General features: G+C 32.2%; 2 protein-coding genes, 1 long non-coding RNA gene and 1 pseudogene across 3 annotated transcripts in view; all 4 read left to right on the top strand.

Moving 5' to 3' along the window:
- The window catches only part of LOC105173210 (calcium-dependent lipid-binding protein), a 7,790-nt gene extending 1,046 nt beyond the window's left edge, over nucleotides 1–6,744 (top strand). The window contains exons 3-11 of the mRNA XM_011094888.3: nucleotides 1,456–1,506; nucleotides 2,433–2,553; nucleotides 3,168–3,289; nucleotides 3,454–3,552; nucleotides 4,044–4,124; nucleotides 4,202–4,287; nucleotides 5,019–5,244; nucleotides 5,854–6,018; nucleotides 6,220–6,744. Coding sequence (XP_011093190.1) covers nucleotides 1,456–1,506; nucleotides 2,433–2,553; nucleotides 3,168–3,289; nucleotides 3,454–3,552; nucleotides 4,044–4,124; nucleotides 4,202–4,287; nucleotides 5,019–5,244; nucleotides 5,854–6,018; nucleotides 6,220–6,549 — 1,281 coding nt within the window. The 3' untranslated portion in view covers nucleotides 6,550–6,744. The remainder of the gene's footprint in view (nucleotides 1–1,455; nucleotides 1,507–2,432; nucleotides 2,554–3,167; nucleotides 3,290–3,453; nucleotides 3,553–4,043; nucleotides 4,125–4,201; nucleotides 4,288–5,018; nucleotides 5,245–5,853; nucleotides 6,019–6,219) is intronic.
- Nucleotides 6,745–17,180: 10,436 nt separating this feature from the next.
- LOC105173209 (putative carboxylesterase 8 pseudogene) lies at nucleotides 17,181–18,449 on the top strand (annotated as a pseudogene).
- Nucleotides 18,450–25,463: 7,014 nt separating this feature from the next.
- Nucleotides 25,464–28,190, top strand: LOC105173208 (uncharacterized). Its single transcript, XR_848709.3, has 4 exons — nucleotides 25,464–25,677; nucleotides 27,158–27,491; nucleotides 27,561–27,680; nucleotides 27,771–28,190. It is a non-coding gene; the product is annotated as an uncharacterized LOC105173208 (long non-coding RNA).
- Nucleotides 28,191–69,256: 41,066 nt separating this feature from the next.
- LOC105173206 (UTP:RNA uridylyltransferase 1) overlaps nucleotides 69,257–72,089 on the top strand; it is a 4,606-nt gene continuing 1,773 nt past the window's right edge. The window contains exons 1-2 of the mRNA XM_011094886.3: nucleotides 69,257–70,441; nucleotides 71,622–71,990. Of these exons, the coding sequence (XP_011093188.1) occupies nucleotides 69,449–70,441; nucleotides 71,622–71,990 (1,362 nt within the window). The 5' untranslated portion in view covers nucleotides 69,257–69,448. The remainder of the gene's footprint in view (nucleotides 70,442–71,621; nucleotides 71,991–72,089) is intronic.

Genomic DNA, 72,089 nt, shown 5'->3' with positions numbered 1-72,089 from the left:
ATCGACTGGTTTTGATGAACATGATAAATGGTGTTCTGTTAGTTTTGCTTTAGAGGTGGATTTTTTAGCATGGGACGGGTTTCTATGATGCACAACAAATTACCATTTCAGAGGCTCTGTCATGTTGAATTAGGATGCTAACGCGAGACTAAGATTATCAGAAAAAGATCGCTAATTAAGTATTGTACATTTTTCTTTAAGACATTGGATAATAATTTAAGCAGCTATAATGACTTCTTGTATTGTATCATTGTATGTGTTGTAATTAGGGTACAACATGAGTTGAGTTAGCTATAACTCCTACTTAAGCTCTCTTTGATGAATTGGGCTTAAGCTTAAATTTAGATGTTTGAAATCTTCTAAGCTTCCTTATAAGATCTTATTGTTTAATTTTCTAAATTTTAAATATTTAATTTTATCAATAATCAGTGTAAATGTTAATAATATTATTATTTTCAGCAACAACACGTGAGGTTTAATTATATATATCGAACTGAAAACTAATACTTTATGAAAATAAGATATAGACAATTTACTTTACTAATGAACCAAATTTTGTTATAAAATAAGATAAAAATAATTTAAAATTGTACCTGAATGTACTTGATAACTATAATGGTGATAAGGATGACAAAATAATATTATTGAAACTAATAAAAAGAATGATCAAATTAATTTAAGTATCATATATATACACATATATATTTCTCTCAGTTAAGCCACCTCGAGCTTGAACCCGAAATTTTTCAAAGAGACGACTCATTTTCACCCCAATTTGTAATTATATATTTGGATTATAAACTGGTATAGAAGCTCTTGATCAAGGACTATCTCTGAGTTACCATATTTCATTGCTGGTCTTTTGCTATTCTGTTGTTGCCTTCTGCAAAGCTGCATTGCCTGTTAAAGTTTGCTGTAGTTTTCTCGTTTGATCATGAATATATTTCCTTCTTCATGGGGACACTCAAGCAATCAGTGAGCTGCAATAAACTTCGAGGTCCGAGAGAGAATGAAATTGGGAATGGAATCTAAGTTTGTTAAGTTTCTTATTAATGCTGCATCACTCACCAACTTGATTTTCGTCAAGCTAAAGATCAGACCTTTATTCCAACTCTTTGCATCTACAGTTGCACCTATTGGATTTGATTTCCACTCTGAACATTAATGCTAATTGGATATCTGATGTGAATAGGAGTCTCCTGTAACATTTAAGGAATTAAGAGTTTCTCAAATTAATTTAGTTCTAATTTATGGATGGGTCAAGCATATGACAGGTTATTTACATTCATTAGGTGCACTATGTAATGGGATTTATGACTCTTTCTAATGATAATCTACTCGGGACTTATATGGTGTTATGAGAGGTTTTGAGTAACAGTTATCTCTGGTAGTCGTAAAATATTTTTAAAAAATTGCTCATTTGTTATTTTTAAGCTGACCTGTCTACACTTTCAGGTGAAATGGCTAAATAAACAACTGAGCAAACTCTGGCCATTTATTGCAGATGTAAGCTTCCATTCTTTACGTCCTAGGTATTGGTTGTGTGACACACATGCCATTTCACATTTGTTTTGTATCTACTAAAAAGATCTTTGGCTTATTAAAAAGGGGAAATCTGTTTAGTTTTGTCATGATATATTTTGATTAGAATTCCATGAAACTGTGGCATAACTTGTACAAGGGGTTAATAAGTTTCCTATTGTTTGTGGCCTCCCGTAGAGGCATAAATACTTCTGCTGCGTGATTAAACTGCATTGCCTGGGCATCAAACCTATATCTACAGAGTACTTGATATAGATCTACATTTGAGGGCATATGGCCTGATGTAGACCTTTACATTTACATGCTAACACGAATAAAAACCTACACTTTGTTATATTGAACTTCAGCTTGTGAATATAATTGACAGTGTTGATTGAATGTAACAATTGAATTATATGGCGAGTATGTTTCCCTTGCATATGTGAATGATAGATAGATTCACGGCACGCAGTTGATTCTTTTTCCTTGTAGATACAAACTCTAGATCTAGGCACCTTTATCCAAGTCCCTAGCTATAAATTTCTAATTCATGTTGCTTGTATAAGTAAATGTGTAATCTGTCAATTTTCCAAATCTTGAAAGACATGATTGAAGCTCAGCCATGCCAAAATAACTTAAAAGTTATTTGACATTCTGGTTTAAAAGGTGAGACAATAAAATATGTGACAACATGAAGTGTAAAATTATATGGCATGATGGTGTGATATTGAAATTTTATGGTCTTAATGGTTGGGATTATTGTATCATTCTTTTGCTCACTTATTAAAGTGTAGCACTGGAGTTGATAATTGAAGATGTTGATATTCATTGGCAGCCTCCCTGTGCTTTTCCTATTTATTGATTATTAAATTTCCATTTAAATGGTTTGTCTTGAAATTTTCGTTTCTCAGGCAGCGGAGGCCATTATAAGAGAATCTGTTGAACCATTGTTGGAAGATTATCGGCCTCCAGGGATTTCTTCATTGAAGTTCAGCGAATTGTCTCTTGGGAATGTGGCTCCTAAAATTGAAGGTTTCATCATTGTTTACTAGTTGTTAATATATTTCTTAATCATTTTGTTGCATTCTTCATCCTTCCATTTTGGTTCATCCTTCACATCATGGCTGAATGAAACTTAACAAAACTTAATGTCTTGTTACTCTTGATTGCTTTGGGTGTTGATGACTGGACTTAAATTCCGTGGATGATATAAAACTATGTTTCTTAATTTGGCTTCTCTAATTAATTATCATTTGTTGAGGATATCTCAGTATCATTGAGGTATTTTATTACAATAATATGTTGCAATTGCTGCTACTTCATAGGCCTATCTTCATCTGTGAGAAAGTGACAGGTTGGTGTGTATCCTTGATGTTACGACATCATACTGTATGTACTTATATTTGGTACAGATGCAGTTATGTGAGTGTACTTAAATACACGCAATCAGCTGTACCTTACATGTTGATTCTCTTTCATCTTTAGATGAGATAGAATTTTGCAGAAAACAACCTGGTGCAGATATTGACTGCACCTGATAAATATATTGGCTTGCATTATCTTTCTTTTCACAGTTTCTACTTATGATCAATTAATTAATGCATCCATTGCTACCTCGTTGTGTATGTTATTATGAATCCATGCAGGGATTCGAGTTCAGAGCCTAAAGGAAGGTCAAATCACGATGGATATTGACCTCCGATGGGGTGGTGATCCAAGCATTATTCTGGCTGTTGGGGCAGCGGTTGTTGCTTCTATACCCATTCAGGTTGGTGGATCAAATATTTCACCTCCCTAGCGAACATTGATGCTACCTACTAAGTGCTACTGTTGTAGATTGTGTTGCTGCTGTATGTTGAATCCCTTTACTTCTCATGATTTATTCATAACGTAGCATTATGGAGGCAAATTTGCTATTCTTTGTTCTCGCAGTTGAAGGATCTTCAAGTTTTCACTGTAGTCCGTGCTATTTTCCAACTTGCAGATGAAATTCCTTGCATCTCCGCAGTTGTTGTCGCTCTGCTGGCTGAGGTAAATTCTGAGCTGACCTATTACTGTAGCATCCTTGATTTAAATACTCGTCAAACGTTTCAAGAAAGAGGTGGAGGCTTTTCAAATTAGTTATTACAAAAATTTCCAAATATAGAAGATTCGTTCTCAATGTTTCCTCTGCCGCTGTGGTGGATTTCTTTCTTGAGCTGAGATAGACTCAGAGGTTGTGGTGGTGATGATGTCCAATATATGATTTTTCATTTGAGGATAGAGAGTACGAAATTTCGACGCTTGGAAATTGATTCTCCACTGTGGTCTAGAAACAAGTTCACTTAGGAATTCTATTTGGAAAATGAAGGAAATGATATACCTATTTTTTTAAGTTTTTGTGGACTTACCCAACAAGTCTTACTATCATCTGGTGCAAACTCTTGTTTGCAGATTCACAATTGTAATCATTGTTAGTCTGTTATCAATTTTTGCATATGATTAATCAATTGATATGATTTGTGTTTTTCCATGTCTTTTAGCCAAAACCACGAATTGATTATACTCTGAAGGCTGTTGGTGGAAGTCTAACAGCTATTCCTGGGCTTTCTGATATGATTAATGTACGTTTTGATATTTTTCCTTCTTATGGAATTATTTTCTTCATTATTTGGACTGACCGTTATTTTGTGGATGTAAGGATACTGTTACTTCAATTGTAACAGATATGCTGCAATGGCCGCATAGGATTGTTGTTCCTATTGGTGGCATACCTGTAGATACAAGGTGACTCCTTTTGCTATGTAGTTTTGTTACTCTTAACTGCTTTCTTTTCTTTTTCCTTTCTGTTTTCTTCTCAGCTTGTTGTATTTGATCTCAACGTTTCTTGTATTTAATGTTTCAGCAACTTGTGTAATGTTCGTGTTTCATAACTTATATGGAACCTTTCATACTGTACTGTAACTCAACTACTGAGAAATAATCAAAAAGAAGCTTTAGACGACCAAGAAACAAATGAACTGTCTTCTAAAATCATGTGATGGCACTCCGAAGTTTGTAATGGACAGTTGTGAAAGTCAGCTTCTCGTAATATATTATCTTCTTATGTTATATTTAATATTTTGGCTTCTATACCTGTCGATCATCACCATACAGATATACCATAGAACACAAAATTGTAAGAGGGAGTTGCATAATTTCAGCTTTATGGCATAATGTTGTCTGGTAATTTGTGAAATTGGTCTTCAGGAAACAAAAAGAAGAAAAAAAAGTAGAGCTGATGAGGTTTTGTAGAATAAATACACAGATTTCCTCCTCTCCATGATGACTGCCAGCTAACAGTATAATTTACCTTGGCTAGTTTCATGCTAGATTTTTTCGAATGCATAAAAAAATTTGCGAAACTGAAAAGTCCAGTCCATGCAACTTCTGTTTATTTCATACCAGAAAAAACCATGTAAAATTCTCGATTTACTCTGCCAAAGTGGCTCTGAACTGTTTATTTTTAATCTTTGCAGTGACTTGGAGCTTAAGCCTGTGGGAAAGCTTACAGTAACTGTTGTAAAGGCGAGTGGCCTGAAAAACATGGAGTTGATTGGGAAATCTGACCCCTATGTGGTGTTGCACATACGTCCTCTGTTTAAAGTCAGAACGAAAGTTATAGACAATAACTTGAATCCTGTTTGGAATGAAAAATTTGAGTTAATCGCAGAAGACAAGGAGACACAGTCTCTCATTTTTGAGGTTTTCATCTGCTCACTTTTTGGTTTCTCCGGATTGCTTTGATGTTTTTTCAGTTTCGAAATAATGAGCATATCTGTTATCTCTTCTATCAAACTTCACTATTTCCCAGATCATTTCTATTGTTAAAACATGCATCAGAGTTTTTCAGTAAATGGCTCTTGAAATGCTCCGTGGGAAAAGCAACACTCGAGAAGATAATCAAATGGTTTGCAATTTAATTGCTGGGGATTGATTACAGAAAACTTCATTTAGGTCATCCTGAAGGGAAACTCAATGAGGAAAGAAAGGTGGATGAGGTGGAATCAATGGCAATGCTGTTTCAGAGTTTGATGCTTAATAATTATCATGCTCAAAGCTTTCTGTAGTTTCATTATGTGCTGAATGAGTTGATGATTGTACATATTTGGACTTAGAACCGTGGCGGAGCTTTGCCATTGAGTACTCATTCATCCAAATTATAATTTTACAAGTATTTTGGAAAATAACACTGCATTTTCCTCTACTTTTTCATTCTGTAGAATTCCTGTTCTCGGTATATACTGCTGTTGTTGTTTAATTAGTTCCGCTTGGTCGAATGCTAATTCTTATGAATCTTGTTTGTTGAAGCAGGTTTACGATGAAGACATTGGGGATGACAAGAAACTGGGCACAGTAAAGTTACCTCTGATCGACCTGCAACCTGAAGTATCTAAAGAACTTGAGCTAAGGCTGCTCCCTCAACTTGATATGCTTAAAATCAAAGATAAAAAAGATAGAGGAATCTTGACGATTCAGGTACACACCCCTGTATATACAACTTAACAAAATCTTCTTGAACTAAGTGGGCTATTGGCGGCATTTCATCTCTCACTCTAGCACCTCTCACTTAGAAAGCACTCTTCTTTTACATCCCTTTCAATAATGCTTTCAAGTTCTTGGCCTTTTTCTATGGATTGTGTCTGTTCGTCATTTAGCATGCTATCGTTTCTTTGTCAGGTGTTCTATCACGAATTTAACAAGGAAGAGCAGTTAGCTGCCCATGAAGAAGAGAAGAGGATGTTAGAAGCGAAAAAGAAACTCAAAGAACAGGGTGTAGTAGGGAGCACTATGGATGCCGTTGATAGTGCAGCATCAGCTGTCGGTTCTGGCATCGGTGCAGGTGCCAATATCGTCGGGAGTGGCCTTGGAGCTGTTGGCAGCGGTCTGAGTAGAGCTGGACAGTTCATGGGCAGGACTATCACCAGGCAATCTGGTTTGCCCAGGGGGAGCGTTTCCAACATACAGATAACCGAAGAAAATGGAGCTGCGAAGCTGCACTCGATGTGATGATCATTGCCCTGAAGCAGGTTAGTTTGTAATCTATACATTTTAGCTTCATTTGGCTATCGATCCTCTTTAAATTTGGCATCTACATAATCATCTCAGGTGTAATTGCTTTGTTCGTTTACCTCTATTCTTTAGGCTATACTGCCAATGTAAAGTTGTTAACGTTGATGGAAAGATCTTTTTTCATTGTTCAAACGTAGGGAGTGCTTGTCAAAGTTTTGAAATTTTTTTATTTCAACTTTTCGCTTTAAAAATTCATTTTTGACGTGTTTGAGATGATAATTGTGCTTATAAAACGGCTAGAATTAATACTTTTAAATTAAAAGCTAGAAGCACCCTTGTTTTGGCTTTTTGGTACATAAATTGAACTTTCTTTTGGGCTACTTTACTCTATCTCATATCATAAGCTCAATTAAAGTTTACCTTTTTTTTATTTACTTTAAAATTCCACATCTGAAGTTATTGTTAGAGTTTTCAAATAATTTGAATAATGTAACACTAATAAAATTTATAATTTCACATTTTTAATATTTAGAAGTTTTATATTTTATTTCTATGTTATTTTATATTATTCCTATAATATAGAGAATATAAATTAACTAATAAAAAATATATTTCCCGAAAATCATATAAGTCTATTTATTTTGACGAATGAACAATTATATTACTTAGTCTGAGCATTATTGAAGTAAACATTCAATTTTTCTATTCAATATTTTAATAATATAAATAAACATGAGATATACTAATTGAAATAAAAGTTATATTTTCTTTGAGGAAAATAATTTTCTTGACAAAAAACAAGTACAAATATAAATAAAAAAATATTATCTTTAATATATAGGGATAATATAATTTTTAATCAATTAAGTTTATTTTCGAATTACTTATTTCTCAAATACTGCTATAATTTTTGAATTTTTTTAACAAAAATCACTAATTTAGAAGCAATTGCACAAGTTTGGGATGGGTTTGGGTGTCACCTCAAACGGACCCCAACTTTAAATTCCTTCGGGTCTGAACTGCAAGATTCGGTTAATCTTTCTTTATTTTTGAATTTAATCGACATATTTTCTTAAAAAACAATTGAGATTATTGTTTATTAGTATCACAAGTAAGTTATGAAATTTAAAATATAAAAAATAAAAAAATTAGACAGCTATGAAATTGTCAATTTTATTTTTACTGTATTTTTTTTTAAAATATAAAAAAAATCTTTCTAGATCCATAATTAATAATCTACTAAACTTTGATTTAAGTAAGATTATATATTAAAATTAACCGCAGTACGAGATTTAAATACATTGATTAATACATATGCATTGCGCGTGCATCAACGGCTAGTTATTATAAAAGGGAACTGTTATTAAATCCATAAAATTAAGATACATCCCCAAATTTAGAGTTATTAAATCCATAAAAGGGCCCTATTGATTCTCCATATTAATTCATAGAAATCTTGATAATTAATATGAATATTTTTTTTTCGATAAAAGTAAATTGCATAAATAGATAAAAAAAAAAATACAACAATACGGTTCAAGCAATCCAAGTCCCGTCAAACTAGGAATCCTCCGAAATACGGTATTTATTGGGTTGGTATTTGGTAGTAGTTCGGTGATCATCAATATTGTACCTACTTCCGTGACCAACTTTTTGTTTGTCTATATATATATATATACAAATTAATTTTTTCACTTTCACATGTCAGCTTTACTCTTATAGTATTTTATTAAGATATTTATTATAAATAAGTTTCAATATAAAAAATTAAATTTGGTCTATAATATTATTATATGTAAACGAAAATTTAAAAAGTCATTCTGAACTAAATTTTAATGTTCTATAGAATTAAAAATACCGTACGTATAAAGTATATGAGATTGAAGCAATATATGTATATATATATGTAGACTTAGGCAAATGTGCATTTTATATTTTTATCTGGATAATGTTTTTGACTTAGACGATTCGGATTTCAAATTTCACCTACATTTGAAAATTCGAACAATTATTATATATAAGGATAAATTACAATGAGTTTTCGTAAAATTTGATATAATTATAAATGATCTTTTATTATTTGAAAATTATAAATACTCTCTTCATATTTGATGAAATTATTTGATTTTTGGATGGAAGTTTGTCAACTTTGTCCTTACTTTATTTTTTTATTTTAAAAAATAAAAATTATAAAAGATATTATCCAGTTAGTTCATAAAAGAATTTTGATTTTTTAAAAAAATAAGTAAATTATAATTCATAGTCCACAAAGGCATTTTAATCAAATAATCATAAAAAATGGATGAAATATAACAACAACTAATGGATTGGACTAATTGTTAGACGACCGTTAAATCAGGGGGATATTGATTATTTTTCAAACAACACACGGGTATTTATAATTATGTAAAATTTCAGGAGAGCTAGTTGTAAATTACCATATATAATATAGTAAAAATAACTTTATCATAGATTATGTAAAATTATTTTTTTTGTGAGAATTAATTCCCTTGTTTACTTTAATTTTTCCTTTTCTTTCATTTATTTTTTTGTATATATATATAGAAAAAAATACAAGCAATCCCCTTGTGATATCGCAAATGAGTAAATTACCCTTTTATGAAAAAATAAATAGTGATTTACCTCCTTATATCTTTTAAAATACAACAATTTACCCCTCTATATTTTTAAAAATGAAGCAATTTACCTCCTTGTATAAAAAGGTAAATTGCTTCATTTTAAAAAGTATAGGAGGATAAATTGCTATATTCTTTTCATAGGGAGATAATATGCTCATTTTCAAGATCATATGAACTGAATTGCTATTCACCATATATATATATATATATGTCTTAAAGAAAGGTAGATTACGTTCTGATCCCGTTATAATTAAATATATATAATTTGAGTATTTATAAAGATACCTTAGAACAAATTTAAAGTTATGGAGTCGAGTGTCATCGAATGAGCTAGTGTTTATTTCACTTTATCAAAGTTATTATTATTTATTTATTAACTTTAGTCATATTAATGTATTGATTGAATTACTGATACATACTATCTTAGTTTATTAAGATCATGATGTAATTATATATTTAATTATTGTTTTTATAAAATATTAAAAAAAGTATTTATAAAGATATATATAATATAAGCATATATACAATAATTAAATACACCCACAAACACACATACATTGAAGGAACTTCACAATTAATTTTGGAATACATTATACTTTTCGTATTTGTAATTAATTATAAATACCCCGTATTATACATATTCGTAATTTATTTTTTAAATAATACAGGAATATTTATAATTATACCAAATTATTTTTTTGGTAAATCACAGCTACACCTCTTAAAGCCTAACATAATTATAAATAACTCCTTGTTATTTAGAAAATTGCAAATATCTACGTCAAATAAAAAATAATTATTTAACTCAAAAGCAGTGATGTGGAAATTAATACTTTACATTTGCTGAATTTTTTTGTTAAAAAGAATGTAAAAAAGAAATTTAGTGTGGTAAATAATCAATAGGGCATACCGGTCCATAAACAAAATATATAAAATTATAATTTATAATTCAGAAAGACATTATAGTCAGTTCACCACTATAATTAGATAAAAACTTAATTGAGGCCAACAGAATGAAATCATCATTAAATGACCGTTAAAATTATGAAGTATTAAGTTATAATATTTTAATCCGTAGGAAAGCTTATTATTGAAAATATTCGACAATGGATACTTAGTGTTGATTCTATTAGTACTTGTGCACTTTTTCGTTTATGGCGGATTCTTTGACCTATCAAGGTGACTGCCTAGCCTTTCATGTTGTATTGTATCGATGTATTACTATTTATTTAATGAAATTTAAATTTATCAAAAAAAATTATAATTTTTTAAATAATAAAGTATTAATAATTAATTAAGATATTAAATTTGAGGAGAGATGATCGTAATTTGCCCATTATTTTTTGGCAATAAGATGGAAACGAACAAAGTGTGAATTGTTATACCTAACGCACGATTTGTGAATTATAATGAACAAACAAAAACAATTTATTTCAACATTTGAATGCTTTGTCATGATGGAGTTTTCTTTCTGTCTTCAACCAATAAAACCACCAGCAGGAATATGACTTATTGTTTTGACTAATTATGATAGTCAAAAGTAGAAATAATACAAAAATGAAATTAAATTTTGACTATATTATATATTAACTGACATATTATTTATTTATTTATGTTCTAATTTAAAAGTTTTTTTTAAATATTTTTGCTCTATTTTCTTATCAAACTTTTTCACCAAATTATTTATTCAAATATTATTTTATTTAAAAATAAAAAATAAAAAAATGAATGGCAAATGATTTGATGTAAAAACAAAAAAGAAAAAGAAAGAGAAATTCTAAAGGTAATATAGGAATGTTCCTTGTTGAAAGGATTGATTTAAAATCATTTGAAAAGATGAGAACTATTTTTAAAATTAAAATAAAAAATTAAGAACTAAAATGAATTTTACCCGACAAGAAATGCTATTGTCGTTTACTTTTCAACTTAGGAATCTTCAATCGATTTATTACCATATCGTTCATTATAATTAAATTTAAATATTAATATTTTTATATTAGTAAATATATTTAAAGTAACAAAAAATAAGATATTATTATAAAATATTCGTGGGATTTAAACAGACAATCTCTTAGAATTTGTTTGGTTCGAGTGAAAAATAAATGTATATAAGAGAACTGAAATAAAAATAAAAAATAGATGGAGAAAAAGTAAAACTGGATCTATATGAAACCTCATCTGGAGTCCAGTTTTGTTTTCATCCAAAATTGAGAAGAAACGTGTGAATGCATAAGGCAAAAACCAAAAAAAAAATACATACTTTATTTTTATTTATTTTATTATCGGTATATAATTTTCTTCCATTTCTTTTCCCTCATTCCTAATCTTAAAATAAAAATAACTAAATCATCAACAAAAAGTGCTGCTATTTGCATTCAATTTCTTTACATATTTTCAAGGTATTGGTAGTAATTTTTATTTTATTTAAATTGCATAGTTCAGAACAGCTGAACAAGATGTAAGAAAAATTATGTAAAATATTACCTCCGGCCATGCTTATACAAGTTTGATTGTTATCACATAATTATTCATAATTCTATCATTCATAACAAAAATGATTACATCCTTCACAATTCTTATCACATAATTATACGTAACTTATGGACCTAAAATATAATAAATTATCATTATATAAATATTTATCATCCTTAATACATAATAAAGGCGGGTCACATTAAAAGTCTCATGCAATTGAGGAGACATAGTCTATAGAAAGAATAGACTTATACGATATTCATTTTGGTGAATATTTTTATTAGTAAGATTTTTAATTTTTTTAAATATTAAAAATTATTTTAGTATAATATTAATTAACTAATTTATTTTTTAATACAAAATAAAGAAAAATGGTTAATAAGTAAAATTACAAAAATGAAAGGTATTGTTAACCTTGACTCATATGGCCTCCCACACGTTCGATTCAAAATTGTTGTTGACCCCCATTGAGTAGCTTACTTGTTACCTTGCTTTAGTTTTGCGTGAGTGCTGGGTAGGCTGCTTTGTTGTTTTCGTTACTTCATTGTTGTTTGCCTATTCTGTAGCTTAATTGCGTGCTTCTATTTTGTGGTTGTTATCTATGGTGTAATCTCATCTCTTTTGTCTTGTGAGCATGCTTAGATTGTGCCACAATTTGGTACACACGTTGATATTGCATTGTTGCTCATACTTTGACTTGTTTTGCTCCATCATTTTGACTTGAAAGCTGAGGATTCATGTGACTAATATTCAGTAAGTTTTTCCCCTATTTATGTATTACAACTGGTGATGATGCATCACTTTTGGTGACAATCTTTGGATTCCTTGTATAGAATGATCTACAAATGCTAGTTGGAACCGATGATTCGAGTGTAGTGGCAGAAACTTATTGACACACTGGATTATCGTCTCCAACGTTGTATACCACTTTAGCTAATATTACTTTTGTAAGGGAGTAGTACTCCTTATTTATGCTTTTGCGATTTAATGTAAGGGAGTAGTACTCCTCGTTTATGCTTTGGGCGAATATTTGTAAGGGAGTAGTACTCCTCGTTTATGCTTTGGGCGAATATTTGTAAGGGAGTAGTACTCCCGATTTAAAAAAAAAAAAAAATCATTACCACTCCCTCATAAAAAAACAAGTAAAATTACAAAAATGAGTCTTTTTTTCATAATCTATTTTTTTCGTACCAAATAAGGAGAAATATTTGAAATTCAGTCTCCTTCTAATCATACCAAACAAATTGAGAAAATCTCATATTCTTTTATCCTCCCCTCGCCTTTTCACTTCTCCCGTTTTACTTTTTTTTTTTCCCTCTTACTTGAACTAAAAGAACTATCAGATATGAGGCTTGTAGCTAGGGGTGGCAGATGAGTCGAGTCGGCTCGCGACCAGGCTCGATTTTGAGATCAACTCGAGCTCGAAAAATTCAAGCTCGAGTCGAGCCAGCTCGAGCTCGAGCTCAGTTATGACTGTTCACCAGCTCGCGAGCTGGTGAATATTTTTATTTTTGAATTTTTTATATATTTAATTTATATTTAATATTTGATCAATTTTATAATCAAAGTTGACCATATATTATAATCATTAATCAATATCATACATTTTATTTTGGATAATAATAAATTATGGTACTTTTATTTATACATTTAATCTTTATACAAAAAAATAAATTTAATCAACAACTTAGTAAATTATAATTTTTTTATAATTAAAATTATTATTTAATATGATATATATAAACTTTATGTTATATTTTAATATATATTTGTATTACGTTATACATTTTTTAAATTGACAAGTAATTCACTTTATGATTTTTTATTATTTATAAATTTATGTTAAAATTTAGTAATTTCTATGAATTAATCTAAAAATAATAATAATAATAGCAGTAATAGTAATAATAATAATAATAATGATGATGATGATGATGATGGTTGAACAATTCTAATTATTATATTTTTTTATATATAATGAGATTAAATAGTTTAATCAATAATTACGATATCTTAAAATTCGGGCACCCGATTCACATGAAATTTAAATATATACAAGACTGTGTTCATTAGATCATATGTTACAGTATGATTTAAAATCACATGGTCTGATTCAACGATACACCATCTTGAATGATTACTCTTATGTTTCGAGTACGATATCTCAACATCCATATATCCAATAAGTCTAAAACTTTACCAAATGTATTTTTCTGTAAGTTCTATCATATTAACGGTCTGATATGAATTTTGATGGCCCGATTAACCCATGTTGTTCAACAATGTAAGATGATAGTTACATCAATGTTATACTAACATTTATAAATATATAAATTTTGCAGATTGTGAACATATATTAATTTTAACTATAAAATATTTTTATGTATTTCAATTGCATTGTTTCAAATAATTGATACTTTCCCAATAACTTTAAACTATTTAGAATGATTTTTTTTCGTACAATTTACTGATTATATTACTACTAAACTAATCAGTAGTTTATATTTATAACAATAAATTAGAATTTCATACTATATTTTAGTATATTTATAATATATTATACATTATACAATCTATTTTATTACTTATAAATTTATGTAAAAAATTGGTGATTCTCATTATTTAATCTAATAATAATAATAATAACAATAATATAGTATGCATTATACAATTTATTTTATTAATAATAAATAAATTAATTAATTTAAAAAAAAACAGTGTGAGCTCGAGCTCAACATATAAGAGTCAAGCTCGAACTGGTGAGCTCGAAATTACAGAAGCGAGCTCGAACTCGAGCTCGATAAAAATGGTTGAGCTCAACTCGTTGCCACCCCTACTTGTACCTCACTCGATGCTTCATTGGCACGTTAGCTATTGATTTTTAATATTCATACTTTTCGTTACGTGGAGGTGGAAATTAATTAATTAATTAATTATATAGTCTACCCCAAAATAATTTAATTTGCGAAGAAAGAAAATATAGTTGGGATAAGACATGGACTTTCCTACGTATCTCGATCGACATTCTCTTTACGTGCCACATGGTCCCCCAATAGTTTGATTATTTGGAAATAAATCAATCATGGATAATTTATTAATTAATTATGATACATAGACAACTCTACCTAATTTTTATCCTAATTAATAGGGGTTAAATGAAATTTACCCTTGTGATAAGGGATATGAGCTAAAAAATACTTTCTCTAAAAAAAAATATAAAAAATTTACCACCCTATAGTTTTAGAAATAAACCAAAAAGACACCTTTATTTAATGGACGATTTGAATATGTATATATATTTATAAGGGTTAAAAAGACATTTGCATCCCTAAAATATGTTACCATCATCAATTATTCCTCTAAATTAAAAAAAAAATTCATTTACCCCTTATCTTTGAATAATTCTTTAGATTAAATAAAAATTAATAAAATATCTTTAACTAATAATAATGTGATATACGGTATGTTCGCATTAATACCCTCTATTATTAAGTATATCAATCAATTTGAAAGTTTATTCAACTATGTACAATTTTTATAAATTAATACTAAATCTGTATAAATTAATTAAGTATAAAATAATTATTTTAATTTGAGTGTATAAATAGTCATATTGATAATTAGCAAAAGTTTATAAATTATCTAATTCTAAATTAACAAATAAAGATGTATTTTTGCACATTAAATTTCACCCTCAAGTAATGTTTTAGGGGTATAGGGTCTACCTAAATCTAAAAAAATTGTTACAATAGATATATTTTCAAGTTTGGATTTAATGTAAAAGTATTAAGTACGGATATGGTCATACCTATCAAAATGAGTCTGGGTCTGAATTTGGGTATTGCAAGGCGTGAAATAGAATTACTATATGGTAAGATAAAATATAAAATAAAATTACCCCATGAACTCCCAAATTACCGCACTTAAGATTTGGGTGCCAAAACAATAGGCTCGACAACCACTTTAATATTTTTGTCATTAAAATTATATCTCATGTAATGCACAAACACAAATTTATAAATTTATTTAAAAATACTAACATTGATCTTATCGATATGTGACTAATCTAATATTAATTTATTAACATTATATATGAACACGAATTAAAATCAAATTGATAGATATATTTAATTATAAAGGGTATTTTTTTTCATTTTTATTAATTTATTAATATATAGCAAGGGTATTTTTGTTTATTTTTATTTAATTTAAAGGATGATCACAACATAGGGGGTAATTGAAGATTTTCTTAGTTTAGGAGGGCAATTGATGAGGATAATATACTTTAGGGCCAAAATGTGTTTAACCCTATTTATAATGATTAATATATATTAGGATAAAGTACTATTTTAGTCCGTTAAGTATGTCTAATTTTAATTTAGTCCGATAACTATGTCCATTTTTGTTTAGATCCAATAACTTACGAAATTGCTTACCTTTAGTTCTCTGGCAGATTTTCGGATAATTTTACCCCTATGCAACTTTTGAAAGGCAGTTTTAGTCCATATGCACTCATAGGGGTAAAATTGTCCGAAAATCTGTCAAAGGACTAAAAGTAAGCAATTTCGTAAGTTACTAGATATAAATAAAAATGAACATAGTTATCGGACAAATATTAAAATTAGGCATACTTAACGTACTAAAATAATACTTTTGCTATATATTATATGTAACATGCCTTAGTTATAATGATAAAAAGGTATTCAAATATTAATATTTTAGGAAAAAGAGAATGAGTGAAAACATATCCAAACAAAGCCATTATTAATTAACTTTAGATGGGCTTTGTCCTACCTTGTCTAGGGATGGACCATATATATATATATATATATAAATATATATATATAATATATTGAACCATAAGGTCATCAAGTGGTAAAATAAAAAGGCAAAACCCTCAAATATTATATTTATTAACTTAAACCTTAATTATTATTTTAATAATCATGAAAACCCTTTAAATAAATAAACAAATAAAAATGTGCATCATATATATATATATATATATGAATATTCAAAACGAGTGCATTGTATGAAAATTTTATCTCAAATCAAATCTAATGAAACTTAAATTTATCATAATATTAATGTACAGATTTAAAAACAATGAATGATATTACTAATATATAATATAATTTAATATAATTTATATTTATATGATCAAACTAATTAATTCACATAAAAATATTTGCTTCATATGAATATGTTATGCACTAAAATCGTGAGAAACAATTATTACTAATTATAATTAAATAAAAATTAATGTAAAAGTTTAAATTACGTATCGATTATGAAAATTAATTTTTATCTTGATTATAAATAATAATAAATATTTTTATCATACTTGCAAAAATAATAGTCAATAATTATTGTGTATCCATGATCAGTAACTATTTATTATGATCATTTATTTTTAATTATGCTAATTCATTTGGTGCATTATTATATATATATATATATATATATATATATATAAAGTAGTGGTTGTAGCAAACTCCTTTGCTCTATATAAAATCCCTCAAAGGGTTCACTATTTTGAAGGACCTCATCACCACCTTCTACTCTTTTCTTTCCTCCCAACCTATGATGGATCTACACAAAATTTCAGCAGCAGCATTCTACACTTTTGTCCTCTTTTTCTGTATTCCCCGAACCATTAAGGCACAACACACTTGGCAAGAAGCCTTTAAGGTCCTGGGAATTGCATGGAACCCGGATGGAACCTTAAACCGGACCGTCCAAATTCCCATGGTCGACCCGACCCCGTATGCTGACTCCAAACCCGCCCCGACTGCCCTTTCCCAAGACATTTACCTCAGCCCCTATAGCAAAGCCTATATCCGTCTCTACATACCCGTCAACCCGCCCAAGAACCAGAAACTCCCCCTCATCATCTACCTCCACGGCGGCGACTTCGTCCTATTCAGTGCCTCAACCGTCATCTTCCACAACTTCTGCAACGACATCGCGTCCCAGTTCCCCGCCGTCGTCGCCTCAGTCGAGTACCGCCTTGCCCCGGAGAACCGCCTCCCCGCCGCCTACGACGACGCTCTCAATGCCATCTTCTGGGCCAAGAACCAGGCCCTGGGGATTGGCGGGCGTGATCCGTGGATGGAGTACGCTGATTTCTCCAGGGTTTTCTTGCTGGGAAGCAGCTCCGGCGCCAACATAGTCTACCACGCGGCGCTGCGAGCTCTGGATTTTGATATCCGGCCATTAAAAATCAAAGGGTTGCTTCTGAATCAGGCGTATTTTGGCGGGCTGAAGAGAACTGAGTCAGAGATCCGGCTCAAGGATGACCCCTACGTTGCTTTGTATGTCAACGATGTGTTGTGGAGCCTGGCCTTGCCCAAGAACCTGAACAGGGATCACGAGTTCTGCAACCCGATTTCGGGCGGGACGTATTTGGGTCGGGTGTTCCGGTTGCCGAAAGTGTATATAAAGGGTGATTTCGGAGACCCGTTAGTTGACAGGTCGGTTCAGCTGGTGCAATTCTTGCAGTCATGTAGAGTTCCGGTGTATTACCGGTTCAACCAAGGAGGGTTTCATGGGATAGAGCTTCAGAACCGGACAGCGGCTCAGCAACTGTACGATGATATGAAGTCGTTCGTGAATGATGTGTATGCAAATTTGAAGTCAGAGGATATCTCTGACTCTCAGCTTCGTTCTTCCTACTGATCAGACTGTGTTATGATGAGTTTGATGATGTCTTGTCCTGTGCCACTTGTACTTGCTGATGGCTGCCTTTGAATAAAAAAAGACGTACGTGTTGCGTTTTCCTTATATTATTATAATTTTAAAAAAAAAGAAAAATTTCAACTCAAAATTTAATTTAATGAAAAAATGCAACTTACTCCTTTATAATTTTACTCATTGCATATATTACAAACAATAAATTGCATTTATCCCTAAATTTAATCATTTCACATATTAGGAGGAGTAAATTGCATATAATCCCAAATTTAAACATACTTGGATAAAAACATGGAAAGTGGGTTAGTTATGGACGTGAAGAATTTTGAACCCTCAATCATCGCAATTGATGGTCCCTGAACATTGCTGTTTATCTTCTATTACACTGTTTTAGTAAACATTGGTGTTATATTAATGAGCATTACAAGAAAATATAATTGAATGATGCTAATAATAAAAATGAAAAGCTCTGCTCTAAAACTTCAAACGATTCAAAAGGAGAAAAGATATGGCAAAAGCCTAATGGAATGTAAGCCTAAGTTCCTCTAGGGAATCCGACAAGAAGTACTCCTAAAAAATAAATTGACCAAAAAATGCTCAATTGACCCAAATTCAACGAGACTCAGATTCATGAAGGCCTTAAAAGCCAACAAAGAACTTTAGGGACTTAGAATCTCCCAGCCTAAGTCAAACCCTATATTATGTGGTGTCTACGGGTTGCATCTACGTAGAATTTCTGAATGAACACCCCACAGTATCAGATAAAGACCGGCCGCCTCATTAGTGGCACATGGCATCCCCAACCGAAAGTAAGCCTCGAACCCTAAAAGCTTGGACTTCGGTTGGCGGAAGACATCTCCTCAACCACCTCACTGAGAATCAGGGAAGACATCCTTATCCCGAAAAGATACTCTCATCCGCAGTAGACTCTAATCGCCCCGAGGATCACTGGTCCTCCAATCTCTAAGAGATAAACTCCACCAAATTTGGGAGGGATCCCCTAACCAGTAGGAGATGACCTTCTACCGAACTGTGGGGGATTTAGCTTTATCCAGCAACTTTAAGATCATACTCAACTTGAGCTTGATACTATAATTTTCACCTTCATGCTATAACTTTAGTGGAAAGAAATACTTTAATTCCGTACTTAGAGTTGTACTTCAATATTGATCTCTCTCTTTTATATAAAAAACAAGGAATAAGACTCGTATTTTCACGTATTTTCACTCTTTTATTTCATAGAATTTTATTTAATTACCTTTGCGCTAATTAGACCTGAGTACCATCTTTTACTAGCAAACATTAGCGTCGTCTGTAAGAACACAGAATTAATTAAGAAGTGAGAACAATATAAGCTACCAATACCAAAACTAGCGCCTCCTTGGATACCTCCTTCAAGAGGATGTTTTCTCAGATGACTACCTCCATTCAGAGCTAATTGATTATCTATTGTTAGTGACTTTACTTACCCAACTTTAATGTTGCAACAGGACGTTCCTCTTGGAGAAAGGTTGGTGCATCTTAGACCTGCGGCGGTGTGTTTTTGGGGTCCTTTTGGGGGAGTAGGGCGACAGTCTCTTCAGTTAAGGAATCCCGTCAAAAGAGCTTCCTCTTAACTAAAAGAAACCCAATTTATTGGGGTACAATGGAATCATAGATCTGCAAGAGCACCTATCTTGCTTTGAGAATGTTCCCTTCTCCACCCATATTAAGAAAAAGTGGGATTTAGGACGGATTGGACGGGTCCTTGGCACTCTTGAGGAACAAAGATAGCTCGTTGACATCATGACCATCCTTTGTTATGTTTTGTGGTTTTGGGATGGGACAATCATTACCAAAGATGTTACAAAACAAGTGTTACAAGTTGTGCTCTTAAAACCAGTCCAAATTTGTAATGGTAAATAATTGAAACTCATTTTGGAACACAAATTGAAAGGTAGGGACGAACAAGAGATGACCATTTCTAAGTGAGAGACAAAACGTGATGAAAAAATGATAGTTGATAAATCCATTAAAAAAATAAGGTACAATTTGGGACAATTTTAGTACGTAGGAGGACAGTAATACAAAGACCGGTCCGAAGTATGAGTTTTCTTTCAAACAAAATGTGTTACAAGTACCGTATCAAAGGCTGTCACAATGTGGAATGGTTTTCATGTATTAATAATATTGTATTACGAAAATCATTCCAGCAATGACACAATGGATATATTTTAATAGGTACATAACCTTTCCTATATGTGTTCTTAAGACCATTACAGATTGTGCATCAATGCTTATTTTTTAACGACTATTTTTGTGTGCCAGAAACCATTCCAAATATATATATATGTTCCTCTATTTTCATTTAATATCACTATCTTCTTCCATTCTTATATTCTCTCTATCTCGTCTATCTTTCTCGAATTTTTGTTGATATTTGAAGTTATTTTGATCATGTAATAACTTTAACCCTTTTTAGGTCAATTGGTTATATTTGTTGTACTTTTGTCAATTAAATTTAATGTTATAATAATATATATGTGTTTGAGTAGGACTCATCATATTAAGACAATTGAGAAGATGGATGTATGAGAAGAACCTACCGAATAGGGAAGTTTTCAAAATTACGGGCGAGGTAAAGTTTGACTTTATGAAAGATTTTATGCCTGAGTATTATAATTGGACTTCACACTGAGAGGGTGTAGGAGTACTTTGAGGCCGTCACCTCACCCCCTTTGCAAGAGGAGCAAACTCCCGCTGCTCATGAGGAGGAGGGTACCAGCATACTGGGTGATGCGGTGCATATGAAATGGGTGTAGAGGATGGTTTTTGATGCCGCAAGGCCGGCTTTCTAGTTTAATTATAACCAGGATGGTGTGCAATGATGGTACGAAATTGTGTCCTCATGATGTCGGGCCTAGTTCATAGTACAGTGGAGCCCCCTATGATTATGTGTTTGGGCTGGCAGATCGATTTTACGATGTTGTGCATGCTGCCAATCAGGAATCTCAATTGACATCTGTTGTTGAGTTGATGAAATAAAGGCCGAGGCCTATTTATCTGAGTAAACATATGATCAAATATCCCAGTGGACCAATAATATATTGCCCCGTGACCATACCTTGCCCTTCGATTACTATAGTACGAAGAAGTTGATAAGAGAGTTAGGTTTACCTATTGAGAAGATTGATGTATGTAAGAATAGTTGAATGTTGTACTAGAAGGACGATATTGATATGGACTACTGCAAGTTTTGTGGAGAAGCTAGGTACAAGCCGACCATGGAGTGAAATCCTAACCGTAAGAAGACCCCTTCTGCCATTCTTAGATGCTTTCCACTTACCCCATACCTGTAGAGGTTGTATGCTTCAAAAGCGACTGTCGAGCAAATGATGTGGCATGCCAACCATTATATAGAGGAGGGATCCATGTTCCATCTGCCTGATGTAGAGGCATGGAGGTATTTTGACCAGACATATCTCAGTTTTACAATAGAGCCTCGTAATGTTAGACTGGGTTTGTCATGGATGGGTTCACACTACGCGGACAGTATGATGGTACGTATTCATGTTGACCCGTTATACTTACACTGTACAATCTCCCACCAAGAATGTGCATGAGTTCTGAGTATATGTTCCTAAAGATGGTGATTCATGGCCTTTCCAATCCAAAATGTCTAATTGATGTTTACCCAGAGTCGTTGATCAAGCAGTTGTAAAATTTGCTACATGTGGGTATACTGACGCGTAATAATGCAAAGAACGAGGCATACACGATGAGCGCCACGTTGATGTGGACCATGAATGGATTACTCGCCTATGGGATGGCGTCTGGATGGAGTACCGCTGGTAGTATAGGGTGTCTAATTTGTATGGATGACGCACGTGCATTCTATTTGAAAACGGTAGGAATGCGTGCTTTTTTGACTGCTATAGACAATTCCTCCCCCAGGAACATCCATATTGTAGGAACAAGTAAACATTCACTAAGAACCGAGTAGAAAGGAAGATTGTACGTCTAAGATTGACGGGAGAACAAATCTGCGATTGGGTTGCAGAGTTCAGTCTTGCAGTTGAAGTACCGTTTCGCTCCCACCCGGCTACGGTAGCAAGCATAAGTTGACAAAGAAAATCATCTTCTAGGAGCTCGAGTACTGGGGAACGCATTTGATACGACACAATCTTGATATCATGCACATTGAGAAGAATGCGTGTGATAATATATTCAATATCGTGATGGACATAAAGAAAAAAATAAAGGACAGTATGAAAGCATGAAAGGACTTAAAGATCATATGTAATTGACCGGAGCTTGAGGTGGATGACAGGAGACCAAACGTGATGCCCAAAGCTGTATATATCCTGACGAAGGAGCAGAAAAGGAGGATATGTGAATGGAGCACCTATTGTTCACCTGCCATATGAAGCGCGCGTGGGAGGGCCCGTGCAATACAGGTGGATGTACCAATTTGAGAGGTAAGTAAGTGAGTTATTGTAGTTTTTTGAAATAGCTCTAGTGTCATATGTTTTCTAGTAAATATTCATTCGAATAGATTTCTCCAAAACTTGAAAATGAAGGTGAAAACAAGCACAGATCGAGGAGTTAATTATAGAGGCATATCTTATAGAAGAAATCAGTGTATTCACTTCTGACTACTTCTTGTCGTAGATTCTTTGCAAGCAGTGCAGACCCCATAGAAATGACGACCACAGGATGAATGACAATCGTATCCAACGGTCTAGTTTCAACTATCCTAGTCGAGCAAGTGGTGCTTCAAAGAAGAGGTGGCTCAGTAGTTCAGTACATCACATAATCGAGACGTACATCTTGTACAACTATGAAGTAGTCACGCCATACTACTAATAAGTGTAAAGATAACAATAGTTTATAAAATTCTTTAAGAGTTTTAACCTATGCATTGATATGTATTCTATTTTTTTTACATATAACTTATTTTTGAATGAACTCTACGAGCACCGACATTTGGAGAATCCCAAAATGGATCTACTAATAGATATTGACTTCAAGGATTGGTTTAAACGTCATGTAAGTAGTGCCTAACTATGAAATGGTCAGTCATCAATTTGTCTCTAATATATGCATTGTAGGTGAAATCTGAATTGAACTACACGGACAATAAGTTGTTGAAGTTGCATTACTGGGGTCCTACCGCTGAGGTCATAACATTTCCGTATTACTTTGTAAATGGTTACAATTTCCACACTAAACGTCACAGGCAAGTCAACTATGAACTGTGGGGTGTATGTTAAGCTCATCATATACAAACATGAAAAGTGATTTCTATGAGATACTCGAAGAGACAATTTAGTTAGAATACCCACTTTTTCCAAATATGCACATTATTTTGTTCAAATGCCGTTGGGTGGATCCCGTGAGAGGTATACAGATACATTGACTCTGGCATAACAAACAGTACAAGTATACTACATGAAATACCTTAACATGAAGAGAGACAAAGTTGACTGGATGGCTGTATGCAAAACCAAAGCTTGAAAAATCATTAATGACTCTTGATGGATCAAAGTCGCATTTCAAGAAGAGGAAACCATACCTACTCCACAAGTTTTGGTCCATTTCAAGAAGAGGAAACCATACCTACTCAACAAGTTGTTATGGACAATCATAGTTATGACCTGCACGATCCAAATAGTATACAATTAGTTGTTGATCTTTGTGTCGCAAATCAACAAGGAGTAGGTACATCCCGCTCAACAGATGGTGAATCTGGTGACGAATATGACAAAGATAGCTTTGACGAGGATTACGAGACTGAAGAAGTCAATAATTATGATTGAAAGTTAATTTACTATTTCTGTAATCAAACATTTATAAAAATTTCTATAAGAATGATTGATTAAATATTTCTATAATCATTTTGTATGAATAATTTTATTTTTTTTAAAAAATTACACATATTAGGAACGGTTACATACAACATAAACCATTCCATAACCATTCCAACTAGGAAAGTTCAATTAAAAAATTGTGTCCACAATTGTGCTATAGTGTACGTGAATAATATTAAATATGAACTAGGAACGGAAATACAAATAAGAACCATTCCATAAACAGTTACACACGTATAAAGAAAAGTGAGGAAAATTCAAACCTAGGAACGATTAGTATAATTTGACCGTTTCTATAGAAGTTCCACGTAAATTTAATTTGGCGCCAACTAGAAAAGTGGAGGGAAAAATTTATGTTTAGGAATGGTTATTAAATATTTGACCGTTCTTAAAAATCATCATAATGACAATTGTGCCAAAGAAATGTAAAACCTTTCCTAATTCTAAAAAAAAAATTCCTAGTGCACTTCTCAGTTACAATATCCCCACATCCACGAGCCTGATTAATTTCAAATTTAAACGGCATAATAAATACTATCCAAATGTGAATATTGTAATAATCTGAATTAAAATCACATAGCATGATTGACAGTTGCATGTTTTGAACCTTGCTAATTTTGAATCAGATACGACATCTCAGTATCCGTATAACAAAAATGTCTAGAACTTCATAGAATGTAGTCTTTTGTCGATTTAATCATGTCTAACGGTCTTATCAAAATTTTATTGGTCTGATTGGGCGACACACTATAACAGTATAAGATGCTAGTTACATCTATGTAATACTAACAATTTCGAATATACAAATATACTTGATTTACTGAACATGTATCAATTTCATTAAAAAAATTATATGTTTCCAATTGTATTGATTAATTTATGGTCTACTTTTCTTTGATCATTAACGTGTTTAATGATTTTTCCTTCATTATTAGTTTTTTTTGGTCAAAAAGGAAAATATATTTGGCATTTAAATTGAAACGGTTTAATAAACATATGAATGGTCATGCAAATGCCGTCTTTAAACTACATCGTTTTCGAATAAAATAACATCGTTTTGTATTTCTAGGACCGATTTTAGGAACTATTAGTTTAATACATGACTGTGTCAAAATGAGTTCAAAATGTAACCAGTCCACACTATATATGAAACGAAGTCGTTTTACTACCTTAGGAATGATCATGGTAACGATTTTTAAATACATGACCGCTTCAAGATCGTTCCAAAACTTTAATATATAAGCGACATTTAGCAGATTTTTTCCTCACTTTCCCACTTTTCTCCTTTTTTCTCCCTTCCTCTCCCTGTTGTCAGCCTCCACCGTGGGCAGCCGCCAGCCGTTGCCTCCATCCGCCAGCCTCCACCTCTCTCTCTCTCTCTGTCTCTCTCGCCATCCGCTAGTCACTACCGTCCGCTAACCTCCACCTATCTTACTCCTCCGCCGTCGTCAGCCCCATCATTTTTAAAGGTTAATTTTATTGTTATTTTTTATTTGGTTGTTTATTGTTAAATATTTGTGATAATATGTGTAATTAAATAATATAAATATGTGAAAATATGTTTTGGAGACCATATGTGTAAATATTTGGGAAAATATTTTCTGGAAAATATTTTGAAAAATATTTTGAGAAAATATTTCCACATATATTTTTCTGGATTATATGTGAAAATATTTCTGAAAATATTTTGCGAGAATATTTTTCTGAATTGTTATGATTTTTCAAAAAATATTTTATGTAATTATTGTGTAATTTTCTTTAATTACTGTGTAAGTTTTTGCAATAATTTTTATAATTTTATGTAATTATTGTGTAATTTTCTATAGTTTGAGTGTAATTTTTTGTAATTCTTCGGTAATCTTCTGTAATTAATCGTTAACATTATGTAATTATTCGGTAATTTTTTGTAATTACTGCATAATATTTTATAATTATTTGGAATATTATATAATTATTGTGTATTTTATATGATTTACTGTGAAATTTGTGAAATTATTTATGCAATTCAGAATATATTTAGTACAAGAATCATAGAATTAGGATAGTATCTCAAAAATATTATCAATAATCACAAATTAGGCTAAATATTTCAAATAATAATATTATTACCATAATATTATCAATAATCACTAATTGAAGATAATATTCCAAATAATAATATTATTTACCATAATATTATCAATAATCACAAATTTGGCAAAAATTCCAAATAATAATATGATTACCTTGATATTATCGATAATCACAAATTGAGGATAATATTTCAAATAACAATATTATTACCATAATATTATCAATAATTACAAATTAGGCTAAATATGCAAATAATATTATTATTACCATAATATTATCAATAATCACAAAATTAGGCTAAATAATATTCCAAATAATAATATTATTTACCATAATGTTATCAATAATCACAAATTAGGCTAAATATCCAGAATAACAATATTATTATCATAATATAATCAATAATCACAAATTAGGTTAAGTGTTTCAAATAATAATATTATTACCATAATATACTCAATAATCACAAATCAAGTTAAATATTCCAAATAATAATGTTATTTACCATAATATTATCAATGATCACAAATCAGGCTAAATCTTCCAAATAATGATATTATTACCATATTGTATCAATAATCACAAATTAGGCTAAATATTCCAAATAATAATATTATCTACCAAAATATTATCAATAATTACAAAATTAGGCTAATATTCTAAATAATAATATTATTTACATAATAATTACAATAATGAAATAATTAGGCTAATATTTTAAATAACAATTAATATTGTTTAAATAATAATTATAATATTATGCTAATATTTCTAATAATATATACTAGTCTTATTTAAATAATTAACAATTATAAAGTTAGGATAATTTTTTCAATAATTTAAAGAAACTAATACTTACTATATATACATTTATAGATTATGTCCATTGGTGCCCGGCCTCCTTTACCACATGGATGACATGGTTGTGGTCGTGTCCGGCCAATTCCACCAGTGCTGTCTAATGCTTCCCATGTTTGGGAAGTAGTGTTCTGACCACCCCCTACCTGACACGGCTGGTCCTTCAGCCGCCGAGTAGACTTCAAATGATGCTGGACCATTTACAGCGGCATCGATAACTGAGGAGGTTGGACAGATGTTTGCCACACCAGCGGTTGATCTTGCCCACCCGTAGGCTGTTCCACCACAACCAGCACCACCAACAGTCCTCCACACCAATAGTGCACCAGTGTATCAGCATCGATGACGGGAGGTAAATTTGTTTATGTGTTTATTTTAGTTTTTTTTTTTTTGAAAAACACTAATTAACATATCCTTTTAGGTCCAACCGCAAATTCCACGAGCGCATCAATGCAGTGGTGCAAGGACACATTTGCATCCTTGGGGATGTTTGAGGAAGGTGTCGCCAGAGCACCAACAATTCTGATTTGAGAGTCTGAAGGTAATGTACTTTTAAAAACTTTGTAGTATCTTATAATTTAAATTGTTTACTGAATTTTACTAATATTTTTTTTTATTTTATATTTTGTAGATGACCTACTATTGGGAGTGTGACGATGAGTCCATGTTCTGGGTCTTCCACATGTGGGCAGGCAAATTCATCTTAAAACAGTTTGCCATTGCTTGAAAAGAGCTGGTCAAGCCACTTTGGCTAGCCAACGAGGTATAGCTCCAACTCCAATCATTCTGGGCCAGCGGGGACTTTTAGGATGAGTCCGCCAAGAATAACACTACAAAAGAAATCATTTTATAGTAATGGCTTTTGCACAATCAAGTTAATAATTTGTAATAGTTTTTTCAATTTGTAACAGTCGTTGTAATGGCATACCCTATTGTTGCTTTTTTGGGTGTTACAAAATCTTTGTAATAACTTGCTTGAAAGCCGTTACAATTTGTAACAGCCGTTGTGACTGTCATAAGAGATCGTTATAATCGTAGTTCAATTGCCAAACATGCATTTGCTCCTATTTTTGAAACAACCAAGTTAAATTTGATTTAATTATTATTGGAACTACCTTTATAACACATATAGGTATGGTTGTGCTTGAATATAGAAGCGGTATTTGGAATATTTTTTGTAACGACCATGGATTATGTTGTAATGGTTGTTGCAACTGCCTTTATTACTGCTTTTTACTCTGCTTTGATAACGGCTTTTTGGACGGCCTTTTTCATATTTAATAACTATCTTTTACACAGTTTTTATAATGGTTTCGTGATTATATGATAGTTATACGTATTCCAAAAGCCGTTACAAATGCAGGGGCAAAAAAATATTTTTCATATTTAATTTTTTAATCTATTTTAATATTTATTTTTGTAAAATAAATTATTGGATTTTTTGTTATATCTAGGTAGTTTTATTTCTTAAATGTGAAATATTATATAAAAAAACATATAATATAACAAGAAAATAAAAATAATTTATTATAAAAATATAAATATTGTTTTTACATTGTATTTTTATAAATTAAAAAAAATCCTAATGTAAATCAGCATCTCCTTCGGTCGCGTGTTTATCGTCGTTGTCATGTCATCGGGTATTGAGGCTGAGGCGTTGGAGGACCAGGCCAGGTGGGATTCATCCGCCACATCCACTCGTCGACCTTGCTACCTGATCATCAAGGTTGGGACTTGAAAAAATAATAAAAATTAAATATATTAAATAATATTATTATAAATTAACACAAATTACATAAAATTACACAAATTAATGAAAAAAAATTCAGAAATTACACATATTTTCTTAAATTAATACAAATTACATAAAATTACACATATTCAAAAATTAACACAGATTACACATATTTTCAAAAATTACATAAAATTAAATCCTAACTTTTTAACTAATATTCATAAGATTAAAGAAAAATTAAAATCAATTTTGAAAAATACATAAAGATATATTTTCAGAAATTACTGAGAGCATTACAGAAATATTTTCAAGAAAAAATTCAAACATTTCAGAAAAATAAATTTATAAAATTTTCAGAATTTTTTTTTAGAAATTACATGTATTTTCTTAAATTAATACAAATTACATAGAATAATACAACTTACTCAAATTCATAAAATTAACATAAATTACACAAATTGCACATATTCATAAAATTACACAAATTACATAAAAGTTATACAAATTATACATATTTTCAGAAATTACATAAAATTATATCCCAACTTTTTTCCTAATATTCATATGATTACAGAAAAATTTAAATAAATTTCAGAAATATTTTCAGAAACTTAGAATTTAAAAAGAATTTCAGAAAAAATAAAATAAGTTTCAAAAAAATTCAGAAATTACCGAAAAATTTTCAGAAATGTTTCCAAAAAAATTTCAGAAAAAATAAAAATTAATAAAAATCTATGTTGGAGAAAAGTATCCATTATATGGAATAATACAATTGAAGTATATAAAATATTTGAGACTGAGTTGATATATGTTCACAATATGAAATAAATTTGTATATTCATAATTGTTTGTATTATGCTAATGTAACTATCATCTTACATTGTTGTAGTGCATGGCTTAATTGGACCATCAAAATTTAGACCAAACCGTTATATACGACCAAACAGACAAAAGAATATATATTATTAAGTTTTGGATTAATTGGGTATAGGGATGTCGAGATATTATATCCGACACATAAGAATAGTCTTTCAATCCGGTGCACCATTGAATCAGGTCATGTAATTTTAAATCACACTGTCAGATGTGATATAATAAACACAATCTTATATGTATTTAAGTTTGACATGAATCGAGTGCATGAATTCTAAGATATCGTACTTCGAAACATAAGTTTTGAATTTTAAACACATATTTTAACGACCTTTTACACGATTTTTAATATTAACATATTGGAATGACTTTTGGTACTAATCTTGGAACTACCATTTGAAAATTGGATTACCCCCAATTTTTTTTGTGAGTTTCAGCCAAACGAATATATTGGAACGATTTTTGGAATGCCTTTATATATGACCATTCCAACATTTCAATTTCCCTCCACATTTTGAGCCAACACCATAATAGATCTGCTAAATATTGTAAATTTTAAAACTGCCATTGCAATATATTTTTTAAATTTTTGGCTGTTTCAGATATTAATTTTTATTTTTTTAAAAAAATAAAAATTTATTCATAAAGTATTATAAATTTAAATATTTCTCAAAATATTAGATAATTGGAACGGTTTGTGGACTATTCAAGTGTATTACATTGTGTAACGACTTTATATTGAATTCTTTGAACATTTTTTTTTTGTTCAATGGCCATTACAACACCAACACGGCCGTTCCAAAAATCATAGTAAATTTATAACGGTAAAGGTTTTGTAACGGCCATTACGAGTTATATATTCGGAACGGCATTTGGTTTAAATTTTGGAACGGTGAGCTTTCACAAAAAGAGAAGCCATTCCAAATTTTAATAACAATTCCAAAAGCTATTCCAAATTATAACGATCAAATTGTTGTGAAAGCTTCACGAATATGACTATTTAGGATGTCCTTTGTAACCATTTTGCTATTCCAAACATAAGAAATTTTTCTGGCAAGAAACGTGAAGTCAACAATTATTTTCCTTTCCAAAAAATTGGAACGGCCAAATGGTCATTCCAGAAAAGTTGTTACAAATCTTGATTTTTTTTGTAGTGTAAGGCGAACCGGGCAGCAAACCCCGCGACGTCCTCTACTTTATACTGTAGGGGATCTTCCTCTGTCGACATGCACAAGAGAAAAATGGCAAGTAATATTATTTTTTAAAATTTATCATTGTTTTATAAATATTATGCTAACTGTTTTATTCTTCTACAGGAGGTAGAGTCGGTCGTTGGCCAAAGGCGATGGAACTGTTTGCCAAATGCTATAAGAAAAAGGCTGACGGCGGCTGGAGAGGCCCGAGGGTAGCTGAGGTGGTGGTAAGTATAATAATAATTTTATTTTTTAAAATAATTTTGAGGTAATGTTTTAATAATTTTGTTTGTTTTGCAGGAGACATCCAAAAGCTTATGGAGGGTCATTAGCGTTAGCCCACAGCCGAGGACCATGATACCTCAATTGAATCGGAGGCTTTGGTGGCGATGACCGAGCAACAGCTGTGGTTGGCTGCAATCAGGGGCAAGAACAAGGCCCGTGTATTCGGGCTTGGTTTTGAGGCCCACGTTTTCAATCGGACCTGCACGTCACCATCGCCACCGCCACCCTCAAATTCGCACATGGAGAATCGCATCGTCTGGCTGGAGAGGATGATGGTCGACATGATGGCCATGATGAAGTCTATGCCGGTCAACTCCTTGACTAGGGGACTGTCACAACCGACCGCCTCCACTAGCGGCTCGGCATAGCCTCCAACAGGGCCCCCAGTCCCATTTAAGTACGATATGGATGTCGTTGGTGAGAAGGGTTTAGATTAAATTTTATTTTTTTAAAATTTTGTAATTGTATAGTATTTTAAATTAATATAATATTTTTTTTCCTAATTATTTATGTTTCATAATATTTATTACGTCCCATTAATATTTATTCGATTAATTAAACTCATACATATACTTAAATTTAATAATAATTATAAATATTAAATTATTATTTAAAATTATATAAATACAAAAAATATTATGAATGGTTTTAGTAATTGTAAATAAAATGGTACAAATTAAAAACCAACACCATTTCAAACACCCACTACAAAAAATCCATTTTATTGAAACGACTTTTGTAACGGCCATTTTATTAATTTTGTACAACTTTTTTTAAATTGTAACGATTTTAGAAACGGACAGCCCTACAGCAGCTAAACCGAGCGTTACAAATTATTTGTAATGGTCATTCTACCGGTTGCTGTAAGCCGTTGCGGAGTACCAATAGTCATTATTTACAATTTTAAAAAGTATTAACATTAAAAACACATAATTGTATTTATTATTGATAAAATTATATTTTTGTTTGTAAAATTCCTAAAATTTTCATTAAAGTCCAAATTTATCCTAAAAATTATATGAAGGTCCTAATTTTTTCCTTAAAATATTTATATAAAATTCATTAAATTCCATTATTTTCCTAAAATTGGCAATAAGGTCAAAATACATCCTAAAAATTGTAATAAAGTCCAAAATTTACCTAAAATTACATTAAGGTCCAATTTTTTTTTTCTAAAAATTGCATTTAGGTTCAAATTTATCCTAAATGTACATTATGTTATATTTTTCACTAAAATGCATAATTTTTCTAAAAATTGCATTTAGGTCCATATTTTTTCTAAAAAAATAAAGAAATTACAAAAATTCCAAAAAACATTCAGAAAATATGAAAAAGTTCCAATTTTTTTTTAAATTATAGAAAATCAAAAAATTTTCAGAAATCTTAAAAATTTCTGTAATTCTTTTTAAAATTACAGAAAATAAAAAATTATGAAAAATTTCTACAAGCTAATCAAATGTATATGCGCGAAAATAAGAGTGTTGAGAGTGCGTGTGGTTAGTAAGAATTTCTACAACAAATGAAATGAAATAAATACAACTTGCACATATATATAAGTTTTTTGTAGTAGCTTTTGTAATGGCCTTTGAAACTCTTAATATTGCTTTTGAAAACTAGCTGTTAGGAAATGTAGCAGTTTTTTTGTAACGACTTTTGTAACGGACAATACAAAAAACCGTCTCTAATGTCCTGATTTTTGTAACACCATCTTTCTATATATTTTCCCCCGGAGTTTTCCACTACCATTGTAACGGCTTCTTATTTCACCAAAAAATCGTTACAAAAATAATGAGCGGTTATAAAAACCATAGCAAATTAGTAATGGCCAATAAATTATAACGTTTTAGGCACACCAGAAACTTGTAACGGCTACTGTAACGGTTCTGGCCGTTACAAAATAAATACACTTTTATTATCCCTAAATGACATCAGCACGTCCAATCAATTACAAAAATGTTGCAAAGGTTGTGTGTATTCGGTCGTTACAAAAAATTCATTACAAATTTCGGTATTTTTTGTAATGACCATTGATAAAACAGTTCTACAAAAGTATTCCTAAAAAGGATTGGTTGTTCCTAAATATATTCCAACTCAAATTAATGCATACATCACAATGTGTTTCAAAAAATAATCCTAAAACAGTTAGAGAGCGTTCCAAACAAAATATTAAATCGTGCCTAATACTATTCCAAAAAATGTGCACTATACAATTTCAATGACCGTTCTAAATATATCACCATCATAGATAACAATAGTTTCAAGTTTCAGCCAATCGTATTATAAAAATTATTCCAAAATTATCTTGAATTAATTTACATAACCGTTCCAAAACTTATCCAACGTATTCCAACCAAACAAATCAAATTTTCATATTCAAATACACTATTAGGAAGGGTAAAGAACAATGTGGTACAATACTCGTTCCACATTGGGAACAGTTCTGCACCAACCATTCTTAAATTTTAGGAACGCCGTCTATAACGATGGAACATATACCATTCCAAATTCCAGTTCAAATTAATTTCTTCTTTTTAGTACCGTTCCAAAATGAAAAAAATTATTCCTAAATTCGGTACAAATCCCATATTTTTTTGTAGTGATCGTTATACTGTTGGGGGAATTAATCCTCGATCGTTCATGGAGAATTTTTCTTTCTTTCTGCACCAATTTGCGAGCAATAAACAATATTGAAAAAGTTACGATGAGCTTTTTTTTTTTCATACAATAAAAAGCAGGAGAATTTTCTAAAGGAGTATCTCCAATATTTTAACTTAGTGTCCCTATAGAGGTCCCTTTTGCTTCCTCTGATTTACTAACATGTGCTTTTATGCAGGGATTACAAGATGGGGACTTCTTCAAGTCCTTAGCCAAGAAGCCACTCCAAATTTTGAGAATCTCCTAAGCCGAAGCGAAAAATACATTAACATGAAAAAAGCTAAGAAATACAAGCAGGAAGTCCTTAGTGAAAAACGTAAGGGTCGAGAAGACGAGGCCGCTTCACACATATCTTTAGGAATAAGCTCTGCCTCAGAGTAGGCACTCCAAAGTCCTCCTTGATCGAGGCACAAAAAAGCCCTATCTTCTACACAAACACATAAAACCCTCACTCGTGGAGGCACCCAAGTCCTTCAGGTAGGCACCTAGGCTCTTTTCCGGGGAGGCCCATAAGCTCTGATTTGTGCAAGCACAAAAACTCTTGTTTTCCACTCAGTCACAAAAAACCCTACTTCCGGGAGATATCTTTTCACTCATCCACCGAGGCCCTCAAGTCTTGCTCCGAGTAGGCACCCTCAAATAAGCCCTCTTCCTAGGAGGCACACAAATCTTGCTCCGTGTAAGCACAAAACACCTATTTATAATAGGAACATCTCTATTGTTAATTCTTACAAAAGAATAACCATACACCCAAGTAGGCGCAAAAGACACCAGTTAAGCCTCCTCCGTGGAGATACATAAACCTTGTTCCGAGCAGGCACCTTCATAAAGCATTGCTCCCTACAGGCACGAAGTAAGCTCTTCTTTTTCAATACATGCTTTTGCTATTAACATTTTCTTGCAAGAAAGTAAAAGAAAAAAAAAATGGTTCCCTCTTCAGGCTAGACTCTTGCCTCTACTAGACGAAGACGTTTACAGGGAAGTTTCCACATATTAGAGGGCGAGGGAGGGCACAATGATGCTCATAAAAAAAGGGATCGACCAAAGAGGCTTAAGCGATCCAAAATGAAAAAAGATATCGCAAGAGCACAAAGGAACGGAAGGTTTTAGTGTCCCAAGGAGGCTCAATTCAGGTAAGGCCCAAAATGACCCCAAAAAGCTTGGTCGGGTAGAGCCCTAAGGGAGTTAAGTAGGAGGCGTTCCCTAAAAATAAATTGGCAAATCCCCAATTGACCCCAATCTATGGAGATCCAAATCCAAGAGGGCCTCACACGCTCGTAAAATCAGATAACGGCCAGTCAATTCCTCAGGGATACACGGCGCCCCCACTCGAAGTTAACTCCTAAAGCCTAAAAGCTTAAACTCCGATTGGGGGAAAGCATATCCTCAACCATCTCTATGAAAATCCGAAAGGCATCCTTATCCCCAAAAGATGTCGTTATCCGCAGTAGACTCCAACTGCTCGAGGATCACTGATCCTCCAAATTTGAGGGATCCCCCAACCTCTATAGAAGAAAGCCTTCTACCAAATCCATAGAGAATTCAGTTTTATCCAACCACTTTGAAATAATTCTCCACTAAATTCATGAGAATCCTCCACCAAATCGAGGGGAATTCGGTCTTCTCCAGCCGATGATAGCTGCCTACAAATTGAGAGCGCCCGAGCAGGAGAAAACAACTTGAGCTTGATAAACAACTTTCACCTTTATGCTACAACTTTAGCTAAATAATCACTTCAATTCCGTGCTTAAAGTTTTACGTCAATATTAATCTCTCCTTTATACAAAAAGAACGAGGAACAACACTCTCATTTTCATTCAATTGCACTCTTTTATTTTCTAACATTTTAGTACTTCATTGCTTTCTACCCCAACTAGACCCGAGAACTTTTTTTTTGCTCTAGCGCCAATATTAATAATATTACAGACAAAATATCAACTGACAATTTAAAAATTTATCACTAAAAATAGATACTAAACTATATATAAATACAAGACAAATATAATGATAAATAATTTTTCCTCACTATTCTTACAGAATTGTTAATTTTCTACTCACGTCTAAAATTGCAACTTTTCCTGTATGATAAGTCTTCATCTGATCATGCATGGGACCCTGCCATGAAGAAGTCTTTATGGATGACGGTTACCTGTTCCTATCTACCCTTTGTGGAAACCAAAAGCAGCTAGTTGTCATGAATAGCACTGTCCCCAATTGCATGTGCCCTTCTTTAGTTAAGTAATAAGTGTAAATCTGCTGTTTACTGGCATCATGCATGTTCTTCCAGGTTGGATGATGGTGACGGGTTTTTCAGACCTATATAAAATAGTTCTAAGAGTTATGAATATTTGCAAACCTTCAATTGTTTTGAAAAATATAATTAGTAATATTTGTTTATTTAAGTACTAATATAATAATTGTTATATGGTTTATAAATAAATGCTATTTATTAAGTTTTCGTATGTAATAAATGTATAGTTTCATGACAAAATTTGTGAGTTTTGCTGAGTCTATTATTTTCATTCTATTATTGAAGTATATAATTCTAATTTTGATTTTCTTTTTTGTGAAAAACTCTAAGAAAAATAGATTCTTCTTAATTGTGTAGGTTGTAGTAAATTATATACGAATTTTGCTATAAAACTTATCATCTTTTTTTTGGACAATTTACTTTTATTTTAGTAGCTTAATTCATGTTATATTTTACATATTTAAAATCAATTTAATAACCTATTAAACTAAAGTTCAAAATACTAATATTCATTTAATTTCAATTTAGTAAATGCAAGTATTTGACATTAAAATAAGGGGAAAAAATTTTCTTGGTCCTTTAATTTCGTCGTCGATTCATTTTGATCCACTTATTAAGTATTACTATTATCAATTTTTTATCATTAATTGCAAAATGATGTAAATTTAGTCCGATTTAGGGTTTTTACTCAACTTTTTGATAATTTTTGCCGGAATTTGCCACATGTCCACCGAATTTTCACCTAGGCAATGAAACTGATGATGTGACGATAATGTGGCATGCATTTAAATAATTGAATACTTTTGTTGCTCATGGGGTTTAAGCACTAGTCAATTAAAACAAAATATGATCCCTTTATGACTTATACTATGACCAACTCGTGTTTTGTAAGCTCAACTATGCTATATAACCTATAAATGTAGAAGTATTTCAAATATAAATTTTGATGGATAAGGATCTCGTAAAAATTTCTTTCGAGCAATGGGCCAAATCGGGTCATTCTCAAGAACAATAGCTAAGGGACCTAATACTACCACTTGGATTTGAAACCTACATGCTGATACTCACAATGTCGATAGCCATACCAGTGATTTGGAGTTGATAATTCTTATATCTCTATTAAAAACTTATTGAGTACCTCACTATTTTACAATACCTATTACATTCTTATTGGTAACTCCACTGATAAAAATGGAAAATGTATTATTTTAGTCCGCTAAGTATGACTAATTTTAAATTTAGTCCGATAAGTATGTCTATTTTTGTTTAGGTCCAGTAACTTACGAAATTGCTTACTTTTAGTCCTCTGGCAGATTTTCGGATAATTTTACGCCTATGCAACTTTTGAAAGGCAGTTTTAGTCCATATGCACTCATAGGGTTAAAATTGTCCGAAAATCTGCCAAAGGACTCAAAGTAAGCAATTTCATAAGTTATTGGACCTAAACAAAAATGAACATAGTTATCGGATTAAAATTAAAATTAGGAATACTTAGCGGACCAAAATAATATTTTTTCCAATAAAAATATAATATGTAATACAAAAGTTGTGGAAGATCTTTTTTGTACTATAATAGTATAGACAATCCTTATATATGATTTTGTACCCATTTGTCTTTTCTTTTTCCAGAGAATGGATATGTGTGGTGATTGTTTAGACATTTAAATCTTTTCATATTTTTTTTTTTACAAAAAGCAATTTCTGCTATATATTGTTGAAAAAGTTAAATCTTGTACACTGACATTTTGTTCTATTATATTATATATACATGAATGAAAAAAATCACATAATATACGCAATAGTTTTACCTCAAATGTTCAAATTATATTTTAGTTTATCTTACTACAAAAGGTAATGGCAAAATCTCACTTTTGTTCTCATTAGATATGGCCATTTTTACTTTGTCCCGAGCTTTACGGACTCAACACTTTCGATACCAAACCCATAATTTTTTTTTAACAAACTTGGTCTTGTTCCATTAACTTTTAAAGGAAACTGTGACGCCCCAAAGATTATAATACATAATTGTAGGATTAATTGAGAAATTTTTATGAAACTTAGTGATTAGTAAATAAATTATAGATCATAATTAGAATATAATAAAACTTGAACGAATTAAATTAGAGTTTGTTATAATATTTGGGACTATTTATATTAATTAAGGGAATTTAGGAGGGACGTGATGGGTATTTTGAGAAAAGTCTAATTAAATAAATAAAATAATAATAATATCATATATATATATATATATGAAAATAGTATATATGTAAATGATTATATGTATATATATTAGTAAATAATATATATACTTACATATATAAAAGAAAGAGAAAAGAAAAGAAAAAGAAGAAAAGGAAAGAATTATATATATATATATATATATATATGTACCTTCTAAACTATCACACACACATAACACCTAACATACACACAAATGTAATTGAAAAATTGCAATCCTTCGGCGGAAAAAGGTACGAAAAATTGTAATTTAATTTTTATTAATTTCTATAATTATATTACTTAACTAGTCCATTTATTAAATATTGTTTAGATTGAGCGATATACTATTTTATGCATTTGGCTATTTAAAATAATGTCGAATTAAATATCAAATCGGATATAAAAATGATACCGTTAGTTAATTAGATTATTAAATTTATTAGATTTGAATATTACTATAGCTAATTTTTATAATTCCATCGGAATTATTAGCCAAATTGCAATCCTATGTATTATTGTTTAATTAAATTGTATAATTGCGAGAAATTGATAGAAAATTCATAGAAATATTTTGAAAACTATATTTAATAAATGGTATGTCAATAAAGAGGAAGAACGAAGATTTGTATTTCGATAGAAATGAAATATTAAAGAATTATTAAAAATTGTACGAATAATATTTAATATTATATTTAAAAGAAATGATATTCTCGATATATTAACTGTATGTGGTATAACTCATTATAGGATATGGGGGTAAAGTGAAAAGAACGAACCACTACCTATTGGATAGATAAAATATTGTAAGGTCGAGGTAAGTAAATAATTAGTATTATCTATATATGTCCCCTTTATTTGTGGTATTACTATTATATGAACTTGTGGTTAGACATTGACTTATTTGAAAATATATGAGCGGTGAATGATTTAATTTGATTGATGATATTGAGTACATGGAATGAGAAAATACGTTAAAATATTACGTTTGTTGTTTGATGTGTTGTGGATGTCTGAAAAATGAGAATATGTTGATATATTATTTTACGTTACTAGTTGCTTACAAGAATGGTGATATGTTGTGTGAATACCCCTTGATGTGTTGAAAAGCCTGTAAGGCGAAATGATATGAAAAGAGAGATACTGCGATATGAAAAAAAAATATAATATGAAAAGAGCGATGTTACGATATGAAAAAAAATATGATATGAAAAGAGCGATGCTGCGATATGAAAAAGATATGATAGAGCGATGTTGCGATATTAAAAGGATGTGATATAAAAAGAGCGATGCTGCGAAATGAAAGAGCTATGATCCAAATTGAAAGAGCTATGATGCGAAATGAGATTGATGAGCCGGCTGTCAAGGGGATTCACTTGAATTTATATAACGGTGAGATTGAGTAGATGGAAAAAATACGATATCACCTTCTGGTAAGCAAACTAGAGAAAAAAGAGTTAAACTGGTTGTTTTATTGCGAGTTAGCTATGTGGTGCGATGAGCTGATTATGTTGGAATTAAATTGATTGTATTCCATGCATGTTGCTTATTTATCTTATTTGGGTTGTGTTTGATATACATATATAGATAAGGCTGGTTATTTACTTACTGAGTGGCAGGCTCATTCCTTTGCTGATATTTTCTTTCAGGAGTAGACTTTGAGGTGTCTGTCTGTTGAAAACTAGGTCTACACGCTATACTGAAGTAGGTCGGGCCAATATGCTGTTTTCTCCTTTTTTTCGATTAGAGTACAAATCGTATTTTGTTTGTATAAAGAGAATGTAAGCGTACGGATTACTTGTGATGAATCACCTTGTGGTGTTTGATAAGTATATATATATATGATGTTGTGGGTTGATTATGCCTGTTATGACGTTGGGATTACGTATGCGCATTGATTAGATGATTATGTGCAAATTTATATACATAAACACAGGAATTACGTTAAATATGACGTTTAGAAAAGATATAACCCTAGTAGCGATAGGGGGTGCTACAGAAACAATACGTGATTAGACACGTGAAGTTAGTCAACTGTCAGGGTGCCAAAATAAACGCCTTGAAGCCATTAGTGCAGCTTTTCAAAGGGAAGAATGGCTCCAACTCTCCCTCTAGCCTATTTATATAAAGCCACAATGTTGTTCTCCCTCTTGACAACAAAATATTACACAATAATTTCATCTTTTTTCATCACTTTAGCTTGTAAGAAATAGGCCAAAAGATGTCACAAACATCTCAAAATGCTTCAAATATTGAATATTATTGACACAAAGCTGCTCATTTGAAAACCTCCTTAACAAGTGACAATCCAGATAGAAGGTTTTATAGTTGTTCTTGGAGGAGAGGTAGAGGTGGATGTGGCTTTTTAATGTGGTTTCATCTACCACTGTGCGCAAGAGCTATCGTAATAATTCTTAATTTGTTGTGCTGACTAAATTTGCAAGAGGAAGATATTCGAAAATTCCATCGAAGAAATCAAATTTTGATGACAGAGATGATTGGACTTTTTTTGCTGTTGTTATATATGTTGGTAGTTTGAACAATTTGGTTATTATGTATTATTTGATGTTCTTATATATTACTAGATGACATTTTAGTAATGGTCAATTATGTGTGAAGGACTAATGGAGATGCCTTCTTTGTAACTAAAATTTAGTTTATGTTGTCTTTAAATTTGTAAGCATAATCCTGCAGATTTAAACAACCAAAAGCCTATTGAAAATACACAGAACAAGAAAAAGAACAAGAAATAGTAAAAAAAGAAACTCTATAAAACTGGAGATCATAATCCATTAATAAAATGCGTTGTAAAGTACCAGTTCACATCTTGAAAATGTGCCAAAAAATACCACTTTACATCCCCAAAATAAGCAAAAAACTACCAATTTACATCCCCCAAAAGTGTGTCATAAAGTGTAGTATCTTTTTCCAAAAATCATCCCCCTTTGCTAAAAATGCATCCAACCATACTTACACCGAGTATACTTGAGCAAAAATAATGCATGCATCCAACCATATGTACATCCAACTATACTTAAGCAATAGCAAACATCTCATTTTGTCTTCTTATTTATTTTCTTCTTTGTTTTAGTTGCAGTAACTGATGTACTTATGACAAACTTTTTTCCTCCTTATGTGAAATAAGGGACTCCACTACCAGAAGATGCATTATGACAAACCTTGTGACAAACCACAGTCTGCATCTTGAGCATTGTGTAAACTTGTGGAGCATTGGTTGACTTGCTTGCAAAAGATGCATTTTAAATGAGATTGACATGGATTAAAAAAAAATTGAATATATATTGCAGCAATCAATTTTTACCATTACGGTGGTAATTGACTGAGAAGGTGCAACATTTGGTTGAGAGGATGACTTAATGGAGTTAGATCTTGTAGTTCTCCTTGACTGCTACAAAGTAATGTCGGTTTCTAGTTTAGAATTAATGTCAATACATTATATTTAAACTTACATCAAGACTTGCAGAAAGTTATTCCATTTGACCCTGCTGTATGGATTTTCTTGTTTGTACATGATATTAAATTAAAGTTAGTAATATGAATAATAAATTAAACTACATTCTTTAAAGCCTTACAATTTTTTTATGGAGCCTTTTCAGCAATGACTTGTTTGTTGTATGGTTGAGAAGGTCCTTTTTCTTGCTTGCACAGAATATAAGACCAACATCAATTAAGTGAGTAGAATTAAATGAAACTTGAAAAGATATGAGACTTACTGTCATCTTGCTAGGCTGTTTTACAGCACTTGGCACAACAGGATGGTCCATTTTCTTCCTTGAACATCCCTTTTGATTGTGGCATGTCCTTCCATAATAATGACACATCACTTTTTATGGTTGCCTCTTCAATTTGGTGGTTCGATTCTTTTTGCCTCTTATCCTTTTTTTGCCCTTGTTGGATGACTCATCAGGCTCTAATCTTCTAGCTCTTGCAAGCTTTCCTACACTCCTTCCAAAGTTTGGTGGAAAGGATAGGATAAGTCCAGTTTTTTGACAAAAGTTAGGACCATTAACAGGTAAGATGGCATACTCGAACACCTCAATAAAACATTGTAGCAAGGATTAATAAAGTCCTCTAACTCTAGGATTAATTTCATATTGCACGCATTCCATGACTGCATGGAATGCCTGTTGGATCCCATTTTCTGCATGTGCAAGTGTGGTTTTGCAAATTAACAACATACCTAGCACCATCATAACATGACACTATGTAATGTCAATCATCAGACTTGATTGGTATGAAATCAATAACTTTGCAATGATTTTTTAAGCATTTTTTCTGATTTAGGGCAGATTTTTTTGGCCTGCCATTTTTTTCGATGTCCTATTCTAAAATTTGATAGTCTTGTCATTATCCATTCCCTGATCCATTTACGCATGATCATGGTTGGTTTCTCTTTGGCCTCTAAGATGCTACTGTTAAATGTCTCACAAATATTGCTTATCAGCGCATCACACTTTGGAAAATATTTAAAAGTGTGACCTGCTCCAATGTGCTGGAGGCTTCGCTCAGTCACTCAACAACTTTGGGATTTAGTTGAGCTAATTCCTCCATTCTGAAATAAAATTCAGTAATTGTTGTTGCCTTTGCAGCATTCCACAATCCGTTTCTAAAAGCTAACCCTCTAAATCCAGCAATTTTTATGTTTCCATGTAGATGCTCAAAATCTATTATCTGCCCAAGGGAACACACAATCAAATTCAGGAATTAACAACTTTTGCTTGTCTCTTACAAAAGTATATGTGTCGTCCCTCACAATATGCAAATCACCCTTTAACAAATCCAAGAACCATTGCCATGTTTCTCAAGTTCCCCAGAAAGTACAGTATAAGCCAAAGGGTACAAGTTATTATTTACGTTAATAGAAACTCCAATTAGCAAAACACCTCTATTAGGACACTTCAGATGACACTCATCCACCCCTATCACAGGTCTACAATCAGATAAAAACCTTGCCTTAAAACTTCAAAGCACACATAAAACTTAGACAACATTTTTTTCCCAATACCATCATCTCCATTAGTTATTACCATCATTACTGTGGACCCAGGGGTTACTGATTCTTAATTCTGATGTATAATCCCATAAACTATCAAATTGATCTTTAATTTTGCTTTTAATTGCTCCAAGTAATTTTTTTTTTTTTTGTTTTTGGTTCTATATGCTTGGTTTCTTGATACATGACACCTAAGTTCTTTAATTACATCCTTCCTAAACTCCTTCATGATCCTCCCACTATCCTCACCCACACTGCCATCTGCATTAGTGTCAGGCTTTGAATCATCCTCCTCCTACTCATATTCAGAGTCCTCTAACCGAAGGTCAAATAATCTATCACTCTCATCATCTCCTTCCCCTTCACCAACCCCATCATCATCCCATTTATTATGTTTATCAACCTGGAAAAGTCTTGGAAAACAGAACATATCTCAGATAACAAAAGAAATAGACAAAAAGAGTTTCCAAAGGAACCATATGCTGACAACTTTGTAGATAAAAGAATCAAAAGGGACCACACAACAACACAACAATCCGAAATCAAAATAACTTTTGTACAACACAATAGTCGCACAAAATCGTTTATTTATGAGTTTTTCAAAGCATTAACACTTATTTTAATGAGGATTATGGGTAGACTGAACCACTAACTATACCTCTCGTAGAAGTCCATGAGCAGTTGGTGTCTCAAACTCATCTTCCTTAAGTTGTTCCTTGCTCCAAATTATGGTGCTCTTCAAAATCTTCCAAAAAATTGCTAGAATCGAAGATTTTGCTTATGATGATTTATGGATCTAGGGTTTTGATTTGGGAAAAGAGAAAAAAAAAGAAGTCAAGATTTTATTTTTTGTCAGCAAATGAATTCGTAAGGCCAGCATACGACCCTACACCCGCAGTTAGCCGTTGACTAACGATATGTGTAATCACGTGCCATTTTTGTTAAAACTTATCGAAACAGGACCAAGTCTGTTAAAAATTAGAGTTTTGGTACCAAAAGTGTTGAGTCATAGAGCTTAAGACCAAACGTGAGAATGGGCCTATTTAGTGGGACCAAAATTGAGATTTTGCCAAAAGTAATTTTACATGAAATAGGTGATTTAATTGATTCTCATTTGTCTTTCAACTTGTTTTATATGAAAATTATTTAATTAATTTCATTGTCTAACTTATTTTAATATGACAAGTGATCTACCTAATTCTCATTTATATCTATGTTAGAAAAGAATTAGTTTATATCTATGTTAGAAAATTTTTCAATGCATTAATCTATAACTTTTATGAATATTTCTAGCTATTTTGTGTTATATCACAAGGGTATTTTCTTCTTATCTAGGTGTATCATATTACGAATATAATATAAAAAAAAATTAATATGAATAAATAATTACAATGTGAAAACTAATTGATATGAGTATATATAAATAATGTGAAAAGTAGTTAATGAGAGTAAGTAATAAATATAAAAAGTAATTATTTTGGGGTAAAATTAAACTATTTTACATAATTATCCTTAGAAATAATATTATTAAAAGATTACTTTATGCAAACTAAAAAATGGAAGAGACGTTTAAGATCTTTCATACTTTTATAGATATATAAATGAATAAGTAAATATATGTGGTGAGATATTGGAATTTGAATACAATTATGAACAATATTAAAATAAATGGAATTTTTTGAAGAACAAACAATCAAGGGAAAAGCATTATTTTAGTCCCTAAGTATGTCTAATTTTAATTTTAGTCTGATAACTATGTCCATTTTTGTTTAGGTTCAGTAACTCACAAAATTGCTTACTTTTAGTCATCTGGCAGATTTTCGAACAATTTTACCCTTTTGCAACTTTTGAAAGGAATCCATATGCACTCATAGGGGTAAAATTGTTCGAAATCTGCAAGAGGACTAAAAGTAAGCAATTTCGTAAGTTACTGGACCTAAATAAAAATGGACATAGTTATCGAACTAAAATTAAAATTAGGCATATTTAGTGGACTAAAATAATATTTTTCCCAACAATTAATAATAAAAAAAACTTCTGAGGTTAGAGACAAATAATTGGGCTCATTTAAAACTCCATCTTGCACTTCCCAAAGTCCATAATTTTTATTCATACGTAAATTGCATTATATATATATATATATATATATATATGGGTATCTACATTGCAAAGTTGCAAATATGAGCTCCGAAGAACTGAAAGCCCCTCAGCCCAAGCAATTTTCCAAGTTCGATAGACAATAATTGTAGCTAAAATATTGCTTAAGTCGACAACTAACAATCCGATTTCACATTGGGTCTGGCATGAGTTGCACAAGAATCTCGATCAGCCTATGTTTTACCCTTGAAAGGCCTCCTATTCCTTTTCTAACAAGTTTCTGTATGCAGCTGCTACGGGATGCTGCCCCCGCCAATACTTAACCGCCCACTGAAACCTTCTATCTTATTGCGAATACGTCTATTGTATCCTCACTTCTCTACAACAGGCAGTCAAGCACTATGCTGAATATGCAGAGTCAAAAAACAAGTGATCATGTGTCTCAACTTCTCCCCTATTACAAGCACACATGAGTTCACCTAAAGCATAAGGTACGGCTTGTCCATGGTGGAGAGCTTGTGTTGAATTGCCGACCAAAGGATAAACGTGTTGCGAGGTATTTCATCAACCCAACAAATAGAGTATGCCACTCCACTGGCTTTAGAGCAGCCTTGAACAAACAAACAATATATGTAGTAACAAACAAGCCCTGCGCATGCGTATTTTCCACTTGAAGACATCAGTTCTGCCATGGAGCTTTGGAAGATTATCCACAATTCTTTCTACTTCCCCAACTTTTAGTGAAGGCCACATCCAACACCTATCATGAATGACTGCATAGAGTTTTGTATGTGCTAGTAAACCCGTTACCTACCAATTTGGTATTTGTGTATCAGAACCCCCTCCGGGTGCCATAAGTTTTGCCATAGGCAGAAAGCTGATCTATCCCTAACCATATACTCTAGTGCTAGTTGTAGCGAGTCCCATAATTTAGCAACTTCCTCGATGCCCATGATCCTGTTGTCTGATTTATAGTCCAAATTCTCTTATGCTACAGTCTGTACTCTTGAACCCACCAAATTCTCTTATGTTGTCTGTACTCTTTGTAAGAATCGCCCACAGATGCTTGCTAACTAAGGCCATGGTCAGGGGCGATAAAGGCCGTACCCCCAATCCTCCAGCAATAATTGGAGACAATAGTTGCCCCCAAGCCACTTTCTAGCAGCCCCGGTAACCCTTCCCCAAAACATTCCAAAGTTTCTTTCCTCACCTATAACTCCTTTAGGCAAAAGAAACGCAGATGGCCTATAATAGATTACCTGAATTCAGGGGGATAATGGACTACCCTGTTTCAAGCCCCTTGCCTTAAGAAAAAACCTGAAGTGATCCATTAACACGGATAGAGAATGCTATCATTGTGACACACTCCCTAACCAATCAATAAATTTACCTGGAAATGCGAAAAGTTCCAGTGCTTGAACAGAAAATCTCATTAAACCGTGTCATAAGCCTTTTTCAAGTCCACCTTTCGTTGCACATCTTGGTGGCAGATTCCTCTAATTGTATCCAACGAATAACTCTTGTGCTAACGAGTTAATAGTATGCACGGGACAAATGCATTCTGGTTTATGTCAATAAGCTTGTCTAGGAATTTTTGCACTCTATTCGCTAGGACCTTGGATATTAATGTGTAGAGCCCATTACAACAAGAGATTGTCCTGTCCTATAACCCCCAACAGTTTTTTGCAATCACACCTTAGGAACTAGAGTGATCAAGGGGGCGTTCAGTTGCTTGAGTAGCTTACCCGTGATGAAAAATTGTTGAACAACATATATAATATCATCACCTATAACACTCCAAGTGGCTTTGAAAAATGTTGTTGTGCAGCCATCCGGCCCCGGGGCCTTGTCATCATCAATGTCCATCGACAAGACATGAATTTCTTCCCTAGAAACTCTGGCCACGAGCTTGTGCTGGCCTCCTTGGCCGAGAGTATTCCACTCAGGCTAGGCTGGAGAAATCCCAAGGAGAAATTTCTATTAATTCTGCAGCCCCCAAGTAGAGGTTTATAATATCAAATAATTTCATTACTAGTTTCGGTTGGGAACTGTAAGATGTTGCTGACAAGGTCCTCAAGATGATAGATCCTCTTTCTGCCCTCATCAGATTCACTTTATGGAAAAACAGTTTCGTACATTGATCCCCATCTTTCAACCAACCCATCATGGCCCAAGTAGATGTTCATAATATGCATTTCTTGTTCCTGTGCAACTACTGGCACATATACAATTCTTGTCAGCCACTGTGGCTGTTGTAGCATGTCTGAGTTCAGGAAATCTTGTGGCAAGAGCTAGCTAAGCATGGTTTACAAAATCCCTTTGGACATTCAGTAATAGGTTCCCCTTCCGTCTTCTCATTGCTCGAAATACACCCTTTAATGGTTTCAATCTAGTCACCACAACCTCGATGAAAGTCCCAATTTAAAAAGTCACATGCCTGGCATGAGACTTTTTCCGGCGAGTGATTCAACTTTCCGACCAAATTTGTACCAAAATTGAGATTTTTTCAGTTTTACGGGATCAAAATAAAACCCTAATAACTTAGGGGACGGGTGAATAGCAATTTATCCCCCTGTGATATTAAAAATAGCACATTACCCCTTATGAAAAAAATATAGCAATTTACCTCCCTATACTTTTTAAAATGAAGCAATTTACCTCCTTATATAGGGAGGTAAATTGCTTCATTTTAAAAATCATAGGGGGGTAAATTGTTGTATTTTAAAAAATATAGGGAGATAAATCGCTATTTTTTTTTAAAAGGGGGTAATTTGCTTTTGGGATATCACAAGGGGGTTGCTTGCATTTTTTCCCTTAGGGGACTAAAACGAGAATGACCGAAGTTAGGGGACGGAATTTGTCTTTAAGCTTTTCTCATATTGTAGTTTCTATTTCAAATTATATTAAATTTTTTATTTCATTTAATATATACGTGTTCTCTGTATATATTTCTTAAGTTAAATAATATAATCTTTTGGATATATTTTTATAAAATTAGTATTTCCTCTTTATATCATAAATCATATCCTAATTAATCATATTTGAACATATGATCAGTCTCCTAACTGACCGTATTTGGACACGTTTTGTCCAATTTATCCAAACCAAAATAAAAGAAAGCAATTTATATTATTTTGGATTGATTGGTCAAGACGCATAAGACCTAACTTTGGTAAAACTTAAATTTATTATGTACTTTTAACTGAAAACAAAATTATTTAACAAAATTATTTTAGATACTTATACGTAATGTATTCCAAAATATTTTGACATGAAACATATACTAACATGATTATAATTTTTTTAATAATTTATGCTGATCAATCTAACGTGATCCGACATGTTATTTGAGAATAAATTGGGAAGCTAGATTCCTCGGACTTTAGCCAACTTTTATTTATTATTATGTATTAATTTAATAATCTGTGTTTTGTCTATGGTTCACGTTAAAACCCTAATATAAAAGTGTACCAATTAATTAACATGATGAATATGTACAAGGCTCGTCACCTATAAGTTTTTGTTATTATCACAATTAATTAATTATTATAAAATTTAATAGTGGAATGCGAAGAATTATATTTCATAATTGGGTTTAAATTTTAATTCTGAGCATGCAACTGTAGGTATTATTACATTTTTATTCTTTTTAAAAGTGTTATTGATTATTTAATTACAGCTTTTTAATTTTTCCAAATTGACGAAGACACTTGTTGGCTCAAAATTTCAAAATTAGCCAAAAAAGAAAACACACGTGCAAGTCATCGACCTAAATTTGAGTCGTTGTATGACTTGCATCTGTGATTTTTGATTGATTTATTAACAGGTTAGCCGTCAAGAATTTGGTGAGAGTTTGTCAGAAATCTTTTAGTATGGTGTGCCCAAGATGTTAGGAGTACATATAATGTGAAAAAATGACTGTCTGATGAGTCATCCTGCTGTCAGACTCATTCTTTGGCCTGCTAGATTAGTGTAATATAAGACTTATAGATTTGATACCTTACTCATTGGCTAATAGGGTTAGGCCTCCTGGACTTATTAGGGGCCCACTTCCTTTGTTTTAGACTTTAAGAAAAATGATTGAGAAAGTATCATCGCCACATTTCCTTTGTTTTAGATCCTGCCGAGCTGCCTGAGTATGTGCTGTGGTGCTATTGCAAGTGAACCGTGTTGGTTGGACGAGCTTAACCTATTGTGCTAGGCCTAATCACCTTCCGGACGTATGTGGATTTTGGAGAATATGTTAAAATCTCTAAAGGAACAAGTGATAATTACATGTATTCCAAAATATTTTGAGGTAAAAAATATACTAAGATGATTATAAATTTTTGGAAAAAGTATTATTTTAGTCCGTTAAGTATGTCTAATTTTAATTTTAATCCGATAACTATGTTTATTTTTCTTTAGGTCCAGTAACTTACAAAATTGCTTACTTTTAGTCATTTGGCAGATTTTCGGACAATTTTACTCCTATGCAACTTTTGAAAGGCATTTTTAGCCTATATAGACTCATAGGGGTAAAATTGTCCAAAAATTTGTCAGAGGACTAAAAGTAAGCAATTTCATAAATTACTGGACCTAAACAAAAATGAACATGATTATCGAGTTAAAATTAAAATTAGACATACTCAGTGGACTAAAATAATATTTTTTCCTAAATTTTTTTATCATTTGTTCTCATCAACCGAACGGTGATCCAACTTGTTATTCTAAAAATAAATTGGTAAGATTCTTCGAATGTTTGGCCAACTTGTAATTAATTAAATAATATTGCTCTATCTATGATTCACATGAAAAGTCTAATATAATAGTAGAAAAATATTAATTAATGATGAAATATCTACAAAGTTAGTCATCTATAAGTTTTTGGTTATTTGCTCAATTAATTAATTATAATGTGATTGAATGCTAAGAAATGCTTAATTTTATTGTTGTAGTAAATTGTTTATAATGTTTACGTAATTATAGAAATTTGTCATTTTGATCTTTTTAAAAGTGTCATTAGTAATTTAGTTTACTAAGGGGACATTTAATTTGGATGTTAGAATTAACAGCCCAACCCAATACAAGCTTATCCATTGTTTACTTTGATAATTGGAAGTTGGGCTTGTGCCCTAGGCCCAACATTAATCACTGCTGGCCCTGAATTTATAATTGGCCCAGAAGAAAGTGAAGTAAGGTTAAGCTTTCTATTTTTTCTTTCTTCTAGCATTTTTTTTTTTTTTTTTGGTGGATTTCATGCTCAATATTGTTGTTTGTTAAAATTTATATCGGACAAAATTTTGTGTTTCTCACAAAGAATTTTTTGTCGATTAAACTTATTTTAGTTGTTGATTTAGGCTATGGTTGAGGCAAGAAATACTAAAATCGAGCTTAACTAAACCGAGGAAAAAATGTAATCTATTTTCTGGAAACTTTTTCTGAACTTTTCGTTATGTTAATGTTTCTATAGGGCTTTAGTATTTCAAGGTTCTATCAGTTCATTTTCTCACATGAATGATGTGTTGAAAATATTTACCTTATGTTCGGCTTCGGTTTTGGGCCATCTCAGAGATGGCCCAAAACAGAAGCAATATTTGCCTTTGCTTATTTTGCCATGTTTTTGTCTTGTTTCTAAGTATTTGATTTTTAAATACAAATATATTTTATTTTAACCACTTAATATTTTATACGTAATATTTTCTACATCATTGAAATAATTAAAAATTTTAAAAAATATAAAATAATATAATTATTCTATGCGGTTAATTTATATATTACATTATTTGAATAATGTATTTAAATTTATCACCTCGAATAGAACAACTAACAAAAAATATTGTTAATCCATTATTAGAGTGCATTTAATTATTTTTAAAAGTGTATTTACATAAATTATCTTTTTTCATTTCCATACATATATAATTAGGAAATAATATTTATTTTAATCCACTCACAACTAAATAAATTATATATATCTTTATACATATATAAAAGAGACATGATTTGACAATGAACAGTATTTTTTGTCTCCCCACTACCTAACATCAAACATAACATACTTATTTTATATTATCTCCAAAAATAAATCCAAACATACACACTATCTCTAACTTATTTTTATTTATCTTTGTTTTTCTCTCTCTATCTCCACAAAATACTCAAAAACAAGTTAAAAACAAAATCAAACATAATGTTAATGTTTTTGTTTGATGATATATGCATATTTTGTTCTTAAAATTTTTATAATGTGACATTTAGTGTTGATATTGTTGTTGTTGTGAATTTTGGGGACATTTATTTGAGCAAATTTCAAGTCCGTTCTAAAACTTAGCTTGTGGAATGATAGATATTTATTCGATATTGTCATTACAAATGTGAAATAGCTGTGGTGTTTATGTTAGGGTACACTTCGCTGAAAGAGTATAAATCCCATTGCACTCCAAGAGTTTTCGCTTGATGAATAAAAGATGTTAATTTTATTCAATCGAATTCATCGAAATTGGAGGGTCCAAATTGATAATTTTATTGAGGAGGAGTTTTACAAATAGTTTACAAAAGTAAGTTCCTCAACAAGTAAGTGTAATGAGAAGGTAATTGAAATAAGTGATGTCTTATGTGTACATAATCTGCTAATGAGTCCTAATGCATTCAGTAGATTGTGCCGTATCTTACAACATATGGGCGATTTATTAGATACAAAGATGTCACTGTTTTCAAACAAATAACATTTTTTCTTAGGGTCCTTTCGCACCACAAAGTGAATCATACAATTAAGTATGATTTCATTAGATTCACACAAACAGTTGGTCGTAATTTTCATGTTCTGAATGCGGTTTTGAGAATCCATCCTATATTGCTATCAACTTCTTTTGCGACAGTAGAGAACACATTACCTAGATGGAGATGGTTTGAGGTAACTCTATTGTTTTGAGGCAATTATTCATTAAGTATGTAATAATTCGTTTAGTTTAATAATTACATTAATATTCTAATTTGTATACGTAGTGTTGTCTAGGAGCTCTAGACAGTACATAATGTATAACAAAATGCCAAGTGAGGATAAGGGTCGTTATTAGACACATAAAGGGTTGATAATAGTTAACATCCTGGGTGTTATGATAGAAACATGAAATTCATATATATTTTGGTTGGATGGGATGGAAGGTAGTACTGATAGTATAGTACTTGGTGATGATGCCAAATAGTTTGAACATACCTCGTGATAATTGTACACATCACTCAGCACACGTAAATATGTACAATTTAAAGCTTAAACTTCTAGCATTTTTACATTCCCAACTTACTAATTGTGAGTTGATCTTATTGTACAAGTAGCTAATACCTCTACAATAGTGGATACACAAATGAGGATAGATTTCTTGCATCATGAAAAGGTATTAGGAATGGGAGCTAGGCCGTGGTGCGTCCTAGAACCATGAAACATATGAGTACTCACAACATTGAACAGACCTTGGAATACTAAAAAGCTTGGTTGGCTATTCCTAACCCTACATTTGTTCAATCAAAACTCAAAACATGATTATAATAGCTTGTTGCCTTCCACATAACTTCATCCGTCTGAAGCATTTGGTTCCTGAAATTTCCTCCCAGAAGGATAAAGATATTGTAGAATACTTAGGCACTGTTGATTCTAATCCTGTTTGAACTACAAGGAGAGATGATCTTGCTAAGTCAATGTATAATAAGTGCAGGGGTCAAATGTGATCCTGCATGTTTCTTGTTTCATCTTTGTTGGGTACTAAACTTAAAAAAACTTTTTTCATTATCAACTTAATGGTGTGTTAACCGATGTATGATTTGATGATTTTTAAAGTTAGTTGTTTGTTTTGTACATTTCCATATGTTTGATGTGTACATTAGTTTAACTGTTTGATGTGTAAATTAGCTTAAATGTTTTATGTGTACATTTGATTAAATCTGTTTGTTCATTTTTCTAAGTTAATATTTGCAATGGAACATGATGGAGTCCATCAATGTCGTCTTTCATGGGGTAAGGAAAGATGAAAAATTATCACACAAAATTTGGAGTGTAATTGAATCATTCACTACAAGAAAACAGACTTTCTGAGACGGAAAAATCCGTCTCTGAAGCCTATATTTCCGTCGCTAATACTATTAGCGACGGATAAATTCCATCAAAAAATCTGTTGCTGAAAGCCCAATGGCTAATTCCGTCGCTGAATCTGTCACTGTATTTTTTACGGAATATTATCCATCTTAAAATCTGTCTCATTTAACAAACAAACTTAGACAAACCGTCTTTAAATCCGTAGTTGATCTGTCTGAAAATCCGTCGCAAAGATTGTCTTATGTTGTTTTCTCTAAATCCGTCACTGAATCCGTCACTAATTCCGTCATTATTTCTATGGCTGATTCTGTCACTGAATCCGTCTTTAATTTTGTAGCTGAAGATAAAGCTCCCTTTTACTTCAATCCCTAATTTTTCTAAGCAAAGCTGAAATAAAATGAGACTAAATACTATCGTTGTTTACCCAGAAGACTTGCAATTCTTCATGTTCACAATTATACACCAAATACAATCATAAAAATGTTTGAAACATCGCATCATTCAAGAGTTTGCCTCTTTACTTAAATACAAGGATAATCACTATTTAAACTCCAATACTCTTTATTTTGCACCAAAATCAGAAATTACCTAACGCTTTGCACCAAAATCTTGTTGCTCATTGGGTCCAGATCCACTTGCAAACCGGCGATTGGTATACCCCACCTCTTGAATTAATTTGCGTACCATTTCTTCAAGCTCCACCGCCCTTCTTTGTGCATCTTCTTCCCTCCTCCTTGCATCTTCTTCTCTCTTTCTCGCATCTTCTTCCCTCTTCTGCGACTCCTCAAGAGCCTGCTCTAGCATCTTTTTACTTTCTGCTTCTCGTCTTAAAAGTTCTTCTTGCATTTTCATACTTAACTCATTATATTTTTCATCCATTACTTTCGTTAACTCATTATATCTTTCTTCATATCCCTTAGGAGTTGAAGTAACAGAAATTCTACTAAATCTGTCAGAAGATTGACTACGCCCAAATCCATATATCCGGCCTTTAGATGGCCCCCCGGTTACGTCACACCACGACTGCATGTCAAATGAATGCTCAATGGATTCGTTACTACCACCTATTTTTGCGATATAATCTTCCTACATATTGTGACATACAAAGAATATCATGTAGTGAGAATCTAACTTATTATATTTGTGAAACAATAATGAAAAGAAAAAGACTATAAAAGGTACTTACATTAACTTTTTGTGTAGTTTAAGGTATATTATTTATCAAGTCATCTATCAATACCTATTCCACCATGTGGAGTATTTTCATGTCAGCTTATCTTTCGTTGCTCATTTTCACCCCTTTTATCATGTTTAGCTTTTCATTATACCTTCTTTTTTTCCTCCTATTAAATGTAGTTCTATCTTGCTGTTTTAGAAGAACTTCTATCGTAATGTTTCTGGAGGTAAACTGAAGCATACCAACCTTTATACACAGTTGTATGTATGTTACTGCAGGTTGCTGCTTTAATATTAGAAAATACTTTCACATCCAGAGTTTTATCTAATAAACCTTCAATTCTGCAGTAAGGCAAAGGGTGCATAATCCAGCATGCATCCAAGATTTAAGTGCTTTATCCAGTTCTTATTTGAAACAAGATCGATTAATAGCACTAATTCCAGTTTTAAACCACCGAGCTTCTATTTTGTGTCATATACTTCCTGATTGAAAACAGAAAAGTAATTCACTAGTCATTGGTTTAGGAAGAAGCAAATACAATTGAGGAACAAAAGGACCGAAAGCATATCTTTTTGACAATCTTATCGGAAACAAAAATTGATGAATACATAGAGGAACAGCAAGGAATCAAAAGCTGATGAATACACTTAAGTTAGATGTTTCAAGAAATTAAGGGAATCATGAAGGACAAAAATCAAAAATTGTGGTACCAACACATTAAAGTAAGTGACAGTTATTTGAGGTCAGAAAAGGTCAAAGGAAAGCTCTAGAAGTTTGAAGGTAGCCATACTTCCTTCAACACAGCATTGGCATGGGAAGTTGGTTCAACCTTTCTCACAAGTACACCCTGCAGAAAATTAGGAGACTATCAGGAGGCGTAAAATAGGCCAACCAAAGAAAAAAGCAGCAAAATAGTTGCTTTAGCAATCTGGCAACGAAAAACCAAAATGACAGTCAGAGTTAACCAAAATGATAGAAGATATTTACCAACATAAGTATCAAATTATGCTCTTTTTGTTCTTCCCGGTTAAAAAAGAGATGGAAAAAGAATTACCATAAAGGACCAAGAATTTTAAGTACATAGCCTCATATCAACTTGTCTCTGCCAGACAGGCATGCCAGTAACAATAGGAGCTACCAGAAAAAGTGACACAATGGAGGAGTCTAAAGAACAAACAAATAGCAAAGGGAAAAGGTGGAAGAAGAGCTGAGTTAACAGTGCTTTGAAATTAAGAGCAAATTTCTCAGCAGGAACGACAAACAACATAACTTGCCACTTAAGATCTGTACCTCAGAGTGTGCTACATTTGTGAACAATGCAAACAAATATTTTGCTTCACCAGATAATAACATCCAAAAGCATCATCTTGAATGCCAAAGCAAGCACCCCGTATTGCCTCAAGAGCTCTTAATTAAAGTATAGCCAAATTACTCTTAGCATCCAAGATATTTATCCACCAAACCTTTTAGTTGAAACTTCCAGAATCCAGATAGATAATCAATCTCAGGGCATATATTGATATAGAATAATAAATGTAGAATACTAAAATCAAACAATATTCCATAACCACACTCCATGAGAATATCAGTTCTTGGTAACACAATATAAGTCAATGTGTCAAATAACAGCAGCACAAAATATAACTGTCAAACACACAAAACGGCGGATTCCTTCTAATCCAGTAAATAAAAAGAGAAAGACCTCATTAGTTGGCACATTTAAGCATGCCCGCAAAGCTGGATTCTCCAATTTTTGCAACAACACACCAAGAGAAGGAAAACCTGAGAATTCAGCATACTTCCATGAGTAGTAATCTTCAAGATTTATCAAATGCTCCATTGCTCATAGAAAACAAAATATATTTAGATGATTCAGAAAAAGAATTCACATGAGGTTGCATTAATTCAGTGCTTTCTCTGTAGCACATCCTGGCATCACTTTATCAAGGAAGATTTTTATGGGGAAACTAAAACTAGGTAACAATGGGAGCCCAATAAAATTGTGACGATAGTCACATTTCTTTAATTCGTGCAATGTGGTTGAAGTAAGAAATAAATACTGATGCATTCCCGACCAATGTCCATGGGGTGCATGACTGGTGGGCTATGCCACACTGAAAAAAGAAAATGAAAATATGAAAAGAAATGGCAAATAACTGCACATAAAAGAAACAAAATAACACCTAGGATGTATGAGATAGATTATTCTTATACAGGGACGGATAGGGACAGGAATAAAACCCTCAGTGTCTCACAAAGGTGTAGAATATAATGCTTAATGAAAGATTCTGACATTAGTAAAAAAAAAAAAGAAACTTGCTACTATCATATATCAGCAGCAAACACTGACCAGCACATTTTGTGTGAAGGAAAAACATGGTACAACGTCAAACTCCTCGGTTTATCTATCAGTTTAATCATTGCACATATCAATGACTCAGTCAATAGAATTTGCATGAAAGTCTTTAGCTCTTACTTTCCACTTCAGGAGGGTCAATAAAAAATAATTAGTTAATGATAGGAATTGGTAAATCTTTCTCCTATTTTCGGATGGCCAGCAATCAAAATCCATGAATTTCGATCAGTTAAAAGTACATATTTGAGTCCTTCAAAAGAACATATCTCATCCAGACAACTACGACATCTCTGCAACATATCTCCAGTCCTAAATACACCATTTTAATATTTTTAAAGCCAACACTCATAGAAATCTGTGCCGCGGCTCACTCTTAGAAATGTTAGCATGCAGCACTCAATTGAATAAGTAGTGGATCTTTTCATGATGAAAAGCACAATACAATGAAAATTACTAGTTCATGGAAGCCTCACCAGTGTATTTCCCATTCTTCTCATAATCTTCAAGAAAAACTAACCTTTTTGTTCGAATAGCTCTTTCCTCCACCGGCAACCCACGAATAGCTGCGCAATACACCGGCGAGTTGTTGACGGCGGCACAACGAGAAAAGAAGAAGAGTTTCAGCGAGAAAAGAAGAAGAGTTTTAGCGTGAAAAGAAGAAGGGCTTCGTACCTGACTGCAATATGGGGGAAACTTGCAATTGGGGATTTTGAGGTTTAATTTTATTTTTACTAACAATAATAATTTTTAAAAAATAATATTATTAAAAAAAATAAATTTTTAATATTATTAAAAAAAACAAAATTTATTTTTAATTTTTATTTATAAAAATATGAAATAAAGATGGAAGTAATGACGGAAATAAAAAAAATATATTTTTTTGAATCCATCTTTAATTCCGTCTTAGATTTTGAGAATCTAAGACGGAAATATTCCGTCTTAAATTTTTTGTTTTATTATCAAGTCAAAGACGGAATCAAAGACGGAATACTTTTTATATTTTTATTTTTTCCCAAAAATTTCTATTCGTAAAAAATTCAGTTAATATAAAGATTTATTTTATAATTTTAAGACGGAAACGTTTTCCGTCGTTAAATCCATCTTTGAAAGGTTAAATCTTTTGACGGATATATTTTCGTCTTTGATTTCCGTCTCTGATAGCCTGCTCTCTTGTAGTGATTACTACCTGCTCTAAAGAAAATAGTTTGTAAGGGGTGGAAAACTGATAACGAGTTTAGGAAAAGTTTTTTGGGTGCATTAAAATAGATTCAGTCAAAGAGTTGCCTAAATAATGGATTGAAGGTTGATCCACACATCACTTCGATAATACCTGTGTAGAAAAAACTTATGGTTGTATTATGAGTATGCTTTCTAGAAAAATATTTTAGTTGAATGAGACTACAAACATGATTATTGTCGGAGAACTCGTATTTGATAACTATGCTAAGGTACATTTAAGTTTTTGCAAAGTTTAATAGTACATATATTTATGAAAAGCAAGTTCATGATTTATCTTTACTTTTACTGTAGGTCGATCTATATACGAATATTGTCAATTTAAGTCTTTCCCGTATTATCCTTCTTGGTGTGAAGTTCTTGAAAAGAACAGGGCAAATGGAGAAAATGCGATATATTCAAGACATCTCAAGAAGTAAGGAATTAAGAAGAAGTGAAATATTTCGAAATGGCATCTCTATACATTGGTGATAGAAATTGACAAGGAAGCTTTCGTTGCATATATGATTAACTTAGTCACTTGCAAGGTGAGGGCATGGCCATTAATGCTTCTAGTGTGAAGCGTATTAGCCTTCCTTACTTCATAAAAACGAGAGTTTATGAACACCTAATCATGAATCAGTGTCCACTTTTTGGTGTAAAAATACTTGCACTTACTGGGATGGAAATTGGGAAATTAGGGATAGATGTCCTGATTTTGCAAACAACTCCTGATGGATTAACCCTGGTCATTATGCTGTGAGAAAAACTAGTGTAATATGTGTTTATTTGAGATGAGTTTGATAGTGTTCAAGCAAAGCTTTCATTATAACAGGAAACTAGAGCACTCTATATGCACTTGAAGGTGAAAAGCCATGACCATCATCACTTTATAGAGGAGTTGAAAAGTCATGACAACAACAAATATTCTCCTTTAAAGAAATGATATTTGAGATAACAACACTAGGAATATTCTTTACTAATTTTTAGACATTCAAAAAAATATCGTAAATAGTTTAAATGTTTTGAGGAGAATATTTTGTACATTAGTTTAAATATCTCTCATGTCCGTGAACAACACTCTTTCATCTTCTTTTTAGGGAAATATATTCCTTCATAGCGCCAGCTTTTGCCTTCTTCGAGATAGATTGTTATAGACTAAAATAATATTTTATATACATACTTTGATCTATTGTAGGATTACTTATTATTTTATTTACCAGTAAATTTATTAATTTGTGATTTTAGAAGGATATGAGTTATATGACCAAAATGTCCATAGAAAAAGACAAGTTTGGTGCGATGGGTATAAGCAGCAACTCACTGTTGCCTTTTGCTATTTCTCTATTCCATTCTCTGTTCAGGGCTTCTCTTCCATTTATAAGGCTATCATTTTTTTCGATTATACACATCCACCAAATCAAAAACTAATATATCATCCCAAAATCATGTATCTACCTCAAAAGCAACAATGGCGGTCCCTATTATGCAACAAAGATGGTCCTTCCTCGATTCATATTTGGCATCTTTAAATCTCCAGACGATGTAAGGGTTGTCTTTTCACAAATTTAGTTTGAAAATCTATGATATTTCAAAACTTTTATGAATATGTTATTATGTTTATCATTGTGTTGTCTCCCTGTATCTAATCTAAGATTTAGATGCAACGTGCCTTTGGTTGGGTTTGCGATGTGGGTAGATCGCATTTGCCTTGGTTTCAGTGGTTTGATTTTGGGGGAATTTTCTTTTTAGATTATCATTTGTCTTATTATTTCCATTGAACCTTTGGAGGAGCAAAAATAGTTGTCTGGTGCGTGCATATTTGATCACTGATATATAAGTACGACTGTTCCAGTTGCACTATATCTAGAAAGTGTTAATTCATTTGAGTATTTTAAATTAATTTTTTTGGGTGTTGGTGATTAGATTAAGTTAGACTGGTTGTTAAGTAATATAAATCTTGCATATACTTGCTTCCGAAGTTGTTTGTCCCCACTATTTAATGCAAATAATAAAATATTATATCGCACTAACATACACCGTGATCGGAGACGAAACTCACCATCATAGTCGATGGGGTAGAGTGGGATAAACCATTTTGAAAATATAGGTTTAGGTGTCTATAGTGGTGTGCACATATGTTATTTGTGGTGATGACGCGGTTATACAAACATCTTGGACTAGAATGAATCCTAAAAGACGATTTCATGAATGCCACGATCGTGATGTTAGTGCTAGTTTCATGGGCTTGTTATATGTTATTTATCATTGTCGTCTATGTTATATTTCATGCTTGTGTAACCGACTTCTATAATTTGTGTGCCAATGGTAGGGAAGGTATTATGGGGCATTTGAATGGGTCAATTCACCAATGTGTTATAGGTCGATGGAAGTAATTCTCCGATTGTTGAACCAATTATCTTGCTATGAGGATGTTATCGAACAGTTGAAAACAAACGATGGAATCGCCCAACAAATGCATCATCAACTCAGGTGTACACGTTTGCTTGCAATTATCTGGCACTACATTCTTAATGTTTGTGTTGTTGTATTTTCAATGCCCAAACAAGTGTAGTTTAAATTTTAGTATGTGGAGTGCAAGATAGATCTAAAAGTTTGGTGGCTTTTCTACAATTAGATAATCTTGATATTTGTTGTAAAAGCTTTTATGGGTTGAAGTGCACCTTTATTGGGGGATGCATAGCAAAAAATTATTGCTTCAGTATACACAAGAACAACCAAAGGCGAAATTAGCAATATCCTAATGAATCCAACATCAACGTAAAAGTCGCTAATAGAACGTATCACATTTTCAAACATAGTAAAACGACAAAGTGTTTACAACTATTTAATAAAATATAAACAAACCCACAACACAATAAATCATAAAAGTCAAATAATGCATCACACAATAAAACTTGTATAATGTCAAATGTAAGCAAGTTATATCATGCTCGATGCAACCATTCATTGAATATGAAATGGGCCAATCCATCTCTCCAATTTCATCGATAGGGATTATTGTCAATGCTAAACACCCATTCAAATGATGAATCCCTATTTTTCTCAATATAGTCAGGGACTTTCATCTTGATCGGGTCTTTCGGTATCTCTCTTCGAATAAAATTATGAAGTAAACAACTCACCATCATTATTTAGTTTTGAATCTTGATTATATAAAAGGGTTGGGGTCTTAGTATACACCACTTAGTTTTCAATAAATTAAAACTCCGTGCAGTAACATTTTTGCTAAGGAATTATTTATGTTGAAGAACTCTTGAAAGTTTTGTGGCCCGCCAGTCACGCGGTCCCATTTCTTTAGATGGTACCTTAGTCATCTGCAAGTATAAAAAATCCTTCTCCATTCATATATCCGTTGTCATAGAAGTAATAGTTGCTTGTTCAAATGAGTTTTTGGGCTGGCAATGTCTAGACTCATAGTGAACATGCATTTGTAAAAGTCAAAAAAATTATTTAATTAACTTAAAGTGAGCTAATTAAAACATACCATGAGGTATACACAAGCAGTTACGTCAAGTAATGCCATCACGTATGATACAACTATAAATAACACTGCTTTCCCAACCATTGAATACATCGATAAACTTCATGTCTTTATTGCATAGGCCTAACACATTTACTACTATTTCCCCCTTTTGAGTCCAATATATGCCCTTCTCGGACTTGGTAACCCATACTTTAACATAGCTGTAATCAAGTACACCAAACACCCCTGTAGTGTTCCAACCATAGAGCTGAGAAAATTGTGTGTATTAACATATCGTAGGATCACAAAATGTTGTAAAAAAGTACAAATAACTCATGAACATACGTGTCTCACAATCTAATAAAAGTACCATAAACCATTTCCATCTAGGATCCGTGCAGTCATCAAAATGGGAATTGGTCGGGCCAATAACATATAGTGCAATTTAATGATTGTCATTGCATTGAAATGCTTGCTAATGGTTTGGTCAAACTGCAAAATCATGTTTGACAGCCTATTCTTCTTGTTTGGGATATTGCGCTCAAGAAACTTGTTCACTAACAGTGACATTTGTGGTGTCTGAAAGGCTACCAGCATGCTTTAACAGATAACACAAGAGACCATATGCATTTTGCCTCATTCGTAGATTATCTAACAAAAATGGTCACTAAGTTCAATTATAGTCCACAAATATTTTACTCAATCCGACACTAGACACTCCAGGTTACCATCACATTCCGCACCCCCTTTTTCCAGTGCCCATAACAAACTAATATAAGAGCAAAGACAACCTCAGTTATTATTTGTTAGATCACCATCAAGATTCGCTGTCTCTGCTTCATATTCATCTCATAAAGTGCATGGAATTAGACATAGTATTATTTACAACAGTATATATTACTATTATCTGATCCTCACAGTCACCATAAAAATGCAGAACATATTAACGGCTTTATTTTTCAGGGTAATGGTAGTTAAGGTTCTTCTTTACTATATCTCAGGATATGCTTTTTCAATTTTTTTTATTTTTTAATTAATGCATTTTTAATAACATACTATCGCCTAAAAATACAAAAACACAGAAACCCAAAACACTATGCTAATGTTTGGATTTGTGTTTTGGCCCATCTTAGAGATGGGCCAAAACACAAAATCATGTTTGGTTTATATTTCTGCACACCTTGACTAAGTGTTGCAAATTTTATTTTTAAAATATTTTTCAACTCTCCTTTTTCTTTTTTTTATTGTATTTTTTCCTTCTCTATTTTTCTTGTTTTCTTCTGTTTCTTATTTTTTCTCTCTACCGATTTTTTCTTCTCTTTCTTCTTTCTTCTCTCTTTCCTTTTTTTCTTCTCTTTTTTCTTCTTTCATTTTTTGTTCTTCTTTCCTTCTTTGTTCGCCGGATTTTCTTTTTCCTTCTCTTTTCTTGTGTGCTCTCGATTTTTTTTCCTTTTCTTTTGTTGTTTGCTCTCACTTTTGTGTGTGAAAATTACAGCAATTGGAGTGTCCTCTTCTCTGCTGTTCGCGTCGCCGCCACCACCGGAGTTAATGCCGTCGTCGTCCGCCGCGCGAGGCCTCAGATCTGTTGTCAGTCGTCGTTGTTGTCATTGATTTGGAGGTTGAGAGGAGGAGAAGAGAACGACCGCTGCATTTATGAGTGATATGCCGTGTCTCCATCGTCGGCCATTGGAAGCTGTCGTTAGGAGCGCACCACCGTGTGTGGCCGATCGACTCGCCGCACGTGCGCCCGTTTCAAATCGGTCAGCCACACCATTTTCCTTAATCGTGACTTTTTTTTATTTTTTAAATTTAGGATCTTGTTTTTAATTATCAAGTACTTCAATCAATTTTGACATATTGCTCAACAATACAACAATGATTGAGAAAAATTAGCACTGATTTCTTCATTATAACATTTTTTTACATATTTTCAGAAATTGATTTTGTTGTGTTGTAGTATACTGTGTTGCGCACTATAGAGAAACTGTTTTGTCGCACTGTAGATAGGACAATAATTGAGGATTTCTTGCTGAGAGTGTTGAAATGTATATCAAATGCAGTGACTATACACTGTAATATCGTACTATTACTATTTTTTTATTTAACATTTTATTGAAAGTTGTTGCATTATATTTACTAATGTGCTTCAATGTGGCAGTGTTGATTTTTCATACATTGACTACCTCCAGCCGTATTAATTGCATGTTGTCTGTGGAGATTCACATGTCCACAGTGATACTTTTTATATATTTCAAACTATAACATAGATGTTATGTATTGCCTATATGTATAGCATTCATATAGTACGCTTAAAAAACTATTCCATCTAAACTTCAAAGTTCAAACACTGGTATTGGTTATTGAGTATTGGAAAGGGGTTGTATTGGTAACTTCGTATGATATTTGTTGTACGTATCCGAATATAGTGTTGCAGTCGGGGAACGGTAGCTCGCATTCCACTTTTCGTCTGTGTTGTTCTACTTTTGAACCATCATCTTCCTACGTTGATTTAAAAAGGTACTCGTTAATCCCTTTAATGCAATGTTTGAAGTCTAGCTGGATTTTTACACTCTTGCATTTTTTTATTTCAGTAATTCTGATTTTATGTTGTTTAGTTTCATATGCTATTTCAATACGCTAGCATCGTATTTTTGGAGACATGGCTTGATCATGTGCAGTACACTATATCCTACCTCAACCAAATATTGAAACTGAAATTGATTCATGCATATATATCTCAGATGAACTTGTGGTGTTGAAATTCATTTCCATCATCTATCTAACATTAATAAAGTTGATCGAGTTTAGAGCAGTCCCAGTCAAAGTTCGCAAAGGCATTGTTAGTTTTAGAACTCAAACTTGTGGTATGAAGAGGTACTGCACAAGCTTGAATGTTTAATTGAGTTCAAAATCTGTTTATCCCATATCCCCAAATTGACCATTTTTAGGCAACAACTCCACGCTGAGACCAATAGTTGAGCTTAAAACTTAAGATGCTTGTTTGTTTTAATTTTATTTTCAGCAACAAGTTTTTATTTGAATCCCATTTATTAAGGGTGTGTGTGTGTACAGGGAATTTATGTAACATGTACAATTGATGAATTCCTTTTTTCGGCTAAGTTTTGTCCCTTTTCCATATAGTATAAATCACAAGACAAAAAATTGATATTTTTTTTACACTATTGATGATCACCACTGAAAAATTCTGGTAAATTGATATTATTAATCAAGATTGGTCAAATTTATTACAAAACCTTAAATTTTACCACAGTAGATCAATATTTATTACGATTTTTATCTATGTAACCAAAATATTTGTCATAATTTTAACTATGGCTAATGTGAGATTCAATGGTTAATGGCCACTGCGGAGTTGTGACTAATGCTTCTATTCGTCACAAATTTTTTTTTTTAACCATAGTAATGAGTTACAGCTTAAAATCATATTTCTGTCAATGAAATTTTCCATGCACATTTTTTTTTTCTTTGAAAGAGTTATTTATTTATTTATTATTTTGTACGTTTAGATTCTAATAATTTAAGCTTTTTATACTTCAAAAACTATATAAAAAAAGAACGCATTAGTAGAAAAATTAATTTGGTCCACAAATGAAATAACCATTAATTGAAAAGATTTCTAACCCATTAACCAAAATTGACATTCTGACTAATATTTTGATGACTTTAATTATGGGTAGGCCTTCCAACTGAGGATCTACTAGCGAACATTTGCTAGCGACGGCTATCCCTTTAGTAAGATGCTTTACAACTTCCAATCATGTGTACAACAAAAGTATCTCTCAATATGTTCTTTCTCCTCCTAACCAATTATATTACAAATCACAAAAATATGTAAGAGAGGTAAAATAAAAATTTCAAGAAAATTATACCTAACAGAAGAAGATTACATTCATATCAGGTAGCCATTGATCACGAGACAAGTACGAGATAAAACATTCTACCAATCACAGCCCATGACGTTCAGGGAAGATTACTTTTCTTCACAGGGATCAGCGCAGGCGTCCACTGGTCCGTCTGGAAGCGGTCGTCGACTCCAGCGTGCTACTCGTGAGTTGCAAGCTAAGAAGTGTGAGACAATGGATAAGTTGAATGAATCACTTCAAGGGAAGATTGACCGCACCGAGCACAAAGCTACTAAATCAATTGAGCGGTAGGTAGATGAGTTGACAAAGTTTCAAGATCTGCCGGACGTCGTATTCACCACCGCGCTAGAGCGCTTTCACAGTCACAGCATGCGCACGAACTTCTTACGTCTTAATGGCGTGATGGCCCGAGAATTAAGATAGCAGGGCTCCAAACCTGCAATTAGAGAATAAGGCTCTAAACTTGTAGCGGCAAATCCAAGTACTGTTTGCACATGCCCATCTCCCGACTCTGGTGAAGGCAATGGTTTAATTTCAGGAAGTGCAAACTCCTGATAATTCAAGTTAACCCAACACCTCTAGGGTTAAAGAGGGAGAGATTACCCTTAGGCCGATCACAGGCACTTATAAGGTTAACACTGATGATTCTGAATCTTCTGTTTCTACTTGGCAACAGTATTAAAGAATGTGGAGAAACTTGATTTTCCACATAAGAGTTAACCCAATCAAGATCGTAGTAAGCGCATCAGAAAAATATAATAGGATTTGGATGCTCGAAGCGTCAAAATCAGAAGAGGTTCAAGAATGGTATGATTTTGAAGCACTTGCTTCAGTTCATACTATGTCACCAAGATTTTTGAAGATCTCAAAACTTCCACACAAACCTCCTAGCAAATATTCACATCCTTGCTCTTCAGCTAATAGACTCTCACATAGAACTAGCTTATGTAAAAGAATAATGAATTATACCAATCATGCCTTAGTATAATGACTAAAGCTGCAATTTCATTAATAAGTTCGAAATCATGGGTTCGAGTTCCATTAATATGTAGGTACTTATTTCACTTAATGTGAATTTATTCATCGAATTGATATCTTAATAATTTATTGATAATTAATATAATTATGTAATCACCGTTTATAACAAAGAAGAACAATGAAATACTACTTTATCAAAATGACACATTCATGACAAGATGTCTTTAAGTTTCGGATTGAATTTTCTATTGCATCTTCTATTTCATTTACATATATACAGTATGTGTAGAAATATTGTGTCATTAATTTTGTCTAAGAAATGATTTTGTACATATAGCATGTATATGTAAAATGAAATAAAAGATGCAATGTGAATTTTTTATGCACCCGACGCACCTTAAGACTTCAAATCCGCTTCAATTGCCCTCTCTTAGGGCATTCATCTCAATCCAAATACAACGCCTATATCCCGTTGTACATACCTGTGAATCCACACGTATATTGTATTCGTTCTGCTTTTTAAATTATAGTTTCATTTAATTATATTTTGTTATTTAGAAAAAAAATACATGTCAATAGCACATTGATTTGACATGAATTTGTGACATCAAAATATGATAGAAAATTCGAGCTAATAGTAATAAAAAAGTACCAATATTCCTCTTTGGGCATGACCATATAATACTAAAAGAAAACATGAATTATTTCATACATTGTAAATAACCACTGCTTAAAACTATAGTAAATCAATACTATTTAGCAAAATCAAACAAAATAGATACAAAAAGAATCAAATTTTGATCATGATTAATTAACATTTGTCACGATTTTAAATTTTTACTATAATCAAAATATTTATTATGATTTTTAGTTGTAATTAATGTTTTATCCCTACTTGCAAAAACAATCTAATAGCAATTATGCAACAATAGTCAATGAATTTTTTACATATTTTTTTTTATTTTTAACCATTGCAATTAGTCATTTCGATAAATAATAAGTGTTCCATCATAAGAATGGAGATTGCAGGTCCAATGCTAGTTTTGCTTTATTATTTTTCAATTACATTGTATTTTAATTAACACTTTGTCTTTGTAATATTTTCAATTTTAATTTTTTTTCCAAACTAGTAAATTAATAATAAATTTCTAAATCTCTTTTGTTTCTTGCATGAACACAAGAAGCAATGAGCAGTTTGAGAAGGACATCAAGCTTTTGAAATGCAAAGAAAATTTGATTAAACATTTGGTTAATCTAATGATGGAGTCAAATAATAAAGAAAAAGAAAATGTATTAATTTCTCTATAATTGAAACATATAAAATTCTTAATCTTTAACCCCTATACATATAGCAAAGGCTATTTTTCCTTAATTATTTGGAAATTATTAGGTAGAATTTTTTCTCATTTGATGTAAAAACTAATACTTTATTTACACATAAGAGTAAAATAAAATTAATCCCTTGATAATGAATTTTTACAAATAATATGAATACGTCGCACTCAAATAAAAAGTATGCATATAGACATGGCGTGCCACTGTTTCTAGTATAATGAAGAGGGTCGTAAACTTGGTGTCATGGTCTTACGTAACTATTTTTTGGTAGTTTTTTTTTTTTTTGCTTAATTTTCTCTTGCATTTCTTTCGCTCTGCAACGTTATATTATTGTTTTCTTTTATGAGATTTTTTTTTTATAAAATCCCATATTTATGTAGACTTATTATTTTGTATATATTTTAAGTATTTTCTTTAGTTTTAAAAATGAATAGTATAAAATTAAAATAATTTTTGTATTTTAAACAATTTTAAAAAATTATACAAATACATAGAGTATGACACCGATTACTAGTAATATAATTATGTAGAACGCCTACTTTTCATTTTAAAAAAAAAATAATATCAAGTTGCATTTGGATTGAAAGATTTGAAATTATGTATTTTAAATTCTTGATAATAAATCTTTTGGATATATTCGGATAATTTTAAATGTAAAAAATTTCAAATTCTTCTATATATATTAATTTTGAATTAAATTTTGATAAATATAAATGGATTTCAAATTTTTTTCAAATTAAGTTGCTAGAAACCGTTTCTCCAGATAATTTCTTCACATTTAAATTCATTAATCCAAATATACGCTTAGATAATTATAAAGAAAAGTTATATTCAAACACTCATTCCACTAATAGTAATTAAATATGCATTTTAACTTAAATTTTCACGAGGTTCAGTTTGTTGCGATACACGTATTATGTGATTAATCACTTTTTTTAAATTTTACACCAATCACACGATAAGTGTATTATACTTATCATATAACTGATTCAAATCGATCCAAATAGATTAGAATTTTTCAATATATACATACATATTATAGAAAAATACGGATGTAAAGCGTAATAATGTCTATACGGACGTATTTCCAAGAAAAAGAAATAAAAATACTATCCAAATGTTAAGATTTTAGATTCTCATACGTTTATTTGTATTCCCATTTTAGGGATTATATTCTTTTTTTGTCAATTTAAGATTATTCTATCAAACAAAAAGATATAATTGTTGAAAATGACATTCTAGAAAAAAGATATAATTCTTTATCAAACAAACGTGGCCTAAAAGAATGTGATAATTATGATCCATTTTCTTAGTATTTGAGTTATACCAAAAGACATTCTCCAACAAAAACATGGAAAAATTACTTTTTAAGTTGGGAAATGATTCACTCATAATTATGTGTGAGGAAATTAAGGAGATTGGTGTGGTGCGTTTCTGAGTCCAAGTAAAAATTTTACTTGTGTAATGACAATCTAGAATCTCCGGCATGGATGGCGGAGGAGGCGACGTGCAGCCGTCGGGGAACGGCGGGGAGTTCCTTCTCCGTCTCCTCCGGAAACCTCCCGTTTCCCACACTCCGTTTCATTCGCAGCCACCCTCGGCAAACATCTCCTATGACCCCGCCGTCGCGGCGGTGGGGCCCACGATCCCCGCTTTCTCGTGGAACTACGATTCTTCTCCGCCTTTTGCTCCGCACAATTTCTTCCCGCAAAACCCTAATTTAAACCCTAATTGCGCTTCGCATCAGTTTACTCTTCAGTCTAGTGTCATCTCAGTTTGTGATGGTACGAGGAATTCAGGAATTTTTACGGAAAATTCCGGTCCAGGTGTAGTTCATCAGCCGGAGTTAAATCTCATATTTAGGTCTGCTAATGATGCTGGGAATGCGTTGCATGAGAGCGTGGGTCAAAGGAGTAAAAGTTGGAATGCATTTATGGGGGATGATTTTGGGAAGCATAGAAGATTGAATGGTTTTCAGATGAATTCGAATGCAATCAATGGGAACGGACGTGGAAACTCTTGTATGTCTAGCGCCTACGAGCAAGAAAGGAATTCTAATAGTGATGCCAGGCGAAAGCTAGGGCAAAGTGGGATTTACAGGGCAGTTGCTCCACCACCAGGGTTTTCGACTAAGATAATGAATGTGGGGACAGCAGATCATAATGCAACTACGGGTAATAATTTTGGTGATCTGCACAAGAAAAGTAGTAGATTGAGTAATCAGCTTGATTCCCCTGGTCCCCCACCTGGAGGTAGTCCTCAATCTGTTTCAGCCTTTGACACTGAGGAGTCCATGCTAAAGCTTCGTGGTGAGGATGGTGATAGTGCCAAAGAATTGAGACATGGTGGTCAGGATAAGATTAGTGGAGATGGAGTGCGCAATGAGTTGGATGATAAAGAGGATCAGCTTGTTGGTTCTCTACAACTTGAAGTTGAAGTTGATGAGAAGAATGATAAAAAGAAGCATCATCGTGACAAGGTAATCACCTTGTGCTTGTGACGCATTATTGATTGTTCATGATTATGTTAAACAGACATCAAGAACCCTATTTTATCTCAGTGTTATTTGTGAGTTGAGAATAATTTTTCACATGAAAGGTAACTAAAGGACTATAGGGATATAGCCCCATAAATGTGATCCATTATGCATTGTTTGATTTGATTGGATAGTCCAAGTTTTAGTAATTGCATTTGTCGCTGGAAGCCTGGATGGTGTAATTGTCAACTTCCATCTTTTGACATTGAGGGCTCAAAGATTGTTATAGAGATCCCAAATATTAATACGGAATATCTTGAATTCTTAGGAGAATTTTGATAGCAACCGTAAAGCGGAAGAATGTAATCCTTTTTTGGTAGAATATTGGGACAGATATGGGTGGTGGAAGCCCCCTCTTGTACATAATGACTCGTGGCAATGTAGAATTAATTGAACATATCTATGGCAATAATTTTTAAATAGATGTGAGCATATCCCCAAATTTTGATTGCTATTCTCATACTTGGACATATCCGTCATCCTACTCTGATGTTCACGAATATTTTGCTGACCTGATACACAAAATCACATATAAACTATTCTCAAGTTTGCCACTGGCAGTAAATGAAAGCAAGTGTGAGTAGTTTGAAGCTATGAAATGTTTTGAACAGACACCATATCATAAACTCAGGTATAGATTAGCTTGAGCATAATTAGTTACGTTTGATATTTTATTTTAAGCATGGCATTGTGTGAATGGCGGAAAAGTTAAGACTCCCTATTGTCTCTGTCAAAAGTACTGTGGATTCATGATGCACAAGTGTATGAGATATGCACCAAATCTCATATGTTTGTGCCATCACTATGGATATTTTGATTATTAAGTGAACGGAAATGTTAGATTGGAGATTCTGATAATCTGAATGGCATTTCTTCTCAAATTGACCTGAATTCGTGCATCGTTATTTGTGATTAATGAAGAAATAATACAATCCTTTCTATCCATGTTCTTCTTTTCAACCGGATTAGCTTTATCTTGTTCTTTCCTAGTTGGACATTTCAAGCACTCACTTTCTAGATATTGGTTTGCATCTGAAGGTTAGAAGATTCAGATTGTGTATTAGAAATTATTACTTACGTGAAATTGCCCTTTTTGATAATTACCTTTGCACTTCATGACCAGGATTATAGATCTGATAACAGAGGACAGTGGATACTGGGTCAGCGGATGAGAAACCTCAAAAGGCAGACGCCATGTCGAAGTGACATAGACAGGTTTCATGGTCCATTTCTAGAAGTTTTTGAGTCGTTAATGCCATCTGAAGAAGAAAAGGTCAAGCAAAAACAACTTTTGACAGTACTGGAGAAGCTTGTTACCAAAGAATGGCCCGACGCTAGATTGTATCTTTATGGATCATGTGCCAACTCATTTGGCTTTCCGAAAAGTGACATTGATGTATGCCTTTTAATTGAAGATGGAAATATTGACAAGCGCGAGATCTTACTAAAGTTAGCTGATATGTTGCAGCTGGATAATCTCCAGAATGTGCAGGTGACTAATGTCTACTTGTACCTTCAACTTTCGAAGTACTATTACTCGTTTGCTATTTATTGGTAAAATCTGAATGTACATTTCCCATCTGTTGAGAGC

The sequence above is a fragment of the Sesamum indicum genome, linkage group LG11, assembly GCF_026168435.1.
Source record: "Sesamum indicum cultivar Baizhima isolate 11 linkage group LG11, ASM2616843v1, whole genome shotgun sequence".
Classification (NCBI taxonomy): domain Eukaryota; kingdom Viridiplantae; phylum Streptophyta; class Magnoliopsida; order Lamiales; family Pedaliaceae; genus Sesamum; species Sesamum indicum.
Note: the sequence above shows the minus strand (reverse complement) of the source record. Positions and strands in the feature narration are given on the sequence as shown.